The sequence below is a fragment of the Thermobia domestica genome, chromosome 14 (assembly GCF_964235325.1).
Source record: "Thermobia domestica chromosome 14, izTheDome1.hap1.1, whole genome shotgun sequence".
Lineage (NCBI taxonomy): Eukaryota > Metazoa > Arthropoda > Insecta > Zygentoma > Lepismatidae > Thermobia > Thermobia domestica.
This window is the reverse complement of record NC_137467.1, coordinates 18,284,574-18,356,662: the sequence shown is the minus strand read 5'-3', so window position 1 is coordinate 18,356,662 and position 72,089 is coordinate 18,284,574. Positions and strand designations below refer to the sequence as shown.

Genomic DNA, 72,089 nt, shown 5'->3' with positions numbered 1-72,089 from the left:
GTATTGCTAATACTAAGACGGTTACTAGTATTGATTCAATACTCCAGACAGTCGGTATAAATGATACTTCGGGAATTTCCCGTTTGCTACAGAGGAATTTATTTACTGCAGTAGTATCAATTTGCTGCAATACGTTCTTGCTCACAGCATAAGACTACAATCTATGTAGGCTAATAAAGTATTCTTTGAACACACAGTAAACTATTGATTATCCACAGTCTTGCTTTCCTTATTTTATTTGCGACAATAAATTAGAGTATTTAGAGAAAATATTAAAAAAAAAAAAACTTTGTGACAAAATGTTGTTTAAAAAAAAAGTTTCAATCACAAATGAAGAACATGTAAAACCAAAAGCAGGTCACCGTTTTTTTTTTTTTTTAATATATGGATAAGTAAAGCAAAATGTTGTAAGGACAGAAAATTACAGTTTATTAAATCGTAATTATATATCTAGGCTCCACATTGTAAATAGAAACTTTTCAAAAGTAGGGATAGTCAATTTACTTTCATTTTCCGGAATTCTCAAAAATTCGGAATTCCGAAAAATCCAGATTTTTTCCCCTAATTTTGGATTTTTTTTCTGAATTGCGGAATTTTCTAAATTCTGGAATTTTTCCGAATTTCATTTTATTCTGAATTCAAAAAAAAAAAAAAATCCGAAATCCACAAGTTTTCCAAATTTCGGAATTTTTTTACACAATCCAAAAAGTGAAATTTTCGATTCCGGAAAATTTTAGCCACCCCTATTCAAAAGTATTTACGTATTGTTTTCTGTCCTTTTTCGTCCAGTTTTGCGGATTATTCGTGGTTGCCGCGCCATCCTCTTCCGCAGATAAATGGGAGGTCTCTGTACTTAAGAATGATGTCTTTCTCCAATCACTAGATTTGAATACTCTAACCATATCATCATTATCGTACTCAACTACTATGAATCCACTGCTGAACGAATGTCTAACTCTTCACCATGACAATATCTTTTTGGCAATTATTTTCCACGTTTCTTCTCACTGTTTTTTGATTTCTTTATATCACCTTGTATGAGGGTATTTCCTAGGCGTCTCCCTGTCTCTTGGTATCCATAGTTAAGGGTTGCTTTTATCCACTGATGATGTTTCTCAATGTCCTTGTTTTGAGGACAATATTTTATCACTTCTGTCATCTTTATGATGTATGTGATTTTCCTAATATCTGAAGATGTATTCCTAGCATGCTCATCTCTATTTCAATGCTTTATTGCGTAATCTGCACACTATTTATCCATCTATCTATTAAAATCCTACAATAGCAACAAAAGCACCTGAGCTTCAACCTATAACTTTGGATTTCAAACCTTTGATTTACGGTTATTTGTGATTTACGGTCAATTCCTTTCGACAATGAGATCTCGGAAACCATAAGCTCTAGAAACCAGCCGCTTTCGATGATCGATTCCAAATTTTTGTGTAAATTTAACAGTGCTCATTCAAATCTTCATGAAAAAAAATGTCATTTTTGTGTTGAACATTTTAGGGGGCGTTTTGAGCTCTTAGGTCTTAACATGTCTCTAGATTCTAGAGAACGTAGCTCTTCTACTGATTGCCTTGTACTAGGCAACCAGGAGAAGAGCTAGGTATGACGGGTTGACAGACATTGCAGGCGTTTTGCTTAAATATGAATGGCAAAACCTCATGCATGCTGCCAAAGGCCTGCAGACAGAGCCGCAATGAGGAGTAGTCGAACATGAATTTATAAGATATCTATATCTATCTATCTATCTATCTATCTATCTATCTATCTATCTATCTATCTATCTATCTATCTATCTATCTATCTATCTATCTATCTATCTATATCTATATCTATATCTATATCTATATCTATATATATATCTATATATATATATATATATATATATATATATATATATATATATATATAGAGAGAGAGAGAGAGAGAGAGAGAGAGAGAGAGAGAGAGAGAGAGAGAGAAAGAGAGAGAGAGAGAGAGAGAGAGAGAGATAATAACATGCTTATATATTTCCATTTGCTGTCCAAAGGGCACTAGGAAAGTTTTGCGATAGAACAGGACGGATCATCACAGGAGTTTGCAACTTAGCGCGTTTTTAGACATTGTCCAAACCTGCACTGTAAAAGCTCTAGTCATTGTCTCAGTGTCAGTTTATTTTCAGCTGTGTTACTGAAAAGAGGTGGAGATGTCGTCGTGGTCAAAAACTGAATACCGGGCAATTTTCCACGTGGTTTAAGTGTTGATCCGTGTTTAGAGGAAATGACCCCTGTGCTTGGAGAGGATTGTCCTCATCGTGCAACGATATTTAGGTGGTACCGAGAGTTCCAAAAAGGAAATTTCAACCTTTAGGACGCTCCAAAGTCAGATCGGTCATTTTCATCTGTGATTATAAAAAAAAAAAAAAAAAAATACTGGAGTAAGGAAAATGCTTGAGACAGACGGGTTACATACCATCAAATCAGGGGCGGATCCAGGGGGGGGGCGATCGAGGCGATTGCCCCCCCCCAGAAGAGGAAAACTTTCTTATTTTATATATATAAATAAAACCCATTCCAAAGTTTGGTGCCCTTTAAAGTAGCAGTATGACAACCGACCGCCCCCCCAGAAGTCTGTCCTGGATCCGCCCCTGCATCAAATAGAGATATGCTTGGACATTATTGCACCTGCAGTTCGTGCTATTCTCCGCGAACACCTTCGAGTTAGAAAGCTTTGTACCCTTTGGGCATCACAGGACTTGGTCGACGAGCAAATGGCACACCATGTTTCATGGTGCCGTGAAATGTTGAAAAAATTTAAAAATGGAAATTTCGTCTCTGTGTACAGTATTGTGACAAGTGACGAAAATTGGCTCTATTACTATGACCTCCCGACCAAGGCTCAAAACAAAATGTGAATGTTCAAAGATGAGGAGACCCCGTGGCTGTTCAAAAGTCCACATCAATGAAGAAGAGAATGGTGGCCGTATTTTTTTAGTGTTCGAGGAATTGACGAGCGAGTTGTCTAAGAAACACAGAAGACAGTCACAGGGAAGTGGTATACCGATTAGTGTCTGGCTAAAGTTCGTGCAGCTCTCAGACAGTTGTTCCCAAACTCAAGGATGGACATATGGTTTCTTCATCACGATAACGCTCCAGCGCACTGTTCAAAAGTTTGCTCAGTATTCGGCCAGCACTGGACTAAAACTGTTAGAGCACCCTTCATACAGTCCAGATCTCGCTCCCTGTGACTTCGCACTGTTCCGCCATGTGAAGACCAGACTGAAAGGAAGGCGTTTTACAAGTGATTACGCTCTACTAAGAGCTTGGGACGATGAGTGTGCTCAGATCTCTGCCGAAAGATGGCAGAGCTTCTTCGACGACTTGTTTCGAAGAATGGAAAAATGTGTAATGTGTGGTGGAAAGTACTTCGGAAAAAGTATAAGAAAAAAGATCGTATTGCAAAACTTTCTTATTACCCTTTGACTATCACTTTTCCATGGGGGGCCGCGGTGGCTCAGTGGTAGAGCGTTCACCTCTGGTGCTTGGGGTCCCGGGTTCGATCCCAGCCCCCGCCAAGTGAATTTTGTGGTGGACAAACACCGTCTGCGTGGGTTTTCTCGGGGTTCTCCCACTTTCTTCATTCCACCATTTCATTCATTACTCATCATCACCGTCTCCTTTAGCTTAACCGGCATAACCGCGGGACGTAAAACTCAAAGATTTCATTTCTATCACTTTTCCAATTTTGACACATACTCAGTACACATCTATGTATTAAAATATTCGTTCATATGCTTCCTTAGAACTCTCTCATAGCTAATCAGTTAACGTACGTGACTTTGGCGTGGAAGACCTAGGTTCTGGCGGGATCATATATTCATCATTGTTTATAACTTATTCACCCAAATTGGAAAAAAGTGGGGGTGAGCTTAGTGAAGACCTTTAGGTGATGGCCTGTAACTACAAAATATATTGGAAATATGTCTGGTCGGGAGATCTTTAACCTACATGTCCGAGCACCGATCGACAAGATGGATTTGCCAAATAAAGTACAATTACTCAGTGTAATGTGTTTGTATTCGAGTATGGTTCTAAGCAGCATGGACAGTAGGCCAAACAGTGTGAAATAGTGGGCTAACCAGCTACGTTGTGATTAATAAAAATGTTTAAATTTAAATAAGTGGAGTTAGGTATGACAGATGATTTACATTAACTTGTATTTTGGGCTGTTTCATTAGAGCATGTGAGGTAGGTTTTGATTTTTTTATATAGAAGTAAGTAAAAGAATTTTAATTTACCTTAAGATGTTTGGTACAATATTTATTTTTACTATATACACAATGAGATTAATTGTATAATATTTAAGATACAATTTATAAGATTTACGTTAAGAGACCAATTACTACGGCTTAGAATGTTTTTTTAAGCTAAGTTTTATTAGAGGTAATTAAACTTATAGGTGAAGGTAGAGACCTTTTATTTAAAGTTTTTGGTTTTGTCCTGTCCACATGACTCACTTTAATCACCCTCGACGTCTAGGCTGTATCAGTTCCCCCCTTTTTTCCCCTTATATTTCCAATTTTATCAGTTTTTTAATTTGACATTAAAGATTTGATGACTTTTTTTTCTTTTTACAAAAAAAGTCTCATTACCTTCTATTTCAGGACAAGTCGTTATAACGTATTAATGTTCCTCTTTTTCAGTTTTTTTTTTATTATTTACTAAGCCACTATCACTTTTTAAACAACTTATTATTTCCATTTATTCTTCGTTTTTTTTTCTCCATAAAATCCGGTTAGAACACAGTTGTAACTGACCGTTTTACCTAACATTTGCCAATCATTTCAGATGCCAACGTAGTCCCTACGAAAGCAATACAATATCAATTACGTAGCACTAAGATAAAACTGTTGGAAAAAGATCGCGAATTATTAGCTGGCCAACATCCATTTTAAGTTGCGTTGGTCAAACATATTTTGCATCTTTATTGCTCCTCGCCATGGTGATAATTTTATAGTTTTTTTTTTTAATTACTTCTTCATCACTGGGTCCGGATCCCTTCCTCCAAACTTCGAAACTCGACACACATTTATACATTTTCGTAAGAAAACTATGGTGGCTCTAGAAGAGGAATGGTTGATGTACACTCATGTCCTAAATAATTATCGCATATCTATTATAACTGTCTCCTTGTAAGAATATAATTTGATGATGATTTTGTAGGGTACTTTTAATACTGATACTATATGTATAATCAGGAAATGTATATTTGTGGTAAATTTCATAGGAAAAGAATTATAAATACGAAAATTAGAGTGAGTAAAACAAAATGTTGCTAAATGGACAAGAAAGTTTTATTTTCGTTTTATTGTTCTTATTTACTGCTCTATTGAGATGAAACTTGCCATATACACGTCTTTCCCGATTATACACATAGTAACATTATAAGAAATACCGGGCAAATTAGTTACCAAATTATACTCCTACAAAAACATATTTATAGATATGCGACAATAATTTTGGATATAAGTGTACCTTAAAATTTACCCTTACATTACATGTGTTCTTCCTTTTCTTATAAAAAAAACAATTACGTAATTTTTATGATTTTTACTGAGGTGACATTACTTTAAAATTACTTATCGTTTTATCGAGTGTACAATAATAACAGTTTGATACAATCTAGACATAGTGACTATTACTTGTGGATTACTGAAAAAAAAAAACTTCAGCCATCCTGCAAAATAAATTTCTGGGCACGCGTTTGATTATTAGTCTTGGGGCCATACATAGAACCTGTTGGAAAAGTTGCGTATACGGCATTTTTCTTTTGGAATAGTTTGTATGGTAGTAGTGGACTATTTATGGGTTGGTCACGTGATCGGGATAGTGCGCAATTGCTCCCAATATGGCCACCAATATGGCCGACCAGCCAAAGTGCAACGTTTGTGAAAACAGCACATATCTCCTAAACTAATAGTTCAATCTTCATTATTTAAAAACCAAATGACGTAGAAGGTAACAGACTATAATAAATTATCTAAAGTGTTTGACTAATCATTGAAATAACACCTATAAAAATGATTGTATATTAAAATTTGCATTTTTTATGATGGGTATAACTCATATTTTTAAACATGACAAGTAAATAACCGGAATGATCGAATAACACATTTTTTAACTTAACAGAGTATTAAAATATCTTTCATTTGACACATAAATCATTAAGATCGGTTAAGAAACAAAGAAGATACAACGAATTACTTAGGAGCATACCTGGGATCTGTTGGAGAAAGTTGCGTATACGGCATTTCTCTTTTCGGATAATTTATGTGGTGTTGATGGACTAATTATGGGTTGGTCACGTGATCGAGATAACGAACGCGTTCCTATTAGTTTTGGTTCAAATTTTAACCTTTAGCGGACAGTAGTATATATGGATTTTATTTAGAGTTACGTCACTTGCTTGCATATGTATTATTGAATTACAGTGAATTGGTTGTTTATAATACCTTCTTCTGTTTTGTATCATTTCAGATATTTTTTTCTACATCATTTGAAATGGAGGGAACAATTTTAGTGCGATCTCCGATCAAAAAGAAATCGAAAACAGAAAACAATGCAAATCCAGTATGTATTTTGTGCAAGATCCAGACTCGAGGGAAAAGAGTTTATGGGACCGACAGTGGTAGAGAAAACATTTCATATTCTTCGCAGAAGCTCCAGGATGGTCTGTTAGATAAAGTGGAGCTCAGTGAAATTTACTATCGCATTGAGTGTTATAGACCCTACGTGTTAAAAGCGAACCGGATAGAAGAACGAATAGGATCTGTGGAAAATGTTTGTGTTAATGGTGACAGTGGTAACTACGATAAAGATCGAGTTTTGCGCAATCGGAAGAATACTTCCATAAGGGAACGGTGTGTTGTGTGTGATCAGATATCAAGCAAAACTGACAAAAATTTGTACAGGATTTGTGAAAGAAGACAGAGCTGCTCAATTTCTCTCAGCATCTCAATACTTTCAAGATGATGTGTTCTCAAGGACAAGCACTTTAACAGAGGAAGATAGCGTCTTTGCCAGTGATATCATGTACCATCGCCAATGCTTGAGCACGTATTTGTTAAAATACACAAGGGCTACCAACAACCAGGAAAAAGAAGTGAGTCCTGTTGTTTCAGAAGCATTTAAGAAACTTCTTGAGACGATTTCAGAACATCATTACAGGTCGTCGTTTCACTGAAGAAGAAAAGAAATTTAAGCTAGAATGTGCTGATATAGGAGAGAAGCAATACCAGGAATTTAGGAAAGATGTTTTCGTTGAGAAAACAAAGATACTGCTTTCACCCTTACACTGGATGAAGAACAATGTGTTTCATTCAGATCCAAAGAAGTCAGTTGATGTTCAGACGGAAACCATTGACGCCTTGCGGCATGAAGATATAGCACATGAAAGAGGCTATTCAATGGATCGTCTGCTATGTTGGGAACTCACATCAAGTTCTTTTTACTTGATGAGAGATGGATTCCTCCGTAAATCTTAAAAGTCAGAAATGGTTTGTGAGCTTGAGAAAGATTTACCTGATGGAATGGTACTGAAGCAACTTCCTGGGTCCACTCTTCCAACCACCACCATGATTGACTTCATGCTTCATGCTAGGACGGTAGCAGCAGCCGGTGGAAAGTCATTGCAAACCTTTGGAGATCTAGCAAAGAGCGTGTTTCAAAGAATACTTCAATTATCAAAAGGATCTGTGAGGGTAGATATTGTTATGGATGTTTACTTGGAAGGAAATGTAAAGTCGTCAGAGAGAAGAAGAAGAATGGCTTGTGATCCTATTGAAATTACTATATCTAACATGGAAACACCTCTACCAAAAGACATGAATTCGTTTTGGGCGTCTACACACAACAAGTACAATTTTCAACAGTTCTTTGCTCAATACATTATGGAACATGGTTCCCAGCACAATATTTCCATCTACATAGGCGGTCTTGGAATCAACGGGGAAAAGAGTGTACGCATTTCGAATGGCGAGTCTACTGAAATAGAGGATTTAACATCACCTCTTGAAGAAGCAGATGAAAGACTTGTTTTAAATGTGAATCACGCCATCAGGACATCAGAAATGATACGCGTTGTACTTGCTTCATCCGATGCTGATTCATTTGTATGTGCAACGCGCTTTTATGCTTTGGAATTTAAGAAGAGAGGACTTCTTGAAATGTGGGTTCTGTGTGGCATAGGGTCAACAACCAGATATTTGCCAGTTCGCACACTTATTGACTACATTCCAAAACCTTTTATCAACGTTTTGCCAGCTGTCCATGCGCTGTCTGGATGCAATACCACAAGCAAATTTTCGACAAAACACGTTGCTGTTAAACGCGCGAAGGAGTCACCCCAACTTTTGGAACATTTTGGGAAGAATGAGTTAAACAATGTAATGGTTCAACAAGCTGTCATACCTTGCAAGCACCATAAAAGCAAACTATACCACACTGGATGAACTCAGAGTTACGGAATATCCCAGAATGAAACGTATTGATTTTACAAAGCTCCCACCAAGACCAACATCATCATCAACACACTTACACATAAAAAGAGCGTATCTTCAAAGTCATCGTTGGTACAATATACTTCAGAATTACACACCACTTAATCCAGCGGACTATGGTTTCGTAGAAGAAGACAGTGATTGGTTACCATCTGTAGTAGAAGAACGATTTCCGCCGGATTTGCCTGTACTGTGCACATGCAAGATATGTGCCAAAAGCAGTGTCTGCAAGTGTCGTTTAGCAGTGATTTCGTGCTCCAAATTCTGTGAATGCGGTCTGAATGGTTGTAATAATCCACATAACTAACATGCAAGCTGTAGTACCAAATAACGAAGTTCATATAATAACACTGTATTGTGTCATTCTTTTGTAACATCGAAAATAATGTTTATTTTTTTGTTGTTTTTGTTGACTATGTTACTATATCATTATTTGTACTATGTACACTACGTATTATTTCTGAAACTATAACAATTGTTACTACTTACTTAATTAAAAATTATAAGTATTCAGAGAAAAGATTGTCATTAAAAGCTTGAACTTATCAAATTCTTCTAACTTCTAAGATTGCAACTTTTAGTTTTAAATATTTTCCAACATCTTGGAAAAATCTGTTCATATCAAATCTTTTGATCAAACTGGAAATAATTCCATGCAGCAGTAACGACAATGGTGCTCTATAAGTGTGTATTCCAATATACATAATGACGTCATCAACCCCTCCTCTGTGGGCGCAAAAACCTACGGAGTCTATTTATTCTTTAATACAAAACGTGCACTATTCCGACCATGTGGACAATCCATAATTAGTACATCAATACCACATAAATTTTCCGAAAAAAGAAATGCCGTATACGCAACTTTCTCCAACAGATCCCAGGTATGCTCCTAAGTAATTCGTTGTATCTTCTTTGTTTCTTAACCGATCTTAATGATTTATGTGTCAAATGAAAGATATTTTAATACCCTTTTAAGTTAAAAAATGTGTTCCTCGATCATTCCAGTTATTTACTTGTCATGTTTAAAAATATGAGTTATGGCTATCATAAAAATGCAAATTTTAATATACAATTATTTTTATAGGTGTTTATTTCAATGATTAGTCAAACACTTTAGATAATTTATTATAGTCTGTTACCTTCTACGTCATTTGGTTTTTAAATAATGAAGATTGGACTATTAGTTTAGGAGATATGTGCTTTTTTCACAAACGTTGCACTTTGGCTGGTCGGCCATATTGGCGGCCATATTGGGAGCAATTGCGCACTATCCCGATCACGTGACCAACCCATAAATAGTCCACTACTACAATACAAACTATTCCAAAAGAGAAATGCCGTATACGCAACTTTTCCAACAGACATGGTCTGGCCCCAAAACTATATTACCAATGTCTTTGAACAATAACAATTGAATGTAAGAAGAAATTAAGTTAGTATAAACGAAAAGTAATTTAACCCTCGCACTACCTTTTTTTTTTTTTTTTTTTTTTTGTAACACGGACTACCAAAGGAAGGGATCATTTTGTGCCCACCTGTTAAGATTGTACGTCACTCAAAAAATACAAATCAAAACCTCTCACAAAAACCTTGTAACTGTATTGTGTAATTTTTATATAATAACTTGTATTTACGGGCAAAATATACTTTGAAATATGCACAAGCTGTTCAAAAGGAAGAAGAAAATATAAAGAGTAAGAGATGTAATTTCTTTTCTGTTATTATGATTGATGTTCTGTTGTGATCAAGGATGTTATAAATAGAGGATCTGCCCATATGTATCTTCATCCTATTAAATCGGTGAAGCCAAAAAACAACCGAGCATCAGCACGTCTGATTGGCTACTCTCGTTTCCGCCATCGTCTGATTGACTACTTTCGTTTCCACCATGATTGTTGGCTCAAAACATTGCGATCATATTGGGCGGAGTGGGCAGAGTAGAGGTGGCGAAATTGTGACGTATGGCTTCAATATTTTGTTGTAAGTGCAGATTAGAGACCTGCACGGGCCGGGCCTGGCCCGAGGCCCGAAGCCCGGCCCGGCCCGCGGGCCGGGCTTGGGCGGGCCGACCCTGTTATTTCTTTGGGCCGGGCCGGGCTTGGGCGGGCCGACATTGTTATTTCTTTGGGCCGGGCCGGGCTTGGGCTGGCCGACACTGATTTCTCTTCAGGTCGGGCTGGGCTGGGGCCGATCAACTGCAATTCTTTAATAATTATTGACTTTCGTTAAACGATAATTGGAATAAAGCCAAATGTTGAAGAAGTGTGTCTGTGAAAAATGTTACAAAGAATGCAATAGCTATTTACAGTTTGTGTTGCTTAGCGCCTCCACTTTCACTATAGAGGATTGCAGGCATTATGCGGTAGATTGAGCTCTGACCTTGACCTTCACTGAACTCAAAATATAACAAGAAGGGCTGGGAATGTTTTGCCTGTCGCTAAACAATATTGCCATTTTCACTTTATGCTAAAAATCAATTAAGTTAGATTTTTGTTACAGGGAATGGAGTTTTTGTTCTGTCGATGACAGGCAAAGTTCTAGGAGACAATGGTACCATTCGGGAGGCAAGCGTTAGGTTGTGAACCAGAGTTTAAAAAATGTTTCTGAGGGTTAGGTCAAGTTTAATACTAAATTTTGAGAAAGATTGGAGCTCGAGCTAATTTTTTAAAAAAATTTATCGGGCCGGGGTCGGGCCAAAAACTTTTAAAATTTATCGGGCCCGGGCCGGGCTTGGGCCAAGAATTTTAAAAAACTTATCGGGCCGGGCCGGGCTCGGGCCGAAAATCTCCTAAACTTTTCGGGCCCGGGCTGGGCCGGGCCTAGGTACGTTCGGGCTGGATTGGGCTCGGGCCGAAAAATTCGGCCCGTGCAGGTCTCTAGTGCAGATCCTCTATTTTATAAGATCCTTGGATAAGACTAACAGCTACTTATTATGCTGCCATCTAGTAGTGAGACTTCTAAATGTGAGTCACATCTCCTACCAATGGAGGAAGGGGGATACTTTATGCCCATCAACATAAAATAATTTTTTGAGACACATTAATGTTTAATTTGAACCACCGTAAGGCATTTGCTTTAGCTAAACGTGCTGAACAATAACATATTTTCTTACATTAGAAAAAAAAAAACAAATAGAAGAGTAATTATCCTAAAAATTTTGTGATGGGCACAAAGTACCCCCTCCCCCTAGTTGGTATTCCAAGGGTTAAAAAGTATAAAATGAATAACAGTAAAAAAGATAGAATAGTAAAAGTTATTAGAATTAAAGATTGAAAGTAATTGTTAAAAATGATGCGTATGGTAGGCGGTTATGTTGGATTAGAATTCGTACGAAATTTGGTTGTGCGAACTCTCACTAACTTGTATAAATTAAATCAGATTTTGTACGAAATCTGATCCGGTATAGCCGGTAAATCGTCTGCTAACAGTTGGTCAATATGGATCGAGCAGTCGTAACCGAAGTCGGTATATAAGTCAACGATTAACTATACGCATTTACTTATAGTAAAACTTGGAACTTACTGCCTATTTTGATTACTTTGCTCCATGATACAATTTCTTCCTTAGAATACGCTGCTACACAAAAATCGACACCAATGTTCTTATTATATGAAACAAGTATCGGTTCATGACAACACAAGCGAATCACTTCGGTTAAAATGTGTACAATGAATAAAGAGAACTTCGCTGAACTACTGAACACTTCAACGTTAAAGAATAACTGGATGTTTTGAAGGGAATGCATGCGTACCGCAAATGTGCAAATATTGATCTGACACGAAGAAAGAAAGAAAAAAAAAAGAGGCTACAGTTGTTATTGCACGGAATACAAACAATTCTGTTCCAATAGGAAAAGTTGATTGTCTTTCTTCAGTGCAGTGGCGTAAATAAAGGTCCATACCACGCACGGTATAGGGTTGCCAACTTTTTGTTTTTTATTTTTTTTTAGAAAATGGAAACTCATTTCATACCTGACAATAATAATAATAATAATAATAATAATAATAATAATAATAATAATAATAATAATAATAATAATAATAATAATAATAATAATAATAATAATAATAATAATTATTATTATTATTATTATTATTATTATTATTATTATTATTATTATTATTATTATTTGGAAATCAATACACCTTACAGCTAACCCATAATATACGCAATCATACAATAAAATAAGTAGCAGCGTCTCGTGTACACCACGCGAAGGAGTTTGATTCGCATGACCTAATATTTTCTCAATTAATAGTGAAATCGGAAGTGGTAGTAGATTTCTAGCACTTCCGGTTTTAGTATCGCGATTAGAATTGAGATGGAATATATTCTTGAGACACTTAATTGCAGAAAACTCTTCTCACTATTTATTACCGTTTTTACTCTGTAGTGATCAATGTTAAAACCGGAAGTGGTTTATTTCTTCCACTTCCGGTTTGAATAAAGATTTAGAGAGAATATGGTATATATTCTAAGAGAGCTAAATTGATTGCAAAAAAAACACTTTACCCCGTATAGATCAATAATGAAACCGGAAGTTGTAATGAATCTAGCACTTCCGATTTTACTAGAGAAGTAAGAATGGAGATGAAATGTATTCTTGGTACGTTTAATCGATTACAGGAAACAGCTTCTTTCTAGCTATTTCCGCTTTTGTTTTATAGTGTTAAAAGTTATAACCGGAAATGGGTAATTTATACCACTTCCGGTTTTAGTAGATATACTAAAATGAGAAGTGGAATATATACTTGGGATTCTTAATTAATTGCAAACAACGTCTTCTGCTATTTATTGTAATTTTTAATCTATAGCGATATGAACACTGCCGGAAGTGATTCGTGACGTCAAAATTAGTTAAATGTCGCTATGAACATCTGCAAAATAGTACATTAGGAAGTTGCGCAGGCAGAGATATAGTTTGTGCACATCTTTCTGTTTTGTTCCAATTGTCAGGATTTGATTGTTGATTTTAAGTTGGCACTCGTATACAGAGAAAAATCCGTTTTCCGGACAGCGGTATATTGTACAAATTTACGGTATCCTCTTGCTTACTATAGAAATCAGTATGAAGCATACGTTATCCGTATGCTACATAGGCACTGCCTTTAGATGTTACATCATGCCGTTGCAGGATGTTTGACATCTAACAGTTTTCCGTATATCACATGCGTATACTTATGTTACCTTCGTCACCTATATGTTATATACGTCCATTTGCATGTGAGATCCTGACTGCCTACATTGTTTCATACGGAAAGTACGTATAGATGGAACACTTATACAGAAAGTACTATAAAACATGCGTTTTCAGTTATACGTCTGCTGTACGTTGTCCAAAAACTACAGAAATTACGCATGTAACCTATCTTTTTAAGTACGCCACCTACATTTTTTTCTCAGTGTACATGACGTGGAATTCGACAACATGCAAAGCGAATTTTTGTCTTGTTTTGATGTCACGAATCACCTCCCGGAGTTTGTGCACGTCTTTCTGGTTCACCCTGTAGAAAGAAACTCTTGTAAACTGAACTTAATCCTTTAAAATATCGTGTTACCTTAAACTACGTTCAACGTTTTCCTAAATATACAACAGTTCCTTTCGATTTCACACAAAAAATTGAAAGTTCCATATTGTAATCTGGAAATTTATTTCAGCAATCAATCAAACCAAGAATTGGGTTTGGAAGGTTTTTCCCTGGGAGAGACTTTTAATATACGGAGGGTGGAAAGTAGTACTGAAAAAATATTGGTAACCCACATTGAGCACGATCGGAGATATGGCACCAAACAAGAGGGGGGGCGGAGATAATTTCGTAGCTCCGGATGGATACCTCTGAGAGCCACTTCCAGAAATTCTCACTGAATCCAGGTTTCATTAAAGACATATTAATAAGTCTATTGTGCTCATCAGTACGTATTTTCTTACTAGGTGAAAAAAAAAAGTTCAACTGTATCAAAGGTATTTAGAACTGATAGTAGAAATTCCACAATTTTAAGCACATTCAATGTTTTACAAAGTTTCTGTGTGAGAATTACCTATTCCGAATCGGTTACCTTTTTGCTTTGATACAAGGCTGGTTTTTAATTCTTGCTATATTTCCACAACTCAAACAGGAGACGTGTGTATACGTGTCATCAACTATAAGTACAAGGTCAAAATGATCCAAGAGATAGTGTAGTAAGCAGACTATTTAACACGGAGGCAGACACTTCATCAGTATCCTCAGTCAGTTTTTAGTGGCAACGACGATGAATAATCAACAACGTCTGATGCGTGAATTGATACAATATGAGTTCAAACTCTGGTATAACAGCGATAGCAAGCTAAAATATTTGTCATGCGAAAGCGGAAGCTGCAATGAACCACAGCACAGCAGTTCATTGGTTCCAGAAATTTCATTCAGGTTGAAAAAAATGTCGAAGATCAGTCAAGGTCCGACCGCTCCAGGGTAATAGATTCTGCGATCATACAATACACCATTGAGGAAAATTCATCCACCAGCACACAACGATTGGCATATGCAGTCCATTGTAGTTCATCACCTTCACGAACTTGGAAAAACCATCATGATCTGCTCATTGTGCTATATGAGTTGACTGTATGCTCAGGTCTAGAGGAGAGCAGGTATGCGTTTTCTGAAACGGATTGTCACATACGACGAAAAGTGGAAATTGGGGTAAAAGAACTTTCCGAAAATCGAATGTGCAATAACAGTTGTTAAGCAAGGACCAACCTCGTCGTCAAATAGAGCCGTCTCGAGCATAAAGTAATGCTCTGTGTATGATGGAACTACGAGCGGATAAATCACTTCGAGTTCATTCCTATCGATCGTACCATTAATATCAACCGTTATTCCGAACAGTTAGAACCACCACACCACTGCATCAAAAATGTCCTGATGACATCGAACTGATGCTACACCCAGCATATAATCCTGACCTTTTCCCTTCGGATCACTATCTGTTTCGGTCTATGTCGTACTTCCTAAAATTACGATGCGCCATCAACCAGCAGGATATGGAAACAGCAGTGACTTACTTCTTTGGTTTCTTTGCTTCCTCGTGGCTAAGCAATTAGTGTATACGCGTTTGGCGTGGGAAATCCCTGTTCGACTCCCCACGGAGCTCGTGTGGTTTAGATCCCAAGTTAAACTCTAGGTGCACGTCTTATATAGCCTTGAGGCTGAAAGAGACGCTAAACTTAAAATCAAATCAAATCAAACTAAGGGGTAGACCATATTCATCACTTAAGAGGCCTCATCCCGGCGAAATTCAAATACCGCTAATTTTACAGTAATTATGTGATATCTTCAAATAGATAAAATATAATCGAAATGTGGAACAAGAGCGCTCTAGACAACATCATTTTACATGAGATACCGTTATCACGACTCACTTATCTGCTTTCGATTTCGAGCCATTTTGAAAATCGGCATTTATTTTCGCGTTTCAAAACGGCTCAAAACGGAAAGCCACTAGGTGACTTGTGATAACGGTATCTCACGCAAAATAATATTATCTAGGGCGCTCTTGTTCCACATTTCAATTATCTTTTATCTATTTGAAGATACCACATAATTATTGTAAAATTAGTGGTATTTTAATTCCGCCGGGATAAAGCCTCTTAATGCTATACCTATGTCTTAAAAAATGTTGTGGGAAGGGGAAATTCTAGAACTTTGGACGTAGAATCCCCCTTTCCCCTGACATACCTGTTTTAAGGGAAGGTAACTATATTATTTAAAAAAATCTCCATGACTACCATACCTATATTTTATGACTATATATTTACAGTTATATTGTTGGATGGAATGTACACGGGTAATATAACGACATAAGTAAACATATTCATTACATATATTTTTCTTTTAAAAAATAAGAACAAAAAATGATAAATAATTGTTAATGTTTTGTTGCCGATCTGCCTAATCGTGGATCAAAAACGTTGGCCCGACCACTTCTGTGGGAAGGCTCTTCCCTGCCGAGACGAGGTACCATGGGTACTGCTCTTCGGTGATCGGTATTTCTGCCGAGTCGGGGAGCAAAAGGTGGTGATGCTCGTTCCTCTACGCTTTGGCTCTCTTCAGATTCCCGTCCGAGGCGTGGAGTGAAGTTTATGGAATGTCTTTTGCCGCTGCCGTACTCTGCTGGAAAGAAAGGAAAACCAAAAACATGTATAAGCGTTGTCAACATATTAGATAATTTATCGCTATAATAAATACAATATTTAAGGCTCTTGTAATTCTTCGTTATGTATTGGAACCTCAGTTATTTATATGGGAAAAGTTTTCTTATTATTATGTTTAGAAAGTTTCTGATACACCAGTTAGAGACAAGGCGACGCGGCGCCCTGACCAGGGGCGGATCCAGGACCGACTTCTGGGGGAAGCGATGGGTTGTCATACTGCTATTTAGGGCTCCAAACTTTGGGATGTGTTTTATATATATATATATATATATATATATATATATATATATATATATAGGGTAAACGGCTCCTGAACGGGACATGTTATCATCTCCATGATCTTCAAATACACTCTCAATAATTAGTCAGGTTTCTAGCCTCAGCAAGCCATTATCGCTATTCACATCTCTCTACAACTGGCGTTTCATGGTTGAATGAACTTTCTCTTTTTCCTGAAATCAGCATTGCAACCTTCCGTCGAGAATTTTAAATCTAAATGTTTAACAGAATAAGGAGATATCACTAATAAATTTAATTTTGAGATTACACTAAGTAATACGAAGTACATCGCACATAATATTATTAACTTCCTAGTAATTATAGGAGACAAGACTTGAAACTTAAGGCTTTTATAAGGTTCAGGAGTAGTAGTTAACTCTTGCGAGTGACATCTTTCTGGACTATCTTCTCAAACGTGAATCAGTTTTTTCAAAAACGACTCAGGAGATTCTGCTTATGTTTCATAAATAAATATTTAAATCTAATAACCCAAGAATAATGTGTAAAACAAATTCTTATATAAAAAATATGCAGGAAAGGTAATTTTCTGTTACGGCTGTTTTCTCTCTCTCTCTCTCTCTCTCTAATACGGCATGCGATTTTATTGATACTTCCTTCAACTTGCAGAAATAACTCTGTTTGGGATTGCGATACATCAAGTTTACGTGAGGTAAAAGGAGTAAATTCTATCCGATGTTGCACCTTTGAACATGCTCATACAAAATAATTTTCCAGTGAAACCTACCGAATAAATTATTCGATTTTATTAAAATGTGTACAGTTTCTTCTTTATCGCATTCAAACAATCCTCACTTGTTGCGATTGAAAATAGTAGGGTAAACGGGAACAAATACCCCAGACTTTGAGATTTCCATTTTTAAATAATATAATAAGAAAATAGTTTTCTATGAAGACGTTCGCCAAAATTGCTAGATGTTGACATAATAAAGAGTATACTTTGTTTATGGCTTAACAAACATTCCAATGCATGTAGTTAAAATAGATCAAGACCCCCTTATTCTCCCGATATTCTGAAAGTTATTTCCGCGATAACTTTCGTGAAAAGTATTCGCTTTTGAACAACGTAGTATATATATATATATATATAATATTGCTTGCGATTTAAATTAGTGAAGAATGGGGATAATCCTAGGTAGATCATTCCACTGGCACTTGAAAGTCTCTTCAATGGTAACTTTCGTAGTAAAAAAAAAAAAAGCAATACGTGCATTGTGTAGTATGTTATTTCTGATGCCTCAAATTTCCACAATTTCCTTGAGTTTAAAATAAGTCAAGAATGAAGAAGTTATTCTTTTGAACATGACTTTAAAATACATTTTGTGATGATAAATTATATTTAAAAAAAAATCAAAACATCGGAATCACAAATAAGAATTCAAAATCATATTTGATATTACGACACTAAGTGGGAGGGTCGAGCTGGGTGAGCCTCCCTCTCTATGCCACTGCCTCAAAGCATAATCATGGAACATTAAACTAAAAAAAAAAAGACCGTGTCAGAAGAAAATCGGCGATGCTTGTAATAATAATAATAACAATAATAATAATAATAATAATAATAATAATAATAATAATAATAATAATAATAATAATAATAATAATAATAATAATAATAATAGGCATCGGCGATTTTGTTTTGATAGGTCTTTTTTTTAAGTTTAATATCCAAGATTATGCTTTGAGGTTAAAATAAATGGTAATGATTCTTCTACGGAGATGGATTCGTAGTCGTCGCAATATGATGTGCATGAGCACACCCTAATAAAATACATTCTTTTCTCCTCTTCATTTGTCATGCTTTTTAAAATCTGTGATTCTTTAAAATGAAATGAAATGAAATTTTTCAGTTTAACGTCCCACATTATGCCGGCTAGGCCAAAGGAGACGGAGTGATTCCTTAAAATAACATTTTATGTTTTCGAAATCCACTTAAAGCTATATCAAATGAGCACGTAAGAACGTTATAGTAAGATGGAGAATGCGAATTAATTACCTTTGTGCATACCCATACCAAAAGTTCTGGCTACGTCTATAGATGGAAAGCCCTCCCAGCTGGTCTATGTCTAGTACGCGCCCTTTAGGTGGACGAGGCCCCGAGTTCGATTCCCGGTAGGAGATTATTGAATGATAGTGGTTCGAATTCCACACTAAACTGTACGTCCAAGTCTCATATAGTAAACTTGATGTATCGCAATCCCAAACAGAGTTATTTCTGCAAGTTGAAGGAAGTATCAATAAAATCGCATGCCGTATTAGAGAGAGAGAGAGAGAGAGAAAAAAAACAGCCGTAACAGAAAATTACCTTTCCTGCATATTTTTTATATAAGAATTTGTTTTACACATTATTCTTGGGTTATTAGATTTAAATATTTATTTATGAAACATAAGCAGAATCTCCTGAGTCGTTTTTGAAAAAACTGATTCACGTTTGAGAAGATAGTCCAGAAAGATGTCACTCGCAAGAGTTAACTACTACTCCTGAACCTTATAAAAGCCTTAAGTTTCAAGTCTTGTCTCCTATAATTACTAGGAAGTTAATAATATTATGTGCGATGTACTTCGTATTACTTAGTGTACTCTCGAAATTAAATTTATTAGTGATATCTCCTTATTCTGTTAAACATTTAGATTTAAAATTTTTTATCTTAAGAAAGATAAGGCAGTGCTGATTTCAGGAAAAAGAGAAAGTTCATTCAACCATGAAACGCCAGTTGTAGAGAGATGTGAATAGCGATAATGGCTTGCTGAGGCTAGAAACCTGACTAATTATTGAGAGTGTATTTGAAGATCATGGAGATGATAACATGTCCCGTTCAGGAGCCGTTTACCCATTTAATCAGTTTGTTGTACACTGCACCCATCCTGCACGTTGGTGACTGTTTTGTTGCATTTGTTCGAGATTTCTTACAATAAAAGAAATTTCTATTGCCCACACGTATGTTTCCATTGGGTACCCTTAGATAAAAGGCAGAGACCAAATCCTTACTATTTAATTTGTTATTTAATATTTTTGTAAAAGAATATCATGTCATTTAACACATTCTGTGATTGAGAGATATTGTGTTAAAATTTTCATTAAGAGAAGTACTATTTTCATATGTGGGGAAGATGCCTGTTCTCTTGTACACCAGAAACCGCAGAAATTTGTTATTCTTATTTTATATATTATTTATATTTGTTATTCTTATTTTATATATAAAAAATAAGAAAGTTTCTTCTTCTGGGGGGGGGTGCGATCGCCCCCCTGGATCCGCCCCTGACTACGTGTTCGTCGCTAGGCTAGACGTAGTCCAGACGCTCGTTAATAGATGGTGTTGGAGCGGCTCCGGTCCACACAAAGGTATGTTACGCCAAGTGGTTCGGTATTCTTATTATGTCTTTGAAATAAACATGGATTTTAATGGTCATAATTTACTATTTTCTTCTTTCTGGTCATCGCATCGTACGTAGTAAAAATTTAAGTATATGATAAATAATTTGAATACTTATTAGTCAAAGAACTAGCAACAATAATGTAAAGTGCTCACGCTTAGATAAATTTCTAATTGCGCTTTCTTCACTAATTTGAAAATGTTGAATTCAATGAAACATATCCGTCCATGGTGTCAAAGAAATTACCTCAAAGCTGGGATCTTTGAAGTACCGCTGATGCTAATAGTAAAAAAGCTCACGTTTGATATCATTGGCAATAGTAAAAGTGACTATTTGCTATAACTGAATGACTGAAGTGTCCTCTCTTAGTTTGACACCTAAAGTCCGATCTCGAACAACACCACAAATGACTATACTGATACTTGAAGGCAGGCGGTGGTACAGGTCCACGGGTGAAAAGACTCTACCTTTTCAGGACTTAGGGCACGTACTGTAGAGGATGTATATAGTGAGTACTACGTTTTTAGCCATCTTTACATTAAGGTTTCCCCACATACCCTCTTTACATAGCTTGGTTTGAAACGAGGGCGCCGCAAGAAATAAATCACTCCCCCTACCGGAAAAAGAATCAGGGCTATCCGATTGGTGCGTGCACACCTCACCGAACAAGACGTCGCGCTCGCTACGTCAGAAGATATGAGTGAGTTCTTTTTCAACAATGTGAAATTACTTCCAAACTATGTGAATACAGTACTCAAACTTGAAGTGGTACATATTTAATATATAACTTCAGGTTGCGTATGAAGAATAATATCAATGATTGAACCTGTTCCTCGGACGCTGAACTCATATTTTTTTAAGACATTACTCGGTATCTCTTACTTTTTTGCCCTATGGGCATTAATGCTGAAACCAGAAGTGGTAGTGTGGCTCAGTGGTAGAGCGTTCACCTCTGGTGCTGGGGGTCCCGGGTTCGATCCAGCCCCCGCCAAGTGAACTTTGTGGTGGACAAACACCGCTCTCGTGGGTTTTCTCGGGGTTCTCCCGTTTCCTCCCACTTTATTCATTTCACTCATCTCTCATCATCACCATCTCCTTTAGCATAACCGTGGGACGTAAAACTTAAAGATTTCATTTTCACAAGTGGTCGTTGATGTCTACCACTTCTGTTAAAATGAAGCATGTTCTTTGGCACTGAATCCATATGGAAAAACCCCCTTCTCGCTATCTATCACCGTTTTTATTCTATAAAAACCAACGTTGAAACCAGAAATTGTTAATTTTTAACCAGTTTTAGTAGAAGAATAAGGATGAAAATGAAATCTGCTCTTGCGACGCAAGAATCGATTCCAACATACCAATTCTCGCTATCTATTACCGTTTTTGCTCTATGACAATTAATGTTGAAACGGGAAATGATAAATTTCTAACTCTTGAGACACTGAATTGGTTCCAGTACACAGTTTGTCGTTATCTGTTACGTTTTCTTTCCATAGCGAATAGCTACTTCAATCACTAATTTCAACCACTTTCGGTTCGAGAAAGCGTTTACGGAGGAGATGGAATCCATTTTTGGGATGATGAATCGATTTAAAAAAAAAAAACGCCTCTCAATATATCTTATCGATTTTTCTCTTAAATCTGTCAACAGACAGAATGATACAGCCGTTCTATAAAGGTAACCAAGAAAGTTCTTTCGCTTTTACACATACTATCTTCGAACATCGATATGTCACCTAAGACGTACCTGTAAGATCAAAAATAGTCCCTATCAGCATTGACGACCTTCTGCCAACATTCTGGAAGGCCATGGATTCCATTGCGGTAGAACTTGATGGGCCGTGAAGCGAAGAAAGTACCAAGTACATTTTGCACCTCCACTGGGGATTTGAATTGGCGTCCTCTAAGGTGATTGTCCAAGGAATGGAACAGTTGATAATCGGGGAGTATGGCGGATGCATTAGTGTTTCCCATTCAAGGCGTAGAATAGTGTCCCGGGTCATCCTAGGCACGTGGGGCTTAGCGTTGTCCTGTAACAAGTGTCCCTTAGCGATTCAGAAGTGCTCACTCCCAGAATTTTGAGTTTTTCTTGAACATGGTTCAACTGCTGACAGTACACAGTTGCATTGATGCTCGGACAAGCTAGTAGCAGTTTCCGATGCACGATGCCGCGAGCAGTCCACCAAACACCTAGGAGGACCTTCTTCTGGTGTAGTCCTGGTTTCGGCTGTTTTTGAACCGGTTCATGGGATGCTAACCAACGATGACGGCGCCGTGAAGCTTCGTACAGGACCCACTTCTCATCACATATCAACACCCTGTCCAGAGAAAGCTCCTTCCTCAGACGAGACAGCAAAAACATGCGTTGCCTTCTGGCCCAGAGTCAAATCATGTGGGACCCATCGACCCAACTTGTAGTGCTTCTCAAGTTGATGGAGGTGCTGCCGAATAGTTTCTCCACTCATACTGAATTGTAGTGTCAATTCCTCATATGTCTGGCCACTGTTCGCATCAATTGCTGTCTGAAGATCATCGTTTTGTGCATGTATTGCTCTTTCTTCACGTGGTGCGTCTTCGAATGTTTCGTCACCGTCCTTAAACTTGTTAATCAACCACTGCATTGTCCGCGTAGTCACGACACCCTCACCAAAGGCCTAGCATATCTTCCGCCCCGCTGCAGCGGCGTTTGACCCCAGTTTGAACACGTACAGCATACACGCCCTTTTGACGCTCTGTGGAGGTCCCATGTCCACTCTGTCCTTACGCAAGTTCACGGTGTAACTGAACTGCCACAACCAAGTAGTATGTGGATAAACCCACACCAATAAATGACCTTCGCATTATCTCCATTCGCATTCAACTCATGATGTGAGGGCCAATTGAACACAGACCTACACAAAAAGCGACAGAACATTCCTGGTTACCTTATATATGACTTCACAGCATAGCATAGATTGGAAGTCTAAAAATGTTCTTGGTGGATGGTAGTAGTTCTACAAATACCTTTCTGAGGCTGAACATGATTTTTATCGGCAAGACTCAAGAATGGACAGAAACTGGTGTGGAATGAAGTTAAGGTCTTTAATGGCTGTTTCACTGTGAGTTAGAAGGAAAGGAGAATCCCAATTTATCACATGTGTTAGTAAAATTAATACAGAGAAGAAATTAGGAATTTGATCTCGTCATCACATAGGGTGTTGTCCGCAGCAGCCCATGCAAAGCTTCCTCGATCATCTCAAATGAACGTATCTCCAGGATTGGAACATGGAAGATCAGAGCCTTTTTTTTTTTTCCAAGTCGAAAAACAAGAAAAGTTGACGAAATGGGAAGAAAGTAGATTGGTATAGTAGATAACAGCAAAGTAAGATGGCCAGGTGCACAGGGCTTTTACAGCTAAAATTACAGAATTATTTTCACAGAATCCGATGAAACAGCCCAGTGGGCACCAGAGAACCCACGGGTACGACGTTATCCACTAGCAACTTACATGGTCTGGGATCGAACCAGGGACCCCTCACCAGAGGTGAGCGTTCTATAGGTAATATACACTCTCTGAATCGGTAAATCAACAAAGAATAGCTCTATCGTCATTGTTTCTTTCGATATCACAAGCAGAGGATGGATAAAGTAGTCTGTTCATCAAAGTAAACAGCTTTAAAGAAAGAAAAAAGAGAAACTAGAAGAATGCAGTAAGAAGCTACTCATATATTGAGTTGTTGTGCTATGGGAGAAGTTGATAAACTGCCATTCTATAACGAAAATATTGAGCTAACTTACTCTTATGCCCTTAGAACCAGAAGGTTCATTGCATCGCAAAACCTCTCGATTGGCTTCTGTCCTTAGCCAATTGGATCTAAACGGCGTGACAAACATCTTGGCATTTGAAGGTGGTGCTCCAACTTCTCTTTAAATGCTGCTAGCAAGTGAGAGTCCAGCGGTATTGCCACGTTTATTTTGTACACATCCACGTCTATCCTCTGCCACCTGATCGCGCGCGCTGTAGTTGGTCTGCTTAGCCATGGGCACACCCCTTAGCACTCGGCAACATCGCGTCAGAACTTGCGTTTTATTAGTTTAGCTGAAATGCCAAGATATTTGTCACAGGCTTTAGTTTCTATTTTGTATTCCAATTTCTGAGAGATCCATCTTAATATTATCCTTCTTTCTGCGTCTAGGTCTTCGTAATAAAATATTTTTCCAAGTGGGTTTTCAGTTAAAATTTTGAAAGTGTTCCTATTTTCTTCCATTCTAGCCGAATTATCTGCTCACCCGAACACCCAAAATTTAATGATCCTAACAATATTAAGTAAACGATATAAATTATGCAGTTTTTCGTTATGAAATTCCCAACTAATATTCGCTTAGAATTCTCAAATACTTTCAGTCTGCGCTCTTCCCTTAGAGTAAGCGACCATATTCCGCAACCATACAACACATCAAGCATAATTATGGTTTTATATCTTTTTTAAGTTTCAAAATTCTTCAACAGAATTCGCGAAGACAAAAGATTTTAGACTGAATAATGCATGAATAGTCAGTCGGCATTTAATTTCTTCGTGGATATGGTTTCTGTAACGTTACAGTTCACAAGCGTGCTAGAACACTTTGGGCCTTATGCAGAGTCGTTCTGAAGCGTGATTAGCGTCATACTAAAGAGTTCTACTAACATATGTTTCCTGCAGTAGTAACGTCTTTAGTATGACGCTAATCATTCGTCAAAACGACTCTGCATGAGGCGTTTTTTCTTTTGCACCTTGTTTAAGTTATTTTTATGTGTTTGATGATCCTTGCACTATCAATGTTGCACAATACTCGGTTCTTGTTTTTTCCAAGTATAAATCTTTCTACTGCTATCATACCATGATTTTTTGTTTTTGTCAGAATTTCTTGTCTGTGTGATAGTGCAATTTTAGTAGTGAATATGAATAGTCATTGCATTCATAAGTCATCGCTATTTCATCAATATTCTTTTTTACCTATTAGTGTTTGGAATGAGTTTTGATCAGTTTTATATGGAGCTATTTTCACAATCGAGTATATGTGTATTTTTAGTTGTAATCCATTTTGTCTCAATTAATGTAAAGGGGGGAGAGTGTTGTGAATTAGTCTTGCATGGAATGAGGCCGTTATAACGTGGAATCTTCTGTTACGGGATAATGTAACACGCCTATATTATTTTATTTGAATTCTGATATGTAGCAGCCGTCCAACGGAATAATTAAACACAGCACTCCAACCCAAAACTCCGACCCCCAAGTGCTTACAAGAATCCAGAACTAATTGGTCTTGCTACCGTTTGAAAATCAAAAATCTTGGATAAGATTTCTACTTAGAGCTGATAAGTTTTGGTACTCTCACTAACAGTGTGTTTAGCAATTTCGGCAGGCAAAAGAAGGTACACATTTGTTTGGATTTCCCGACTGGTTATAGTTGACTACTTGTTGTAAGGGACCAAACGATAAGCTTCAGCAGAAATACGATGAAAGATATTGACAAAGGCTATTCATGATACTCATAACTTTCCTTGAAATACCAATGTCAGTATGCACTTGCTTCAAAACTTTGTAGATGTAAATAACATAGCTCTCCATAAAATCAATGCATTCCCAACCGTTACTACTGCTTGGAGAAGGACAAGTGGCTTCTCGGCTCCATATTTGGGATGGCCACAAAGTTTCGGTTGGAAATCCGGTTTTCAGAACGGTTTCAGTACCGGTTCCAGACCTGGATCCGAAAACTCGGTTCCAGAATCGGATCTTGGGAACCGGTTCCAAACCTGGATCTGAAAACCCGGTTCCAGAACCGAATCTTAGGAACCGGTTCCAAAACTGGATCCGAAAACCCGGTCCCAGAACCGGTGGTCCGAAAACCCGGTTCTAGAACCAGATCTTAGGAACCGGTTCCAGACTTGGATCCGAAAAACCGGTTCCGGAACCGGATCTTCCAGAACTGGATCCGTTCAGAGCCGAAAACCGGTTCCGCCAGGAACCGGTTCTGGCCATCCCTACTCCATATGTCTTGCTCCTTGTGCTTCCGAGAACGGAAGATAATTATGAAGTACTCCCAGTTAGAAGTACACCTCTATAGATTCGTGTGGACTATAGACGTAAGTTGTCTTTTCCTGTACTATCTAATCATCATTATCATTGCGCTCCTGTACTTAGATTACTTTTATCTCTGTTGGAGTGATTATGTATTCCTTATCTCATCTATCTCAGACATTATCATCTTAGTATGACGTGTAATTCTGAATTGTGTAACCTGGTCAATTAATTGACGGAATGTAGTATTTTCTTTCGGAAAACTAGAGTAGGTATAGCGCGGCTAATCCGTTTCCATCCGAACACATTGAATTTGTTGCTTACCCTAAGATATTCCACCCCGCCACCATTGATCATGCTTGATACGAGGCGCGTTCTGAAAGTAATCTCCGATTGATCACTGTGCGTGAAGTAGTCGGAGCAGCGCTATCATTTTTGCACGGACGTGCGCGGTAGATCAGTCTGCGTCCAGCCGTGGTAGAGTGAAGGTTGTCTGATCACTAATTCCACCTTTGTATCGTCTCACAATGTGTGCTGCAATAGAAAACCCCGTCAAGCGCGAGATGCGAGCTGTTATACGTTTTCTTACGGCAAAACAATACTCGGCAGCAGATATTTATTGGGAACTTTGTGTCGTGTATGGACCAAGTGTGATGAGTAAAGAAGTTGTTCGTGAATGGGTTCGTTCATTTAAAAGTAGACGAACAAACATTCATGACGAAGAGAAAATTGGCAGGCCATCAGTGATCACTTGATGAACTCGTTCAGAAAATTGATGGAAAAGTTCGTGAAAATCGACGTTTCACAATCTCGGAGCTTTTCGATGAATTTCCACATCAGCGCTTTGGTGATTGATGAGGAGCTGAAAAATGCGATCACAGGCTGGCTCAAGGCATAGGCAAGAGATTTTTATGCTGATGGGGATTCTAAGCTAATGCAGAGATATAAATGTTTGAATGTTTATGAAAGCTATGTTGAAAAATAGTGCAAAGAAGTAGTTTTCAGATGTATATAATAAATTATTTTGATTTACTTTGACATTTTTTTTTTAACCAATCGGATGATACTTTCCGAATCGCCCTCGTATGATACCCACCAATACGAGCCATTTGCACAAGATCTCAGTTCCTACTGCTCCAGATTTCGTTCCAGGCTGTATCAGGAGTAAGTTGTTGACCATACGAGACCATACGGGCCAAGGATGCCGTTTGAGAAGTCCCAAAAGTACGGTAATTCACAGAATTTTAACATCTTGAATTTTAACAAAAATGTCGTCGAACGGAATAGAATGGTGGAGTTTCCATGCGTCGGTCCAAAGCCAATGACTGTTTGATCGTGTAACTTCAAGCTTTGTCCTGGTGCAGCTCCACACCATGGGTGTCGTTGCCATATAGTACTGGTATTTTGTCTGAGTAAACGGGAGATACGACATTTTCTTGGTAATAAGTATCATCGATTTTTGACAGTTTTTCGATCTTAACGATTCTTAATCTACTCTCTGTACCAAAAGCCAGAACAACTATTAAAACCTTCGCAGAAACTCTCTTAGCATTTACGCACCAAGTTACATCGGTCCTTTTCATAAACACCTCTGTGGATGACCTGGACTTTTCAATGTCACTTACATAGGTCCATGCATTGTCGATTGTCACAACAAATTTCCAGCGGTTACCAACTAATTGGCGCTTGTACATACTTCTATTTTTGCTCCTTTGTTCCGCGGTATGCTGTAGTATTAACGCACGCACACTGGTGTTGTAGACAGTTTCCAACCTCGATTTTGAAGAATTACAGGATTCATTGTTCATTGAGCTACATGTAACTGTTTAGCCATAACACGCTGTAATAATGGATTCTCACAGTTGCCATATCCTGGGTCTCCATTAGGACAGGTCTCGTGAGCTTTAGTGATGCCCCCTTTGGATGCGATTTTGTTGGTGATGTGAATTGTAGAGGAGGTTGCTGTGCATAATATTTAATTATAATATTAGTAATGGTCCGTCCTCTTACAAAGCCCTTGTTCCAACACTGATCTACTATCCGGGAAATGCTAATGTTTACATAGGAAAGAGCCAAAAGCGATGTTCTTTACTCCAGCTGCATTTTGCCTACTATAATATCTTCACTCTACTTCTGTTAAGACTAGCTAAGAGACTGATACGCGTGTGTGCGTACAGTTTTGTTGCTCTTTGAAACATAATTTGACAGGTGTTGTACAGTTTTGTTGTTCTGTGCAACCCAATTTAACAGGTGTTGTACAGTTTTGTTGCTCTGTGAAACCAGTTTAACAGGTGTTGTACAGTTTTCTTGCTCTCTGAAACCCAGTTTGGCAGGTGTTGCTATCTAAAATTGTTCGGATAGAAACGAATCAGCATATGTACGGTACATTGCTGAAAACTCATATTCGGAATATATACGAAACAATTTGTGTGATTTCGGCAGACATATTCACCGTACATGATATGAAAATACAAGGTATTCAGTTATTTGTAGTACAAATAAAAATCTCCATGATTACAATACTAATATTTTACTGCATGATTATTTGTATATAATTATAATACATGTACTTTATATTAGTGGATGGAATGTACACGGGTGACGTAATGACAAAAAATAACATTATTCATCACATAAATCTCAACGAAAAGATTTATATATTTTTTTTAATGTTTTGTTGCCGATCTGCCTAATCGTGGATCAAAAACGTTGGCCCTATCAACTCTGTGGCCGGGCTCCTCTCTGCCGAGACGCGGTATCAGGGGAGGAGGAGCTGATTCTCGGCGGTCTCTGCTCCTACCGAGTCGGGGAGCGAAAGGTGGTGACGATCGCTCCTCTAGGCTCTCTTCAGATTCCCGTCCGAGACGTGGAGTGAAGTTTATGGAATGTCTTTTGCCACTGCCGTACTCAGCTGGAAAGAAAGGAAAACAGCCTACAGTAAAATATGTTTAGTTAGCCTCCGTTTAATTTTCAACAAATATCTGTGGAACTATGTACGGATATATTTTTACTACACAACTTCCCTTCTCCCCTGATTTTACAGTGGGTACAAAATTATTTGAATCGTCACTGCTTTATCATTTCAGACTATCTACGTTGTGATTGGCCATAATTTGCCAATCAATTCATTTGCTAACAAAGGACCTACGAAACAAAGTTGCGATTGGGTATACGAGGTCGAAACTGTTAGATAAATTAAGGAAAAGTGTCGGCTGGCTAACATTAACTGTTGGATAAATTATGGCAAATGATTGGTTGTCCAATATAAACTGTTGGATAAATGATGGTCATTTGTTGGGTGGCCAACATAAACTGTTGAATAAATGATGGTCAATTGTTGGCTTGTCAAGAAATACATTAAACTACGTTTTTAAGTTAACAATCATCAATTCCTAACCATGCCTACGTTGGGGCCTAGCAGACGGGGAGAAAAATCGAGCGCATTTGATAGGAAATTCCGTAGATTCCGGCTAAAAGCGGCATTCGTGGCAATGCTCCTGCCATGGCAAGAGAACTACAATCCGATAAAACCGTGTTGTGGTGCAGATTTTCCAGACTATGTAGTGTTCGTACACAGCCAGATAGTATTTATGAAAGTATTTATCCATTCTGATATATAATTGAACTTAAGTGTATTAAATTCCTATTAATGTTTAATGTTTGTAGTAAATAAAATTAGGTGGACTTATTTCCTAGAAAACAAACGATCAACAAGTAAGAGTGAAAGTGATCAAAATAGGAACTAAAAGCAAAAAGAGACAAAGGGGAAATCATGAATTGAAAACTATATAAATTGTCTGAAGATAAACAATGTAATCTAGTGAGTGCACTCTTTTGGACTGGTCACTTGATTCACATCAAGCAATTGGTCTCGCCAAGACGTCGATAGGACTTAAAGTTTGGAAGTGAGAAAATGGTCATGAAACATCAAGGTTCTGCAACCCATTTTCTGTTAAAGTCTAGACCTTTTATTTGTATGTAAAATCATAAAAACAAGAAGTTCACAAAAATACGGAGATCTTCCGTAGATAGGCTTTCATTAACTGATTTCATTTTTATATATACTTCATCTGAACTTTATCATGCAACTAGCTGAAATACCCATTCTTCGCAGGTGGGATGTATTTGGATGTCAACGTCTGTGAGAGTATCACCATTCATCTCAGCGACCGCGAAAACTATGGATTTGATACTAATATCGGTCATTTTGGATTATTTTTACATGTCTCGGTATCCCCCCACGGTGACCTCTGGCCCGCAACCGAATGGGGTGAATTTGGAAGTTCATGCAATCGGAGTTTCACCATTGATCTCAACGACCTCCCCCCCCCAAAAAAAAACTATGAATTCGACACTAATATCGGTCATTTTCTACTACTTTACATGTCCCGGTAAACGTATCCTCCCCCATGAAACCCCCTGGTTCAAAATTTTAAAAAATGCTTTGTTTTAGTTTGGGGCCTGGACCAAGGTAACCGTGACCCAAATTTGGTAACTCTCGGTCCATTCGTCTGGTCCCCAGGCCTCACACAGCAGACAGACACACAGACAAACAAACCTCTTTATTTTATTTATATTAGATTATTAATGTCTATTTAAAGTATCTGTATGTAATAATTATTCAATACCTTGTACTAGCTAGAACAGAGTTGCTTTAAATCTCAGCTTTCTCTTTATTATGGAGAAAATGATTTGTAAACATTATCATTAAAGACCATTTTAATGCAATCCTTCCTTTCTTCATTTATGAATTTACAGCAACAACATAAGTTAAGATATTTAATAACCAACGGAAGTAGTTAGTATCCCCGCCTGTCACGCGGGAGACCGCGGGGTTCGATACCCTGTCGGTGAGTCTTGTTTCGTGTGAAGTCTCACCAGTGTGGAGCCCAGACGGCTGGTGCGATTGAAAATTTTCCACCATTTTATTTTGAAAACCATCTATTTCCGACAATTTTCCTCTCGTTCCATTTTTCTATATCTTCACTCAGAGCAGAGTTGGCCTATTACCCCGGACTTTTGATACACCCGGTATTATAAAGCCAGCCACCAAGTCTTTCGTAAAGATAACTTTTCTTTACTATTTTCTATTTGTAGGTAGGTATATTTTCTTCTAGGATGTGTCATATATACTGTGTATGGCAGGCTCTCCAAACTGGTGTTTGACGTATTCTAGTGGTGTATGTCGTTAAATTTTAAAATTTAAGAATAAATGTCATCATCGAAAAGGCCTAAAAATCTAAACTTTATACTATATAATTTATTTTTACTATGAAATCTATTTATATAAATAAAAATGAAACTGACTATGTTTGTGACTAATAGCTCTTAACCGATACCGATACCGATATCTATTAAATTTTCAACATAGATGAGGTTCGGGCCTGAGATGTTTCTTGTTATATCACTTTCATGGTGCAACTTAGGGGAGGGGGAGATATATGTATATAAACATGATCGAAAGTTACCGATATTATAAATATAACACATTGACTTGACACCTAGTCTTTGGTTCTAAGTGCTGCTATCGGCTGAAGGAATTGCACTGCCTTTGGCGCAGACGGCAGTAGCAGCATCTGAATCCTTATTGGCTCAACGCGTGGGAGTAAGTTTTGCCACGGCTCAAGACATTTTGGCAGCACTATAGTGTCGAATTCATAGTTTTTGGGGTCGCTTCTGACAGTGACACTTCTGATGCCGTTTAAATCCAAATTCAGCTTCGCAAGTTGCAAGGGAAAGGGAGGATATATATATAAATGAGCGATATCAGAGAGCGCTTTAGTAATACTGTAGTAAAAAGTGACTAACGGAATTACTATTACTAATACTATTACTAATATTACATTTTTTTGTTATTTTAACCCGGCGAAGTTGGTAATTGACGCTTGTAATTAATAAGTTAATATCAATTTTTGAGTCAGTCGACACCAGTCAACGCCTACAATTACAGACCTGACACCTGTAATAACGCCTTCAAATTTAACCTAACGTAACATAACTGTCACGATGGCGTGGAAGTAAATGTGTCGTTTTGGGAAGCAGAGAACATCAGTAAACGGGCTAATGAAAGGGTTGATATATTTTTAGTTCACAACGTAGAGCCCTGGGTTCGAATCCTGTAGTCGCGCATCATTACTTCTTTTAGATTTTTCTGTAGTTTGTGAGTTTGAATGATATATGAATAATCTATCTAAACTGAGACTACTCTTTATTCTACGGAAAATACTGAACTTAATACAAGATACTTTTCTAATAGCGCAGCACATACCCACATAGTTCCATAGATGTGAAAATAAATAAAACAAATGGCTAACTTAACACATTTTACTGTATACAATGTCCCACTTTCCTCTCATCTTCTGTTCCAGTTCTACTAACAGAAATTTATAGATACAATGAAAAGCATGTTTTACTTACAATAGTGGCGTATTTACGATTTTATTTCGGGGGTGGGAGCTTTACTAACTTTCGTCCAGGAAATGTGAAAATTCTGCAAGATATTTCATTTACTTTAATATAGTAAATAAGATTTCGAGGGGGGGGATTAAGCCCGGAAGCTCCCCTAAGTACGCCACTGTCTTACAATATTTCGGCTTATAACATTGCCTTTCTCAGACCGTCCTTCCTTCCCTAAGGGAAACTTGAAAAAGGCAATGTTACGGTGCCAAAAAGTAAAAAGTAAAACATTTTTTTATTGTATCTGTATTCTTAAGTCTGTGCAACGTATACTGACTTTAATGTATTTTGTACAGCAAAATAAACCTCATTTATCCTTATTTACCCTCTGATTATAACTTCACTCAACATCAAGAACTTCACGCGATATCTTGACTTCACAGCATCAAAACATATGGTATCTTATACAAATTGACGTTAAATTCCAGATTTGAATCGCATAAAGATAGAACTCAAGGTGTGCCCATCTCTGCACGATACCACTTATCAAAGTATACTCCTTAGGCACCGTGTTAGAATTAAATTTTAAGTAATATAAGCTAATGATATAATAAAGGGCAATATAAGCGGGTGATCGATTTTCTTTAGAGATGAAGGCATACCCATTATTTTTATCCGATTTCAACTCCATGCAATCTGATAATTCTTAAGGGTTTTCCTTACAGTTTTGACCGTTTTATTTTATTTTATTTTATTTTATTTTTTGTACGCAACTTAATAACAACAAAGAATAAGAGAATTCTTGATAGTAGGTCAGTCAGTTAGTTAAATTTTATTTTTAAGAAAAGCTAATATATTTGTTTCGAATAGCTTTCAAATTTCTGGCCTCCAACCAAATGGTGGTAATAATAATAATAATAATAATAATAATAATAATAATAATAATAATAATAATAATAATAATAATAATAATAACAGTTGTTACACAGCAAAAAATTATGATGTTAAAATTCTCCAATTGTCTACCAGTATTAGTGAATTATTTCAACAGCAAGGTAATCACCTTCCGAGGGCATTATAAATATCTAGGCCTTCCGAGGGTATAATAAAGTAAATATCTAGGCCTTCTTGGAGTATAATAAATGTCTAAGCCTTCCGAGTGTACAATAAATATCTAGTAACTAACAGTGAGAATTTACATTAGTTGTTATATGTTGTTATGAGTAAAATTTTACGCGGTCTATTTAACATTTATACCAAGTAACAAACAACATGTGATATATAGATATGTTAATGTCAGAAAATTCATGTGCTCACAAAGCTATTTTCGTGAACGATTACAGGGAAATATAATACATGGTTTGTTGCTTGTATGAATGTTAAATATGTGGTTCAAAGCTTTGCTCATAGCAAAAAGTAACAAGTAACACAAATTCTTAATATCAGTTACTTCATATTTATGATCCTGTTACTGAATATGCTTTATGAAACATTCTACTTTCTACTGAAATGCTGTCTTCATTATGGTAGCATTATTTTATTTATTTATTTTTACTAGCTATTCTCGGTAGATATTAAATTTCGTCAACGAGAGACATAATCACTGTCGAACTCCCCTTCCAACTGCACTCTATTCTAACATTTAACATTTACTTTTAACTTTCATTTCTTCCTCTATCCTAACATTTACTTGTTAGTTCTTGCGAGTTTTTGAAATTTTCATTCCAACCCAACCTTGTTTAAAAGTTCCATCAACAGTTCCCAGTTTACCCGGTGGCCCATGTTAAACCGCAGTTCTTAGTCCACTCCTGTTTCCTCTTAAGGTTAGTTTAATTGGACAAGTTTTGCCGATAGATGTCACTACAGTCTTCGTATCTCTCTCATGTATTTTTTACCTTTCACAAAAATTCACGATTTCTCTTACAAATTTCAACCTAGAGATTTTAAATTTTTAGAGAAGGAACTTCATAACCTATCGAAGGCAACAATCCGTGCCGATTTTTTTATTTAGAATTTCCCTCATGATTGAAATGGCTTGTTTGTTGAAAGGGATATCCAAATATTTAACAATATAACTGTTTTAACAATGAAGAAAATTCTAAATAAGAAATCGGCACGGATTGTTGCCTTCGATAGGTTATGAAGTTCTTTCTCCAAAAATTTGAAGTCTGTACGTTAAAATTTGTAAGAGAAATTGTCAATTTTCGTGAAAGGTAAAAAATACGAGAGAGAGACGAAAACTGTAGTGACATCTATTGGCAAAACTTGTCCTTTAACACCAATCTTAAGTCCTTCGGGAATCCGTGCCTGAAAGATTAATCCTAGTTCTTATCACGAAATAGTCGTACAAATATACACACTAAAAAAAATTCATACGGCATAGAAGAATAAAAGCTTGCTTACCTTTTAAAGCAATAAGAGCCCAAGGTGCATCTTTGAGAAGTTCTGCAAGGTTAAGTGCTTCGTTCTTTTCGGCTTTAGACTCCAAGGAGCGTTTGTCGCGTTTCCCCAACCGAGGTCCAAACCACACACTGCTGCTTCCAGCCTCTCGTTTGGAGAGACCGTTGAACAGTTCAGAGGGATCTTCCACTTCTATATCCAATACCTCCTCGCCGTCAAAGTCTGGTTCACTCACGTGAAGATAAGGCGTCGAGAAATAACTCAAAGGGAATCTGGCGGCTAAAAACAGAAAGATAAATAAGGTTGTAAGTTTAAAAATTGTTATATAGGGTGACAATAAATTTCTTAATTTAATGACGAAAAATTGCTCCAGAACATGCATTATCATTCAAGGGCGCCCATCAAAGGGCAAGGTGGGGCGTTCGCCCCCCTAGAGGAAATTGTACTTCAGAATATCGAAAACTCAATATAATTTTTAGAATAGTTACATCAAAATTTGAAACTATATTTGAAATGTCGCTTATACTTGCCCCCCTTGGAAACCACAACATGGGCGCCCTTGTTATCATTGTTGGTATTCTGCCACGGTTCTCAGTTAACCTCTTCGAGTTCATGTAGCAATTTTCTTTTTTAATACCGTCCATAAATTGTGTAATCTTTCGTTTCCTCCTTCTTTTTCTTTCCACCGAACCTTTTATCACGTCTCTCATGATATAGTTCCCTCTCATCCAATGTTCCAACAAATTTCTTTTCTTTATTTTAATTACATTTCAAATTTATCCTTTCTCTCCTGCAATTCATAATACTTTCTCATTCATTTTCCGATCTACCAGCTAATTATCTACAGTCTTCTTCACAACCACATTTCGAAGGTTTTTAGTCCTTTTTTCCATTGCTTATGCGTAATGTTCATGTTTTTTGTCCGTACATACCTACATACACATGTAGAGTACCTACTACACATGAAACATACAACAAAAACGTACTAATAAATGTACACCCTCCATTCCAAAAGAAACCGAACTTTTGAAAACAAATAGTACCACTAGTGCCATCTGTTGTAATATTTTACCGGTAGATGGCGTAGTCCCTCATTGACAACTGGTATAAATGTCATGACATTTGGATGCACGGCAACAAAGTTATTGCATTTCAACTGTCAGTGTGTTGTGTACATCGGTCGGAAAATGAGTTTCAAACAACGAGCTGCAATTGAGTTTTGTATTAAACTGGGTAAAACTTTTAGTGAAACGCATTAAATGCTACAAAATGCATATGGTGATGAGTGTCTATCCCGTACGCAAGTTTACGAGTGGTTCAGGCGATTCAAATCGGGTAGAGAGACGCTGGATGATGACGAAAGATCAGGATGTCCCAGAACCGGATTATCGGAAGAAAACATCGAAAAAGTGCGTGAATTCATCAAACATAACAAAAAATCGTCGGTGAAAGTTATTGAAATGGAATTAGGCATTCCTCAAACAACCGCATACCGCATTTTGACCGAAGTTTTGGGCCTTAAGAAGGTTAATTCGCGGTTTGTACCACACAAACTCACCGAAGACCAAAAAGTTGATCGAATTGCGCATTGCAAAGACATCGTTAAAAGTGCTCGGCAGGATCGAAACTTCTTGAAATCGATTGTAACTGGTGACGAGACGTGGTGTTTTGAATATGAGCACGAAACAAAGCGGCAAAGTGCTGAATGGAGAGCGCCGGATGAAGGAACACCCAAAAAAAGTCGCTTGGTGAAGTCAAAAGTTAAGGTGATGCTGATTTGTTTTTACGATTCAAAAGAAATTATCCACAAAGAATTTGTTCAGCCCGGCCAGACAGTCACTGGAGAGTTTTACTTAGGCGTCATGAAGCGTTTGCTGGCAAGAATTCGTCGTATTCGGCCAGAATATCGCGAAATCGGCAGTTGGACTCTTTTGGACGATAATGCACCATCACATCGTTCGCGACTTGTAACTGAATTTTTGGTCAAAAATCACATTATTCGGTTGCATCATCCGCCCTATTCACCAGATCTCGCTCCGTGCGATTTCTATCTGTTCCCGAAACTGCATTTGGCGATGAAAGGAAAGTGGCACGCATCGATTGATGCCATTGAGAAGGCGACGACCGCCGTCCTGAAGACCATTCCAATAAAGGACATGGAGAAGTCGTTTGACAACTTGTTGGAGCGTGCAAACATGTGTATCGATGCAGAAGGGGAATACATTGATTAATAAAAATGATTTGTTCCAAAATGTACATTGCTTTTTTGTTTTTTTTAAAATGTTCGGTTTCTTTTGGAATGGAGGGTGTATGTTGAAAAATGTGTCATTACAAAAGATGGATATTCACCGCACACTTCATGACTTCCAATATCTAAATTATTTTTACATGCTATACTTAAAACAGCTCTTTTGTGGCTATATTATTAGTGCACAAGCCTTTGGCAGGGAGACCCGGGTTCGATTTTTGCTAGGAGCTCATTTGGTTTAGATTCATGTCTACCACATCCTTGGAGTTGAAAAGGATCATTAAACTTAAAAAAAAAATCTTAAATTAATCTTAAATTTAAAATTAGTTTGAGCGTGAAAATTTAAGAATAGCTGCAATGAAGAAACACTAAAATGTTTTCATGAGGAATATCTACTTCTCCTTTCTCTAAATAAATGAACGAAGTGGAGCTCCATTCTTTCCCGAAAAGTTTATTTCGATTCTTCGTTATCATTTTCTTCTAAACGGTTCGGCTAGTATCAACCAAATGTGTCATGGCCATAAGAATAGTCTAACGATGGTCAGATTTAGAAAAAAAAAAATCGAGTAGCACATGTCACAGAGGAAGCATAATCGAAAAACCACTTCTCCATGCAATTATTTATTCGTACATATACGTTTGTCACTGTTCTGTAACTTATAGGAATAAGATTTTGATAAGATTTTTTTTATAAAATTCGCTGTTTCTTGCAATATCTACCAAGTTTAACACAATTGAATATGCAGAAACTTTTTTTTTTTAAAGTTTACCCAGTGTTTCTTCCAGATAAGGTTTTATTGGGGGGCACTGTTCCCCGAAACTCTGAGAGTGCCCCCCGGACGAGACCAAAACAATACGTCTATAATATAATAATAAATAAAGTAGTACTAGCAGTGTTCCTCCGGAATACTACGTGTGCCCCCCCGGAACATTTTTTTTTCTGAAAAAAGCGACTGAGTTTAGCCACTCGGATCCAATTTTGGAATTTGAAAGCCTTCCTATTATTATTATTATTATTATTATTATTATTATTATTATTATTATTATTATTATTATTATTATTATTATTATTATTATTATTGTCACGTGCCCATATATTCTTGCTGTTATAATTAATATAAATTGTTTTCCCTCAAATCTTCAGCTCCTCTCTCCACGCCAGCGACGGGGGCCGCGGTGGCTCAGTGGTAGAGCGTTCACCTCTGGTGCTTGGGGTTCCGGGTTCGATCCCAGCCCCCGCCAAGTGAACTTTGTGGTGGACAAACACCGTGTGCGTGGGTTTTCTCGGGGTTCTCCCGTTTCCTCCCACTTTCTTCATTCCACCATTTCATTCATTACTCATCATCACCGTCTCCTTTAGCCTAACCGGCATAACCGTGGGACGTAAAACTCAAAGATTTCATTTCATTTCCACGCCAGCGACATCTCTTGGCATCAGATAGAAGACAGCACAGCTAACGACAACTATTACCCTGATTATAAATTATTAGAAGTGTCACTCTTAGAAATGTGCATCTTGCTTTTTTAAAAAAATAAGGATTTAAAATCTATTATAACTTTTCAAAATACATAATTTATATAATTATAATATGATTCAGCTCAGTGAGACCTGGTATCATAATGTTGAAGAAGAATGATTGTGAAAACGGTATTAACTGATATTGAATACTTACGTAAATGTACTAATGGTTATTATTATTATTATTTTTTTTTTTTTAATTTTACAGAACGCTGAAACAGTGAATACCTTTTCAAATAGCATATTCTAATCATAAGTAAAAGTGAAATCTCTCAGTTTAACGTCCCACGTTTATGTCCATTAGGCTAAAGGAGAAGAAATGATTAAGGCAAGTGAATGATAATGGAATAATTGGTGGAATGGAAATGTGGGAGTAAACGGGACTACCAAGAGGAAAAATATAGACACGATGTTATCCAACGCAAACTTACTTGACCGGCGGATCGAACCAGGGACCTCACGCGCTAAAGGTAAGGGCTCCAGCACTGATCCACCGTGCTTCCCTAATCATAAGTACATTATGTTGAAACAAAATTATTTTCTCATATACAGTAAGATTTCCTTGTTTTATTATTATTTTTTCAAATTTATTTCCCCCTTTTCAGTAAATTTCAGAGTTTTACTTTCCTTGAAAATACGGAAACTTTTGTTAATTTGGAATACACTACATACAAGTGTTGATTCCACCAACAAAGCTTAGACGGGCACGATGTTTGGAACAGCACAATTAATGATACCAAAATTAGTGAAATTATTTGAGTCATATGAATAAAGGGTAATTAAAGATTGTTCTAAATTTCATTCTCAAATGTAATTTTCTTGGTTCGTCATTAGTATATATTTTTTCCCTTGAATTATTCTCAAAACGAATGGAAATGGCTAATGATAATCTTATATTTTAAGATTATTTATTAATGATCATCATCATAGCCATTCTGCCGTTATTGGCCTGTCACTTACTGTAACTGAGGAGCTTCCATGCTCCACGGTCTTCCGACAACCTCTTCGCCTTCACGTCACGTAGCCTACGATTTTTCAGTTTTGATATTGTCCATTAAATGTAGTCTCCTTCGTCCCTTCCCTGCTACCATACCTTCTAGCACGTCCAGGCACGCAACTAGACACAGAAGTTTGGGGGGCATGAATAAGATAGGAGGGGCCTAGTCATTAAAAATTCTCTTACAAATATCTAAATTGTGATTTTTGTATTAATAATAGCATTTTGTATTTAGGTCTGGTGGGGCCATGAAAAGTTTAAGGGGGGCCAGGCCTCTCTTGGGCCCCCTCTAGTTGCGGGCCTGAGCACGACCCTGATGACCAACCAGCCCTCCTTAGCCAATGTCCCAACCAGTTCCTCTTTTTAATAATATCTAAAATTATTCTTTCTCCCCTACAGTATAATAGACAGCATTTAAAAGAAAGTTATGTATGAAGTTTGTAGTGTAAAGTGAAACGTAAGTTGGAGTAATGTTTGAATTCTTAGTAAAAGTCGCAAAGATTATGAGATGAAAATAATCATTTAAAAGAGGGAAAAAGTAAGGAAAGAAATATTGAAGATGTAAAACAAAAACGAGAAATGATAGCAACGGAAAAAGTAAGGAAAGAAATATTGAAGATTTAAAACAAAAACGAGAAATGATAGCAACGGAAAAAGTAAGGAAAGAAATATTGAAGATGTAAAACAAAAACGAGAAATGATAGCAACGGAAAAAGTAAGAAAAGAAACCTTTAGGGAGAAAGAAAAAGATAATTTATAGGCCATTCAGTAACGAGTTATGAAAAAGACTTCTTTAAGTGTTTCAATTGTGATATTGCACTGAGATGAAGTAGAAACGTTGATATTACGAAAAAGCTATGATATACAACTACTGAACTTTCCACGTGAATATGAAAAAGAATGAAGAGCCAACCTTTATAGTATCTGAGAGTTTGCAATGTATTATGCCTTTTTATAGTACTTATGTCCGAGTAAATCTTGAATACTCACTGCTCTTGAACAAAAGGACACTCTGATATCCTTGTAAGAACTTCCTAGTTTCTTCCCATCATTTGTACGGACTGGGAGGAGACAAGCGCTAATGAGACAAACTGGTTGAGTTGAGTTGATTTTGAGTTTTACGTCCCGCTCAGCAGCGAGGCTTTATGAGACGTGGACCTACTGATTAACGTGGAATCCGAACCACATGAGCTCCCGCCGGGAATCGAACCCGGGGAGGTAAACTGGGATGTGAGTGTCAACGTGATATGTTTAGTTTATCATAAATTCATGTAAATTGGAAGACTGGTTTTCTGAAGGCTGAAATTAAGGACAGTTTGCGTATTGCCAAGTTGATGTATTTTAGGAGACAATGCTTCTTTTGTGTTCAAAAAGTTTCTAGATTATAATGATTTTTTTTTTTTTTTACCAGGACTTGAAGTCAATCTGATACAGGAGAGATAAGAAAAGAAAATATTAAGCTTATAGTATATTTGATACGAATAATTGAAAAATCAAAATTTTAAAACCATGTTATTATGTATTTTGTTATCGATGCTACGATATCTTGTCGTTTTCATGTGAACGGTTATATAGTATGTGATCGTTTTGTGTCATCGAGAAAATAAATAAAACGTTCCATGAATAACTTACGAGTTCTATTGTGATTTTGTGTGATTATTCCCCAATAAGGCAGTCATAGAAACAATTGTCTGTATCGTGTGTATGTCGTATCATGACGTAGAACCAATATATGTGCTGTATCAGTACTTAATTAAATAATTCCTAAGCAAACCAAAAACTCCCTTGGCGTAACAGCCCTTTTTTGTGGGCCTGAGCCTCTCCAACGCCATCTGTTTAGCAATAGCCTGAACTACGTCTCTAACAGGCATATCAAGAGCTTTCCAGACCTAATAGCGCCATCTGTTTAGCAGTAGGCTGAAGTACGTCTCTAACAGGCATATCAGGAGCTTTCCAGACCTAATGGCGCTATCTGTTTAGCAATAGGCTGAACTACGTCTCTAACAGGCGTATCACGAGCTCTCCAGGCCTAATGGCTTTCACGTCTTTTATTCACGTGAATCCCCAGTTTGCCTCACGACACTGGGTTGGACTCCGAAAATTGGGAACCGCCGGCTGTGTTGAACCACGCGGACGTGAGTCCAAGGTTCTAACCACTAGAATACACCACACTATCCCCAACTGTTTCCCCCCACTTGCTCATTCCACCAATTCTTCCAAATTGTCTTAATCATCGTCTTCCTTAGCTTAAGGGACATAATCATAGAACGTTAAACTGTAAGATTTAATTTCATTTAATGAGAAATGTTTTTTTTTTATATATATATATATACAACGCGTGTCCTGTATTTACAGTAGAGAAATATGGCAACCAGTGGCGTATTTAGGATTTTGTTTCGGGAGGGGCTATGCACAACACGTGAATAAGCACTTTTGGGTGCCGACAAATTGTAATGATGTTATGCATATACCGAATTTATTTCGGACGGGGGGCTTAAGCCGATAGCAATTAACTTAAATACGCCACTGATGGCAACTCAAAGTAGATTTAAAGTTAATAATGTAAAAGTAAATTGGATTTGTAATATTTGAGGATAGCTAAACAATTTTAGAAAGCAAACATAATTTCTCCCTGGAAGTAATCCGTTTCGAAACGTAATGCAAGAGTTTATAAACGATAGTCATTTTTTAAAAACATAGCTAATGTACTTTATTACTTACCTATTTGTCATTATTTCAACTATACTCTATCCTAGCTCGCGCCAAATGAGCTTTGTGGTAGACTAACACCGTGTGTATGGGTTTTCCCGTTTCCTCCCACTTTTTCATTCCACCGTTTCATTCACTTCTCATCATCACCAGCTCCTTTAGCATAACCGGCATAATCGTGGGACGTAAAACTTAAAGATTTCATTTCATTTCATTTTTTTCCACTAGAAATTAATCTACTGTTATATTTTATCAATTATAAAATGAAATGAAATCTTTATGTTTAACGTCTCACGGTTATGCCGATTAGGCTAAAGGAGATGGTGATGATGAGAAATAAATGAAAATGATGGAATGAAGAAAGTGGGAGGAAACGGGAGAACCCCGAGAAAACCAACGAGCACGGTGTTTGTCCACCACAAAGTGAGCCCAGCTGGGATCGAACCAGGGACCCCAAGCAGCGGAGGTGAACGCTTTACCACTGAGCCACCGCGCCTTCCCCCAAATAAGGAAAAAAATAAATAAACTAAGTATAATATTAAATTTTGAGTTTGGTGCCATTTTCAATTCTTAAAAAACTTCTCAATGGCAGCTTCTAAGAGAATTAACATCTCTTAAACTTTAAATTTGATTGCTATAAGCTAGGCGAAGAAGTCTTCATGCAGTTTCAAAAAGCTGCATACAGTGGTAATTATTGATTGGTAAGTTTTTTCCCCCAAGTTTGTAGGGACAAACTTTAAAATCTTACCAATGTGACTTCTCTTAAGAACCGGCAGTGTATGCAACATTGATCAATATGTTTAAAATACCATCGCGCAATTTGATTGATCGCCAATTAAGGTTGGTTTAAAGGGACAGGTTTTGCCAATAGATGTCATTACAGTCTTCGTATCTCTCTCATGTATTTTTTTGACGAAAAGTCACGATTTCTCTTACAAATTTCAACCTAGAGACTTCAAATTTTTAGAGAAACAACTTCATAACCTATCGAAGGCAACAATCCGTGCCGATTTTTTATTTAGAATTTTCTTCATGATTGAAATGGATATCGAAACCTTTTACAATATAACTGTTTCAACAATGAAGAAAATTCTAAGCAAAAAAATCGGCACGAATTGTTGGCTTCGATAGGTTATGAAGTTCCTTTTCTAGAAATTTGAAGTCTCTAGGCTGAAATTTGTAAGAGAAATCGTGAATTTTCGTGAAAGGTATAAAAAAATACATTAGAGAGATACGAAAATTGTAGTGACATCTATCGTCAAAGCTTGTCTCTTTACACCAACCTTAAGACATTATCCGCCTTATGCAGAGTCGTTTTGAGGTATGATTAGTGCCATACTAAGAGTCTGAAAACTGCAGGCAACATGTTAATCGTACTCCTTAGTATGACACTAATCACGCGCCTGAACGACTCTGCATAAGGCCCTATATAACAAGCAATCAAATCACACTGGAGTAATGTCTGAAGAACACTGACCATTTTGATTCGCAGTACGTTCTAAGCATTTGACCACTAGCATGCCTCATAATATACCGTACTGTTTTACGTATATTTTCCTCATTTTGATAAGGAAAAATAAAAACAGTGTGTACACATCAACCTTACTAGAATTTTGAATATAAATTCTCTATTTAACAAGTACTTTTACTTAGTAGTGAACTATTATAAAATGTTGTTATATTCAAATTTTTAGTAACTCACCTACTGCTGGAGAGAAAATCCCCGTAACTACTAAAGCCGCCATTAGATGCACAAGAACTATCACAGACGATGCCATGTTTGTTGATGTGGAGTCTTGTGTCTTCTGCTTGTCTATGGAGTACCAAAGAGTTTATATACAAGACATGTAGTAGGGCTCTCGCTGCGAAATCAACGCCTTGCCATATCTGCAGGAGGGCAGCACCTACAGAGACCAATATTAAAACCAGTGTGACAAATCGACACTTGCCTCTAATCAAACAATCAAATGGGATTATGGCAAAGAGTGAGAATTGTCAACATAACGAATTGCGTGGCAGCAATCTGGAGCCAAGAATTCGCCATTCGACTTCGCTCAGGAAAAAACAACAGTGGCATTTACGCAAATGGTGGTCTGTTGAAGATTAACGTTGGCGTGTCCTCGATTTTAAAACTTCACTTATCATTAAGTACGTAAGGATATATCTTGAAATCTGTAATTGATCATGGGTTGAAAAAGCTGTCAAGAAGTGTATTGACCTACAAACATTTTAATTCCATTCTTTACATATTTAATCCAAATTTTCTTATTTATAAAAGTGCAAAAAAAAAAAAAAAAAAAAAAAGGAAAAAAACTGTAACAATATACAAGACGAATAATAACTCATATGGCAACAGTGATAAGGACTAGCTCAGGAGAGTAATGCTCCCGGAAGTAGGAACGGAAAACACACTTCTGATTGGTTGGCGTTATCTATGTCTTGCCACGTTGCATGTAAATAGCATAATTCAGACAATTGTTATTGTCGGACCTCGTGACCAGTGGGGTAGCGCTATATGCTAGTAACAAAAATCTCTTTTGGCGTGAGTTCAAACCCGGCCCAAGGAAAGTTTGTAATTTTTTTTTTAAATTTTTATAACACTTTTTAAATTAAAATAATACGAAAATAATACTCAAAAATGTAATTTACTTACTTTTGTTCAGATAAGTAGTAGTAGTAGTAGGAACGGGTTAGAGGCCCCGCAGGGCTCGTTTTGTTGCCCTTGTACTCCATGATATGTCTCGTTTTGTTCCCCTTGTACTAAATGATATAGGTTTTGTGACCAACTTAAAACAACTGACTAGGATAGCGCGTAAAACAGCTGGCTAGAGTAGCGCGCAAAAAAACGTACTTCCGGGAGTATTACTCTCCCGAGCGGGTCGTCAGTGGTAGGTTTTTCTGTTTTTCTTTCTCTTTCTCTCTTTTTTTAAAGCATGTTCATGAAAAGTATTGGCTGGGAAATTACTATTTACACTAAATCAAATTTATTGTAACAATTTAGTGCTCTTAACAACTTTATTTAACACAATTTGTCAAATCTACAGAACTTAACTCATTGAATCACGGCAATTCTAAAGTACAAAGGTTCATGTGAAGCACTAATTCTAATGTTATCATTTTACAGTCATATTTATTACAGAATTAGGAAGAAGGCAACTGGATCTAAATGGTCGTGCCTATGAAGAAGGTGTCCAAGTGGAGGCCGAAATGAATGAATGAAAAGTATTCCAGCAGTTTAATAGAGTAACCCAGTGTAGCTGGGAGGCGAACCTGGACATAAGTATTGCATTTTTGAAAATTTGCACACGGGGTCCCTAAAATCATATAACAACCCAGGCCTACAACCAGATCCAGACGTTTGGGGGATGTAAATGTATCTTATGTAAGAAGTTAAAACATGCTAAACTGTTCTACATTAATAATTACTTTGATCTTGCATGCGTAGGACCATAATTCTTGTTGTGTGCCTTCACACTAACGCTCTACTATAATAATAATAATAATAATAATAATAATAATAATAATAATAATAATAATAATAATAATAATAATAATAATAATAATAATAATAATAATAATAATAATAATAATAATAATATAATAATAACAATAATAATAATAATACAGAGCACTACATTACGATGGAATAATAATACATGGATGACACGTGAATTGAAAACACTAATAAACAAATTTTTTAAAAAATAGTTTGTGAAATCCAGAAGAACAAATAATGATGTATGATATCAGAGATATTCAAATCTAAGGAAAACTGTTAAAAAGAAATATATTGAAGTAAGGAAATCTTATTATTCAAGCTTAGTAAATACTGTTTATAAAAACACTTCATATTTTTGGAACATTTTTGCAAAGCCTAACTATAAACAAGTCCCAAAGCAGATAAAATATAATGGTATACTAATCCAAGACACTATCGAAATTCTTGAGGCATTTAAGAGTGTATTTTATGATCAACTTAGACTTAGGTCAATATGTATTGTCTGAAAATATCGTTAGCACCTATTAAGCTATCTGTTAAACAGAACATACGAAGTTAAAATTAAGCCTGCACATTCTCGTGTAGACTATACAGGGTAGCCCAAAAGTAGGTATACAGTCCTATACTGATCGGCTCATGGCATTTTATTTCATTTACTTATTATTATCCATACAGGTATTAACTTAGCTTCTTTCTTATTTGTTCTTAATTTCTTTTCACTTATATCTTAAGCTCGGAGCAAACCAAAGCAAATACATTCATTATCTTAATAAATTAAAATGGCACACTTGATAGAGGCAGGTCTGTATACCTACTTTTGGGCCACTCTGTATAAAATGGAATACCGCAAGGGTCACCCTTTGCAGCCCTTCTTATTTTCTGTATTTTTAAATGATTTCGCGGAAAATTTACAAAATATTCCAATAACGTAAGCCACCCTTGACATTACATTAAACCTAATACAGTGAAACCTCTCTAAAGCGAACAGCTGTGGGGAATCAAAAATTGTCCCATATACAGAGATATCAACATTTTCTTACGTAAATTAGTAAACAAGGAAATAGGCAATTAGAAAAAAATGTTTGCATGAATTTACGAATATTACCAAAATGTTCTGTATCTGCATTACCCCCTGCCATCGAATATTCTGTGTTCGAGGCACAATATGGAAATAAAATGTTATAGTTCTCTGCACTTACACTTATCACTTCTTACTACGTTTTCAGTATGTCGCTTTAATTTTGTGGGTTAATTGTGGTCCAGTAGTGTCTTTTTTGAAGCAACATGCGTACCCGCGGGCAAAAATACCAAATTTGTCTTCTGCTTGGCTAGAGATTCCAGCGAGACGTGTCATCCTAAACGGCGGGCAACTGTCAATCACTTTTGTGTCTAAAACAGCTTGGATGAGAGTGAAATGCAAGCAAAGAATATGAAAGTGTTGTTAAACAGAGACGCTTCGTCTGGTTATGCTGAGCAAACAGTTGAGGAGGCAAAAAGTTGTCACAATTCCTACTTGGTGACACATGTATGAAGTACTAAAAATGCATTTTTACTATACTTTTCAACTTGATTCTAGAGAAAGTGTCCGTAATACGGTGGTAATATCTAGACAAGACAGAAAAGACTGTCCGTACTAGAGAGTGTTCGCTTTAGAGGGGTTTGCCGATACGGTTTTTCCTATTGCAGTGTTTGGGGATTACAAAATATATCCGTTACGGGAGGTGTACGCTTTATAGAGGTGTCCGTTAGTAGATATTTCACTGTATATCAATTGCCACTCTTGGCTCATCTACCTACATATTAATATCTTCAGCTACTTATGGCTCCAATCCAACATCAAACAACTACAGCCACTTATGGCTCACATTCCACATACGAATAACTTCAGCCACTAATGGCACCATTTCTACAACTCAATACACATTATTTATATTACATAGTCACCTCTTTCTTTTGTTCTTGCAATTTCCCAACACCTTGTCGGGTTTTTCACAACCAATACCTTGTCTGGTATCTTTAAACAATGCCCCTGCATACTCATTTAAACCTAACAATAGCAGCCTTGGTCTGAATATTGTAACTCATAACCAGTGGCGTATTTACGATTTTGTTTCGGAAGGGGCTTTGCTTACTTTCGGGGGGGGGGCTTTGCCTGGAAATGTGAAAATTCCGCAAGATATTTCATTCACTTTACTATACTAAGTAAGATTTCGGGGGGGGGCTTAAGCCCGGAAGCCCCCCCCCTAAATACGCCACTGCTCATAACTAATGGACGCTGTAAAGCCGCTTTTTTAATTGTACAATCCACTGCAGGAAAACAAACTTGAAAAAAAAAAAAAACCTAAAAGTTCCGTTCTTTAAAAACCTCCGTCCCTAAAATCCTTTTTTGGATCTTTAGTCTGAGAGCTAGGAGATACCATAGTCTAATGGTTACAGCGTTGAATCATGTATTTGTGGTCCCAGGTTCGATTGCCGGCCGGTGCTTCCCAATTTTCAGCTCGCACCTAGCGTAGTGAGTCAAACTGTGGAGTCACGTGAATAAAATAAGTGATAGCCACTAGAATTAGATAGTTCTTGATACACAGTAACGTAGCCACCACGTGTTAGTCACTAGGGAGGAAGTACTTCAGCCGGTCACTAACAGATGGCGTTGGAGAGGCTCGAGCCCACAAATGGCTGTTACACATTGGCTGTTACACAAATGGCTCGAGCCCACAAGTGGTTTGGTTTTGGCCAAAAAGTTGTTAAGGTGCATTATGGTGATGTTACAACAACATGGTCCAGAGACAAGTGTGACGAGGATGGCCCAGGAGTTTGGTATTGTCCATAACATTGATTCACATGCATGAGGAGCATTTCGAAACACAGGCAACACTGTGTGAAATACAAGTGGTGCTCGACCATGGTCAACTACAACAGCGAACGACCATTACATTGTGAAACAGACAAGAAGGGACCGAGTGAAACATTGGGTGCAATTGCAAACCCAAACACTCTTAAGCAGACTATAAGTCGCCCAATCCCATGCTCCGCTGTAGCATATCGACCACATACGGGTGGCCTCTTTGCCCGACAGCCATTACGTAGTATTTCATTGACAACCACACGTCAGTGACACCAAGATTGGACCAAGGAGGAGTGTGGTCAGGTTCATAAATCCGATGAGAGTGGATTCAATCTGAGGAGTGATTCCAGACATACGCTCATTTGGCTAGAGGTAGGAATACGCAATGAACACAGGAATATTATACAATATGATTTTTGGTGGTCCCATGCTCTTGTGAGGCGAGGCATAATGTTGTATGAGCATTCCGACCTCCAAATTTTTGAACACGGTACATTCACTAGTCAACATTATTGGGAATCTCTCCTTTCTCTTCACGTGAGTCTTTTTAGAGGTGCAGTCGGCCCCAACTTCCTCTTTAAGGATGATAATGTACGACCGCATAGAACAGCGCAAGTATTTGAGCCCTTGGGACGAGAGGATATTCGGCAAGTGGACTGGCCTGTCTGCTCCCTCGACTTGAATCTCATAGAGTACATTTGGTATCACAAACAGACGTCTTGCAGCACGTACAGAAGCATCAAGAACGATGCAGCAGTTGTCAACATCACTGGTGAAGTAAGGGAACTCCATACCACAACAAATCATTACCAACGTTGAGAGCAACATAGGAACATGTTGTAAAGCGTGCATCACTATCCGTGTTGATTGTGATTACACACTGCTTTAAGGGCTATTTCACTCCTTCAGGGGGTGGGTGGGTGAGAATCATGAGTAGCAGTGCTTCCTGTGTAAATTATTGTCTTTATAAGTGCGCGGCCTCTCGATGCGTTCACAACGCTTTTTTATATTAATAGCTCATGTGTACACTTGGACGCTGACCATATATTTAAATGTGAATGACTAATCACAATGTCCTGCAAACACGAAAGCAACAAAAACACGCAGAATACGTCGGTTCGAGCGTATTTGGTGCGTTTCGGAACAATAGACGTGGAATCAGTGAAAGATGTCTAAAGGAAGGGGGAGGAAAGACGTGTTGCCAGGTAAGAGGATTTTTAGCAAGAAACACTTGCTTGGATGATGCTTTATGCAGAATATTGGAACTCTGCTATTATAAAGTATGTACGTGCGTGTTTAACAAAAGAAAATTCACAAAAATACAAGGAAATTCCGAAAAATTAGCTAATCACAGAAAAATTTGAGTAACAAAATAGAGTTACATAGAAGAAAGACCTGGAAACTCTGACTGGCTCACAGTATGATTTATAACTCTGGCAAAAGTAAAATTACTGAGTAGCCATCTAGGTCGCGTTCGCTGTGGGGGATGACGCATCGGAAACGCATCCTCGAATAGCCATAGTCTAAAAGTATAATTTTTGTTCTTCTAATCAGGTGCTTTTGTTGTTTCTTGTATATCATACTTTAACACTACTTTCTATGTAGGGTTCAAGTTTCACCAATCTATGTCTCTTGGGCGTGACACACGTTCCCCCTTCCTCTTCCTTCTCTAGATGAGTGTCCGTTGGAAAGCCAGAGGAAATGCTCTAAAAAGTTTTCCAAACGAGATAAAGCTTCTCGTATTGAGAATAACTTAAGGTTGGTTTAAAGGGACAAACTTTTCCGATAGATGTCACTACAGTCTTCGTATCTCTCTCATGTATATTTTACCTTTCACGAAAATTCACGATTTCTCTTACAGATTTCAAGCTACAGACTTCAAATTTTTAGAGAAGGAACTTCATAACCTATCAAAGGCAATGATCCGTGCCGATTTTTTGTTTAGAATTTTGTTCATTGTTGAAACAGTATATTGTTAAAGATTTGGATATCCAATTTCAACAATTAAGCCATTTCAACAATGAAGAAAAGACCAAATAAAATATCAGCACTGATCGTTGCCTTCGATAGGTTATGAAGTTCCTTTAAAAATTTGAAGTCTGTAGTTTGAAATTCGTAAGAGAAATCGTGAGTTTTCAGGAAAGATAAAAAAATACATTAGAGAGATACGAGGACTGTAGTGACATCTATCGATAAAACTTGTCCCTTTAAACCAACCTTAAATTAGAACCGAGTCGAATGGCAAGCATGAGACAACGATGAGATTGGCTCTTACGTTAGTTATAAGCTAATATTCGTAAAAGTAACACAAAATACGGCGAGTTACAGTAACTAGACCTAGATTAAATAGCATTCAAAATAGAGAACCATATTCGCTTTAACTAAAGTAAGTCTTAGTTCCTTTCATTAGAAATATCAAAGTTTAAAAGATATGTAAACAATAAATATCATTACTACAGATTTAATGAGAGATTGATGTATATACCTGGAAACAATAGGGCAGGGTTTCTCAACCTGGGGATCGCGACCCCTAGTGGTTCTCGAAGATAAGCGGAAGGGAGAAATATAATTAGAATGTAATATGGAAAATACTTTTTAAATATTGTTTAGAATTTTATTCTGATAAGCATAATTTTATATTTTATACATATTGTTAAGGAGAACAACAACAACAAAAAATAGGTTCTATTAAACCTTTCCAGCAGTTGCAGAATTGTTTAAAAATTAATTTAAATGAAAGAGGTACGATATGAAACTAATGAGAACTGCATATTGAAATAACCGGAAAAATTGCAAATGCAACAAAATCTGCATATCGAAATACAATTAAATTTGAAAGCTAATGAAATACCTGACATGTGAGCATGGTATAATTTCACTAGTACAGCCATGTACGGTTCAATCTTCGTGACGCACATTATCAAGCCATTTAAAATACTCAATAACTTTTTTTTTAATTACTGTCCAAGTTTTTTAAAACCAAAATTTGAAATCATTTAATTTTTTTATTTTATATAACTCAAAATTAAAGCGGTTATGAAGTTCTAAAATTTTCAAAGGGCCTCCATTTTGAAACAGTATGATGGATCGCATTTGAAATTTGTAATATGAATGAACTGACCAAATTTGGTTTTAATACATTCACTTTTAGGGAAATACTGTATCCACTATATACAAAAGATGGATTCTACTATTATAGTAGTAAATGGATATCGTGAGATCTCTACAATAGATATATTAAAAATCCCACACAAGCTTATTGCGAACCAGAAATTATAAAGGCGTCGTTGGTAAAAGGATGTGATAAAATGGGAGTCGTGATCGGAATTAGATTAAGAACTACTGCAATAGATTAATGACAACATTCCAGGCTAAAATAATATAATTTTATTAAAAAATTACTAATCAGTTCTTGTCGATGGTGTACATCCTGAATGAATCTTGTATATACAGTTTATACATTTATACATAACATGTCGCAATTATTTAAATTATTAATCAATTCATAATTCGTCGATTCATTATATCATTAACTTCATCACCTCATAGCTCATTATTTTAACAAAACCATAATTATTTCGTTGAATAAATACACATAAATATTCGTAAGGAACCAATAAGTGGGCAACGACAATAACCCTGATTTTACACATTAAAATACTTTTGCATATAAATAATTTTGCAATATCTAAAGGTATGTGTAACTTAAGCATGAAACGGGGTATTATTTTCTCTTTCAAATTTCTCTATACAGCGATAAGCTCCACAACAAATTAAATTTTCTTTCTGCAAACAAACTTCATTCACAAAACACAATGCCATGCAAAGCGTACTTTTGCCATACACCAGTGAGGTTCAAAGGGCAACGAGTTTGCAGTGCCAATTGTGCCTCTAGTGGTTATTTTGTAACTCTATGCCCACGACCTGTGTATTAATATATCATACTGACATTTGCATGGTAATGCAGAAGAAAATAGTGGAAAAAGTTTCAGTCACAATGGGAGGCTGCAGGAATTGAACCAGAGATACTCGATTGCTACACAATAAGAGTAAAGACATACCAAAGATACCTCGCGGTCGAAGTTTAAGTCGCGGTCGCTATCTCGATGTCTAGGTCTAGATGGATGAAGAGCGCACATAACGGGGATGTCGCACCCTCGCTGCAAGTTCTCAGTTTGAGGAGAAACATTACTGTGAGTGTGTGAAATTATTCCGTCAGTACATTATTCCGTCACTGCGAAAGCACATTTTGAAATTGAAAGGACCAAACAGTTTATAAATAGGAATGGATGCGAGACGAGATATGAGAAATGTCAAAGTCTCGTCTCTTGTTTCGCAAAAATATTTGAGTCTCATCTCTTGTCCATCTCTATCAATAAATCAAAGACTTTTACATTTTTCAATTTTCTGTGAAGAAATGCCCTCTTTCAGCACTCATGTCAGAAATCATTTCCCAGTAAAATAATAAAAAAAGGCATGTCTTCAGGTTTCGAGATGGAGGGGGTATTAACCTCAGCAAATGAAGTTTCGTCACTGCAATTCCATTATTCGACGTTTCTAATTTGCATTACAATTATACGAATAATAGGCACGTATTCCCTATAGATACATGCCTGTCTTTACAGGTATTTCTTTACTTTTCTTATATCAGTGACGAATTTAGAAGAAACCCTTTTTTATTAATCTCGGAATTGGGGAGGGGAAGTGTGGAGTTTTACAGCGTAGATATGATTAACAGTAGCTTCTTTTTGTCATTAGAAATTCCACAATTTACGGACTTCAGCCCGAAAGCCTCCTCTCTGTAACTGTCACTGCCTTATATAATAAGCTACAGTATAATTCTTAAATAAATATAACTTATTTGACATTCCCATTTTAGTTGCTATTTTCTTCCATTCTCTATTCAAAACGTGCCTATTATTATGTTTGTGTTTCTTATCCCATATTAGGTCTACTGGGACATTCCTTACTAGTTATATTGTCTTTTATAATCAAATTTAATAATGCAGCAAAACCTCTGGTGCCTTAACAAATAATCTTCTGCAGACGAAATTGTAAACAAATTAAAACTTTATTCCGTGCAGTGCTTCAGGGAGACCAATGAGAACACGAGTCACAGCAATGCTTCCGCTGAACATCGATATAAAAACAAACTCGGTTGTTTATAATCGCGACCACTAATTCACCCTCGCGGTCGACCTCTAGGTCGCGATGTAGCGTACATTTTCGGCATGCACTTACCCATTTGAATTCATGTGTTTGTGCCAGTATCGAGGGTGCGACCGCGACTTAAACCTCGACCTCGTTCGCGAGGTCTCTTCGGTATGTCTTTACCCTAATACCTGTCAGTCAGGGACGGTATCTGTACATTTTAGATTATAGTTTTCAGTAGGATCTGTTAAAAATTTATGTTGAAAACGTTAGCATCGTTATTTATGATACTATTAATAAATAACATTGGAAAATGTTAATATTATCTTCAAATGAAATTAAATTTCTAACTTCATTTGAAATGTTAAAGAAACAGTGATAATGTGGTGATGACAAATGTGATAATGTTAAAGAAACGGGAAAACTCCGAGAAAAACCACGTACAGCATGTTGTTCACCACAAAATCATTTGCCCTGCAATCGAAGCAGGGACACCTCGGACCAAAGGTGAGCACTCTACACGGAGAGGAAAAACGAGTATATTTATTAATAGAAGGTAAAATTAGTAGATTCCGGAAACAAGTGGCTTTCCTGGCGCTGCTTTTGACAGGAGAACTGTTGAATAAATAACGATTAATTGTTGGCTGGCCAACATAAACTGTTGAATAAATGTCGGTCAGTTGTTGGCTGGCCAACATAAACTGTTGAATTAATGACGATCAATTGTTGGATGGCCAACGTAAACTGTTGGATAAATGACGATCAATTGTTGGCCGACCAACATAAATCTGTTGAATAAATGACGGTCAGTTGTTGGTTGGAAATATCAAATGTTCAATAGATGACGATCAATTGTTGGTTGGTCAACATAAACTGTTGAATAAATGACGGTCAATTGCTTGCTGGACAACATAAACTGTTGAATAAATAACAGTCAATTGTTGAATGGCCAACATAAACTGTTGAATAAATGACAGTCAATTATTGGCTAGCCAACATGAACTGTTGGATAAATGACGATCAATTGTTGGTTGGCCAACAAACACTTTAAACTACGTTTTTCAGGTTAACAATTATCAATTCCTAATCGTGCCTGCATAATGCCCTAGTACGCAGAGAGAAAAATCGAGCATATTTAGTAGGAAACACCATAGACTCCACCTAGAAGCGGCTAACCTAGCACGGCAGAAAGGTTGCTATCCTAGAAAATCCGTGTTGTGCTGCAGATTTTCAAGATTTTCTGTGCGTAGAACCAGATGATGTTTATTAAAGTACGTACATGACCATGATTTTTTGTATCTTCTATGTTAAGACGGAAAACATGTATTATTTATGTATATTTGCGGCTGTATAGGTCTAAATTGTTCCTAGCTAAGCAACAAACCTGTACATAGCCTGGTACAGAAAATATTATGTGTGATATAGAATACTGCTAATTTTAGTCTCTACGGATTTTCTACATTGAAAACTGCCTTTTTCTCTCTCAGAATATCATTTAGCCACCACTGTGACACCCTAATTTTTATCTTGGAGTACTGAAACGAAATAGTATTTTCCAAATGTTCATGAAAAGTTAACCCTTTCAAAAAGGGACAAGAAAAGCAAATAAATAAATAAAAATCTTAAAAGACAAGAAAATCGCATTAAAAATTAATAATAATAATAATAATAATAATAATAATAATAATAATAATAATAATAATAATAATAATAATAATAATAATACGCTAAAAAGCATAAAATAGTTTTGAAATAGTGCTAAAAACCATTATTATCAATAAAAAAAATGATATCTAAGCCAACCCAAGTATATTAATGCCTCATGAAATTACCAGTCAAACCATAACTTTATATTCGACACTAACTTGTTTGACTTATTACAGCCTTCAAAAAAATAATGATAACAGTATTTTAGGCCCTTTCTAACCGGTTTTAAAAAAGAGAGGGTTCTCAATTTAACCTGTATGTATGTACGTTTATAGATTTGTTCTCGATTATATCGAGAACTGCTGACGATATCTCGATACGGTTTTCGCTAATCGAATATGGCATTCCCAAGGAAGTTTATAAAATTTTTAATCTTTCTTAAAATTAATTTTAAAAATTCAAATATTTTCTACAACTCCTGATGAAAATATCCTAAGCATGTGGCGACCAGGCCATCAACAAAGTAAACCGGGTTGCATATAACCAAGGGGCTATGAACCTTCTTGTAGCTTGTAGCTGTATCCAAAAAGTTTAATACTGTTTCGTGAGGAATGTTTTACGGACCCTATACTCTAATGGTAACAGCATTGGACTCACGCCAGCGTGGTTCCGGGTTCGAATCCCTTCCAGTGCTTCCCAATTTTAGGCGTCCACCCGGCGTCGTGAGGCAAACTGACGCTAACAGATGGTGTTGGAGCAACTCAGATTCACTTGGTTGGATAGATGTTTTTAAGTCATTGGCAATATTATGACTACTTACGTAGTAGTCTTGCTCGTCTTTTGCCAGAACACAATCCATTTTTTCTGTGATTGGTAGTCCACTACAAGAAGCATCTACCACATAGAAAGTGGAAAAATTAAGCAGACCCAAAAGAAAAATAATCGACTTAGAAAACGCACTAAAAAGCAGAAAATAAAAACTTTATCTATCTATCTATCTATCTATCTATCTATCTATCTATCTATCTATCTATCTATATATATATATATATATATATATATATATATATATATATATACAGTGGCGAATCCAAGGGGGGCTATAGAGCTATAGTCCCCCCTTGACGCTCACTGGATAAAATGGGCTTCAATCCTGCTTTACACTGGATAAAACGGCAAAATATGGTTCAGCCCCTCCCTTGATCATATCCTGGCTCCGCCCCTGTATACAGGGTTTGTATGATAAGTAATGAGACCAGGTCTGGAAACATTGTTTTATTGATCTGATCTGTACAGGGACTTAAAAGCTTTCGAAGTACTCTCCTCTTGCGTCGATGCACTTCTGCAATCGATGTTTCCACGCTGCAAACGCCCCCTGGAAGTCAGCAGCCGGCATGTCCTTTAGAAATGTGGTCACGGCTGCTTGGATGGCTGTGACGTCTGCAAAACGGGTTCCTTTCAAGCGTGGCTTCAGCTTCGGGAAGAGGAAGAAGTCGGCCGGGCTCACATCTGGGCTGTAGGGTGGTTGTGGAAGGACTTCCACCCCAATCCGGGTCAAAAAGGAGGTCACTAAGAAGGCGGTGTGGGCAGGGGCATTGTCGTGATGCAACTTCCACCGGCTAGCGATCGCCGGTCTTTTCCGCTTGACGCTCCTGTGCAGTCTCTCAAGGACTTGTTTGTAGAAGGCGGCGTTGACGGCTTGTCCTTGGGGTACAAACTCCTTGTGGACCACCCCCACATTGTCAAAAAAAACAATCAACATTGTTTTCACCTTTGACTTCGACATTCTGGCCTTCTTGGGGCGCGGGGACGCAGGAGTGTGCCACTCCGCGCTTTGACGTTTCGTTTCAGGGTCGTACTGGAACACCCACGACTCGTCACCTGTTATGACGTCATCTTCAAAGTTAGGGTCACTGTTCATGAGGTTCAACAGTTCCTGACAACAATCAACACGTCGTTGCTTTTGTTCGTCAGTCAACACTCGCGGCACCAGTTTCGCACAGATTTTTCTCATTCCCAATTGTTCCGTCACAATCTTGTGCACTGTTGTGTGGTTCATATCGAGTTCATCAGCAATCAATCTCAACGATAATCGACGGTCTGAGTTCAGGAGATCCCTCACTTTTGCCACAGTTTCGTCCGTAGTCACTGTTGTCGGGCGTCCAGCCCTCTCCAGATCCTCAACGCTTTCCCGGCCGTTCCGGAACGCACTGTGCCAACGAAACACCTGGGCTTTGGATAGGGCTTCCTCTTTGTAGGCCTCCGTGATGAGAGAAAGCGTCTGAGTAGCCGTTTTCCCCAGGCGAACGCAAAATTTGATCGCATAACGCTGTTCGATGGAACCCTCCATGTTTGTTGATTTTCCGCCGTGACAAGAATGTTCACAAGGGCTTTGTCCAAGGCTTGTCCGCGCTCCACTAAGGCTCGGAGCCAACTGACGCGCGGTGCGTTGCTTTGCTCGGACCCCCCCCTACATCCTCCATCACCGACAAACCCGCTCCAGCGACACGCGCGCCGCGGCGCGGCGAGTCTCATTACTTATCATACAGACCTTGTATATATATATATATATATATATATATATATATATATATATATATATATATGTGTGTGTGTGTGTGTGTGTGTGTTTGTAAACACATACACGTGGTACTTTACAATATATATGGAATGCACATCATGCTTCGTTTTTATATATACAATAAAATAAGACATTAACAAACAGGTATGTTTCTATATTCCTTGAATATTATTCATGACTTGAATCTATTTTTTAAATTGTATTGAGTATTTATCTTCACTGTTTCGAGTTACATTTTAGTACCTATTTTTTAAATTTTAAGTGCCTATTTGCCTGCCTGTTTTCCAGGTATTTAGTGCCTAAACATCCTGTCTCTAGTTATGAGAGATTTTTTAAAAAATATTTTCTGCTTTCTAGCATATTTTAAAGTCGATAAAGACGGTCTTCCCCTTGTTCCATATGTTTATGTACGAAATTTACGCACTATTTTTTTTTTCTTAATTTCACGTAGAAGTTGTCAGAATCCTTTCGCGCCACGATTGATCCACGATAACTTGCGACATAACAATGTTTAAATCATATTTATGATTGAAATAGATTCTGTAATGAGTTGCGTATCTTTAAGAGTCTTCATCCCGGCGAAATTAAAATACCGCTAATTTTATAGTAATTATGTGATATCTTCAAATAGATAAAGGATAACTGAAATATGGAACAAGAGCGCCCTATACAATATTATTTTGCGTGAGGTGCCGTTATCACAAGTCACCTAGCGGCTTTCCGTTTTTCAGCTGTTTAGAAACGCGAAAATAAACACCGATTTTCAAAAATGGCTCGAAATCGAAAGCAGATAAGTGAGTCGTGATAACGGTTTCTCATGTAAAATAATATTGTTTAGGGCGCTCTTGTTCCATATTTCGATTATCTTTTATCTATTTGAAGATATCACATAATTACTGTAAAATTAGCGGTATTTTAATTTCGCCGGGATGAAGACTCTTAAACGTTGATAAATGCTCTTCATTGTGTTTCGACAATCAAGTTATCAATTTATAGTTTTTATTCTGTGAATCACGTAACACTAAGTTAGTGTTGGAGATCTAAAACTTGGCAGAACTAGTGTTTCTGATCAGACTCGAGAAGTTTCTCGTTTCATCTCGAATTTGAAAACGTACGTCTCGTCTCGGCTTTCATTTTGTTTTCGACATGAGACGAGGCTTTTCTCGCTTCGGCTTTTATCTCACGTCACGAGACGAGAAATTTCTCTTCTCGTAGGTAACATTAGCCAGTAGCTGAGATAAGTATCTAAACTAAAGGTACGACTCTAACTTCCTATGAGACGAATCGGCCTACGAAGCATCCCTAAACTTTTTTGAGGTGCAGTACTAATTAGTTTCCAGATGAAAAAAATAAAAATAAAACTTTCATATTATCTTGTAAGTACGACAAACTTACATTGTAAAAAAAAAAAAAATTAATATTGTTCTTCCAAGTATGAGAAACTTAAAGTGTAAAAATTTTAATATTAATCTTCTAAATACAAGAAACTTACCTTGTAAAAATGTTAATATTATTTTGTAAGTACGAGAAACTTACATTGTAAAATTTTTAATATTATTTTCTTAGTACGAAAAACTTAATTGTAAACATTTTAATATTAATCTTCTAAGTACAAGAAACTTACATTGTAAAAATGTTAATATTATTTTGTAAGTACGAGAAACTTACATTGTAAAATTTTTAATATTACTTTCTTAGTACGAGAAACTTAATTGTAAAAAATTTAATATTAATCTTCTAAGTACAAGAAACTTAATATACATTGTAAAAGTGTTAATATTATTTTGTAAGTACGAGAAACTTACATTGTAAAATTTTTAATATTATTTTCTTAGTACGAGAAACTTAATTGTAAAAATTTTAATATTAATCTTCTAAATACAAGAAACTTAGTGTACATTGTAAAAGTGTTAATATTATTTTGTAAGTACGAGAAACTTACATTGCAAAAAATTTTATATTAATCTTCTAAGTACGAGAAACTTAGATTGTAAAATTTTTAATATTATTTTCTTAGTACGAGAAACTTAATTGTAAAAATTTTAATATTAATCTTCTAAGTACAAGAAACTTACATTGTAAAAATTTTAATATTAATCTTCTAAGTACGAGAAACTTTTATTGTAAAATTTTTAATATTAATCTTCTAAGTACGAGAAACTTACATTGTAAAAATTTTAATATTATTTTATAAGTACGAGAAACTTATATTGTAAAAAGTTTAATATTTATCTTGTAAGTAGGGTCTACTATATAAGTCAACTTGAACACTTTTTAATATTATCTTTCATTTTTTCGATATTGTGGATAAGAATGTGAAATTATGCTGTAAGATTCAAGGAATAGATTTTGAGCAAAATGTCCATTACTGAAGACAAAAGTAGCAGTGTGTTAATTAATTTATGAGTCCTCCGCATTGAAAGACATAAATTATTTAAGTCTTTTTGTTAAATCAGTTGGCGCCGTTTCCTCTTTCCTTTTATGTCTATGAATGTGTGTGGGGAGAGGGAAGGGGATGTGTGCATCTGAATAAAGCACGTTGGTGCAACAGTCCATGATGGCCCTGTGACCGCAATGAAGGCATCACTGGAGCCACCAGCGGTGGTTGTTGACACAACGGAAGGCGTTGAAACCCATTAAATGCCTCTCCCGAGGGAATCATTTCACTCTGAAGGACCAATTTTTGACGGAGGGCGGCTTTTATTGTATTGAAAACGGGGCGCCTCTCCCGTCTGGACGACCGTGGGAGCCTGCCAAACGCTGCTCTTAAATCACTCCGCACCACTTTAGGTTGACTCCGGAGGGATGCTGTACTCCGAGGGATAACTCTTGAAAGAAAGAAAAAAAAAACGAAGAGATGAAGATGTCTGCCCAGCGGTCGACAAGCTTTCTAAAACCGAAAGTATTTCTATTGGCATTACCATTTTAACATTGTCTCATTTTTTATGACAATAATCCATAAATTTACAAATACAGATGTATCTTTTCTAACCAATCTAATGGAACATAGCTCTTAGTACTTACAATATAATATTAACACTTTCAGGGCCGTGCCAGGAGGGGCGAGCGGGGCGGCGGCCCCGGGCGCCGAAGTAAGGGGTCGAAATATTCTAGAGAGAAAAGGAAAAAATAGGAAAAAATGCTTGGAATATATGTATGGGGGCGCCGTCGTATACTCTCGCCCCGGGCGCTGATTTTCCACGGCACTGCCCTGAACACTTTACAAGCTAACTTTTAATATTTGAAAGATAATATTTTACAACGTAATTTCTAAGTACTGTGAGGATATTAACATTTCACAGTGTAACGTTTAGTACTTACATTATAATATTAACATTTTGCAACGAAATTTAAGCACTTACAATATTTTAATATTAACATTTTTCTACGTTAACTTTTAGTACTTAGATAATTATATTAATATATATATTTTACAACGTCAGATGAGTCTGACTGTTCCTTCCGAAGGTAAGTTGTAGCGCATTTACTTAGTAGCGGATCTAGAAGACTGGGGTGGCCAGTCAGAACCCAGACTATAATAGTTACGTGCAAATCATTTTAATTTGAAAACTGTTTACATACTTCGTTAAGAGTCTTCATCCCGGCGAAATTAAAATACCGCTAATTTTACAGTAATTATGTGATATCTTCAAATAGATAAAAGATAATTGAAATATGGAACAAGAGCGCCCTAGACAATATTATTTTGCGTGAGGTACCGTTATCACAAGTCACCTAGTGGCTTTCCGTTTTCAGCCGTTTAGAAACGCGAAAATAAATGCCGATTTTCAAACTGGTTCGAAGTCGAAAGCAGATAAGTGAGTCGTGATAACGGTTTCTCATGTAAAATAATATTGTCTAGGGCGCTCTTGTTCCACATTTCGATTATCTTTTATCTATTTGAAGATATCACATAATTACTGTAAAATTAGTGGTATTTTAATTTCGACGGGATAAAGACTCTTAAGAGAAACTACGAATAAAAAATGAATCTTTCCTTTCACCAGTTACAGTTCGACATGAAGTACGATTTAGCAATTAATAAGTTGTAGGTATTTGCAGGTACGGTAGCTAAACAATTAGTCAGCTACCCAACTGTTGTTACTGTAAAAGTTAATGCAAAAATTCCTATTTAATCCCCTATTATTAGTAGTATTTTTCCTTTCACCTTAATTTTCGGAGTGAATCTGAAATTCAGGGACCTCCCTCTTGGCTACGTTCCTACGTAGAAGTGTCCAATAAAGAATAGAACGTAACACATACTATAAACTAGGAGAAATGTATAAATAATAGCTTCAATCATTTTTGTTACTCAAAAACTGGGGTGCCTAGGAACCCCTGGCCCTGTACTAGATCCGCCACTGCACTTACCTTTATAGCTAGTTGAGTATAAGTAAGTAGAAGATGGATAGGATAGACAGGATACCAACTGTTTAGTGACATATTTTGTTTTGAAATAAGAGTACATGAAAGACAATTGCTGTTTCTTCCGAGAAAAGAAAAATACGAATATCAAAGTACCAAAGTACATTGTCAGAACCCTTTGGGGGATGCGACCCCCTGAGCCCATCCCTTCCCTATGCCACTGTCTCTAAAGCCACGTTTCCACTTTACATGAATCTTGTAGCTGTCATAAAAAAAAAAAACTTGCTATAATCGATCTTTCTATCTACTGTTTACATTTTACAACTTCTTGTAAGCAAGAAAGGTATCACCACCCATGCAGTACTGCACTCTAGTGGACAAACAATTAACCTCCTCATTAAAAACGTGTATTTTGACGCACTTCCCCTCCCTGTCCGAAAGAATCCGTTGTTTCGGAAGCGGCGAAACTGGTTTTTCCTTTATGTCAGCGGGAGGGCGATAGCAGGTAGCAAGCAAGACGTCCCAGAAAGTTGGACACTGTTCGACTCCTTGCAAGATGAAAAAAAAAAAAAAAGTTTTATGACCCTTTCAAGACTATGTGTACACGGTGAAATATGGTAGGGTTTCAAGATTTTTTTTTTTTTTTAATGACAGCTACAAGTTCTTTTAACGTGGCAACCCATCTTAACATTGCTATGTATTAGGCATATATTTTTGTTCAGCACCATGCAGTCATCTTATATACGCAATAACCGTATTTCTTTCAGAAAATATGCGCGGGGGGGGGGACTCTAAAACTACGTAACAAAGCCTACCGCTACTTGTCTTACACTTTTCTTAAATACACGCAACAAGACGTTCAATTGTCACTTATCTGTTCAAGGTTGCCAGTTACAGACACAAGGTACCACCTAATTTCTAAATATGAAGAAAGAAAAAAAAAACTTCAGCACGAGTATTAGAACATTTATAAAGTAACAATATTAAAATGTTTATTTATTTATTGTATTCTGAAACTGTCTCCCACTGCTTGTACTATTCCAATACGTATTAACCTTATCACTTCCGAAGGAGCATTCTCACAGCTCCGAGAGGCACTGCTCCATTAAAAACATGCCTGAAAGAAACACTGGTAACAACATGACGGAGTGCGATACATAATGAATTGGCAACATTGCACAGCATTGATTATAAGGCTTTCCCATAATGCCTATCGCCTGTATAATGTTTCTAAAATGTCTTATACATTGCTTAAGTAGAGTTAAAGATATTTGAGTTTATCTTAAAACGTTATCATTGTGTGGGTTCCCTTTTCTCGAATCTTTATCGTGACATAACTTCATTATTTATGCCTATTGGTATAAATAATTAAAAGAAACGTTTAGTTTTCTTCTTGACCAGGATGTTCGACAGTTGAACAGCGTTTGCGAGTCTGAATCGTTTATTCTTTCTGCTCTTTCTATCAGGATTATCGCGATATAGACTTCAGTTAGAATCTCCTATGTAATGTAATTGTAATTAATTGCTGTTTTAAATTGGATTGATTAATATGATGAACAAATCTACATATGATTTCACCCTTAATATTTGTGTTTCATTTCACCTTGTTTTCAAACATATTCTATGAGTAGAAAATAAATTGGATATGGATCGATTCTTCCCTTCTGGATGTAAAACAGTCATTTTCAAATGGTGCACTCGGGCACAATTACAAGGATGACGGAGCCAATATTATGCCAGAAGTATTATGTACTCCTTATATAGGGTTGTCAACTGCCAGACTTCCGTATTTCGTACGGACAGTTTGTATTTTAACGCTTCTGAATTTTATCGTTTTAAAAAGTGACAAAAATGCCCTTACTTTTGGATTCGGAGAATAGATTATAGTAGTTTAAAGACATGTGAAAATTCACAAAACAGACTGGGGCTCCTATCAGATAACCTCAGGGGCCTGTGGGATGAATGTTCCTACAGTGCAGAAAATTGTGAACGAGGACGAAAAAAATCTTAAGTGAAACTTGGAACACATTATCTCGAACCCCAGACAAGAAACCTCATCTTTATAGACCCAATCATAGATATAAAGACTTGTGCTCTTAGCTGTCATGAATATGACATGTAATAAACCAAACATCATTAATGTTTAAGATAAAAAGGGAAAAAAATAGAATTTCAGTCTCGTATGTGTTTAAACAACATGAAGAGATTAGTCGAGCTGTTTTAAATTTCAGGATTCGAACTTTATGATAGTAGAGTTATAGGAAAGTTTGTTTATATCCTTCATAAGGGTAATACTTAATTTTCTTTATTTTATCCTTAGGTAGTTACTGTTTCGTCTGTGATGTTTTTTTATGATAAAAAATACCAAGTAACTTGACATTAGCTCTTTTTTTTAACGTATGCCCTAATATTTTAAATTATTATTAATGTGCTGAATAATATTCATTAAAGCAAGTGAATGATGGTGGAATAATTGGTGGAATGAGAAAGTGGGAGGAAAGTGGAGTACCGCGAGAAAATCCCCGAACACGATGTTGTCCACCAGAAGCCTACTAAGCCAGGGATCGAACCAGAGTGTCCATGCACCAGAGTTAAGCGCTCTAACATTAAGCTATCTTGTCCCCCTCGTCCCTTGCCGGGACTAATGTAATATTTCGAAAATACTAGAAACCCAGGCAGGGGCGGATCCAGGGGGGGGCGATCACCACCACCACCACCCCAGAAGAGGGAACTTTCTTATTTTATATATATAAATAAAACCCATCCCAGAGTTTGGAGCACTTAAAAGTAGCTCTAAGCACGGGCGTCTCTGGCGGAGGACGAAGGGGACGCGTCCCCCTCAATATTTTGAAGTACAACATATTCAATATTTTATTCTAATTTAATTTATTTACTAACGACAGAATAATAATTGTTATATTTATTTGGAATATGATATTCAGGCTGTGAAACGATTATAACAGAGTTCTCCGTAAAGGTAAGCAGAAAGGTAACAAATGGAATCGAAGATAATAAACAGGTTGGGCTAGGTAGTACCATTTAAATAACTTTCTTTGATGTCTCCCCCCAAATTTTACATGCCAGAGACGCCAGTGGCTCTAAGTAGTAGTATTATAACCAACCTCCCCCCCAAAGTCCGTCCCGGATCCGCCCCTGAACTCAGGTTCAGCACGATCAGAGAAATGCTCCGGGAGGTTTTCGTTTCTCCACAGGGAAGGGGTAATTTCCCCGACGGGCCAGACCCTGAAGTCATCCCTGTCTCCGACCATTGAGAAACTTCTGAATTGTCCGTTTAGACAAGAAATGAAAAAAAAAGTAGGGTGAAATTAATATCATAAAGCAAAAGAGCAGAGGAGTTCATGTCATCCTTAAAAAGCTTTCTTTGTTCAATGAATATAATTAAAAACAAAATAAATAAATAAATAAGAATAATAACTTGTTGAGTTTTGATCTTCAAAGTGGACTGCATAAATCAAGCTACTAGTGCACCATCTCGAGGCGAACTTCAGTAATCACGGCTGTTCAGTTGTTGTTCGTTGCATATAGATGTCTCTAGAGGCTTAAATAAACAGAGGCTCCTTTGTAATCAAGAGCGGTAATGGGTATACCAAAAAAGTTAACATTAAATTTGTTTAGTTTCTTTTTCCTTAGCATATGCCTGACTTAATGGTCTTATCTTTTAGCTATACTTACTCCATTATTTTCATTTTTGTCCTCTGCTCAATACAGATTTCATAGCTGCACTGTTATATCTGTCTGTCTGATGAAAGAACAGCTGTAGGGCTAATTCGATCTAATTACCAGCAGGCCCGTAGCCAGCCCCAAAATATAGAGGGGGCCCGGTAGAAGTTTAGAGGAGGGGGGCGGCAAGCCAACCATATTATTGTTCATCAAATAGTAACATCAGCTCCACAACCCGGAATTTAATCCCTTAAACGTTAAATTTGTTCACTTGCTCAGTTACTCATCTAATTAAAGGTAATTTATCTTAACTTTATTCTTCTACAAGAACAAAGATATGAAAGTCTGCAACCATTACTTTTTCGGTAAATGTTCCACCACAGGTCTTGTTTTTCATATCACACCACAATAATTTACTAGAATCAGTCGCCTTTAAGGGAACTCGGAGCTCTTAATTCACTTCACAACTAATTAGTCAGTTTTCTAGTGGTCATTTCCTTCATTCCGTGTGCAATTTAATGGTAGAGTATTGTGGATGGTATCATTTTGTTCTTTAAAAGGTAGGGAATAAGAAAAGTGATGGTGGACATTTCAGACCCGCAACTGGGAAGGGGGAGGGGGAGGGGAGAAAGGGTGAGTCATCGCTAGCTTAACCCCTTATAACTTTGCTCCTAATCACTCGATTTTAATTTTCTTTTCTTTTCTTCTTCTATTTTTCTTTCTTTTTTTTTTTTAAAAAAAGAAAAGTCTAAGTACGTTCTACACATTATGTTATATTAGCACCTTTTACGTAAATGTAGCCGTTTTGGTTAAATTAAAAAAAAAAATCCTAAGAAAAAATATTTCATTTGACAAAACAATTATTTTTGTATTATTTATTTATGCCAAATAGCTAAATTTATAAAAAGAGTATGAAATACGAATAAATTTTCGTTTTCAAGATCGTTGTTACATAAAAACGGGTAAGGAAAAGAACAGTACAGAAAATCTAACAATTCACTCAAGAGAAGTAATTAGTATATTTTAATTATCATTACAGTGTTTCGAAAATGGCGTCATAGTGTAGTATAATGTATATTACAAGTAAAACATTAAGAATTAAGAAGTCAAATATTAAGAATTAAAAGAATTAATGTTATAAAGATTGAAGTAAGAAAGACAACTTCGAATTCTGAAAGTGTTCCGATGACTAACATGTGGATTCACACCAAAAGAAGAGTGTCCTCTACTTTTTAGTAAATGAATAATAATAAGAAAACACAAAACTGGAGTACTTATTCCATAATAATTAAAACATGTTTCTCAAATATTGATGAACATCTACAGAATTAATATTAATATGGATCACATAATAAAATAAATTGTAGGAAAAGGTGTAATGATAATTAAAATATATTAATTATTTCTCTTGAGCGAAATATTAGATTTTCTGTCAGGGGCGTCATTTAGGGGGGGGGCAGGGAGGGGCATTTGCCCCCCCTGAGTTTGAGATGTATATAGATTTTATCAATAGAATAGTAGTAAATCAGTGAAAAACGCGAAATTTTACTTATATCAAGGGGTCTTGCCCCCCCCCAAGCAAAATCTGAAATGACGCTCCTGTTTTCTGTACTGTTCTTTTCCTTACATTTTTATATAACAACGATTTCGAAAACGAAAATTTATTCATATTTCATGCTCTTTTTATAAATTTAGCTATTTAGCATAAATAAATAATACAAAAATGATTATTTCGTCAAATTAAATATTTCTTCTTAGGAACTCCCCCCCCCCTTTTTTTTTTAAATTTTAACCAAAGCAGCTACATTTACGTAAAAGGTGCTAATATAACATAATGTGTAGAACGTACTTAGACCTTTCTTTTTTTAAAAAAAATAAAATAAAAAAAATAAAATCGAGTGATTAGGAGCGAAGTTATAAGGGGTTAAGCTAGCGATGACTCACCCTTTCTCCCCTCCCCCTTCCCAGTCGCGGGTCTGACATGTCCACCATCACTTTTCTTATTCCCTGCCTTTTAAGGAACAAAATGATACCATCCACAATACTCTACTATTAAATTGCACACGGAATACCACTAGAAAACCCACTAAATTGTTCTACAAATTAATCTAAGATTTGCTGTTGACGAGGACTTTGCAATGCATGTATGTACTACAACTACACAATAGAATAACAATAACCCATCGCCGTTACTGCAATCGACAAAGATAAACGCTTTGTTCCTGCTCCTGTTTTTATGATTTGGCTTGCAGTAAGCACTTCATACTATTCCTTATTTTCGTATCTAATTTCATAGGCTTTATCAGCTTGGTATTTGATAGGTTTATCCTGTTAATTATTATTATTATTAAGTATTCTGCCTTTCGGCAGGTTCTGGGACTAATGAGGATTTTTTTTTTCAATTTTAGATTTGGGCCTGGAAATGTTTCTTCCACTTTTGTCGATCTTCAGCTTCCTCTTTTAACTACCAATATTTTCTCCTATCTTTCAAATCATCGATCACTGTGTTCTTCTTCTTCCTATCCCTCGCTTCCCTTCCTTCTTTCCTTCTATGGCGGTGTGAAGAAGATAATTTCTTCGCAAGATGTGTCCAATCCAATTGGCCTTTCTGCGAAGGATGCTGGCTAGAAGTGTCCTCTTCTCTCCTATCCGTTTTAAAATATCTTCCTTTGTTACTCTCTCTCTGTCCATTTTATCTTCTCCATCTTCCCTCAACACCACATTTCGAAGCTATCTAAATATTTCTGCTCTAACTTCCGTAATGTCCAAGTCTCTGAACCATACAGTCCAATGCTCCATATACAGCGTGATTCCAAATGATGTGAACGATTACAACTCCTTTATAACTTTTTTTTTATTAATCATCCAAATAGCTTCAAATCTTACAGTTAAATGCTAAAACTCTCCAAGTTTTTGTGATAAAAAAAATGTAAATAGTACATCACAAATGTTCTATGTGGGCCCCCTTTGTTACCCTGCATATATCTATTCGGTATTCCAATTCCGCCCAGACCCGTTTCAACATATTTGCATCAACAGTTTGCACTGCAGCGGTGATGCGCTCTTTCAGTTCATTCACATCTTGGGGTAGAGGGGGTTTGTAGATAATGTCTTTTAGATGTCCCCACAGAAAAAAATCGCAAGGAGTTAAGTCCGGTGATCTTGGTGGCCAACGTAGAAGTGATGATCATTTTTAGGCGGCTGCAGATATGAAAAAAAAAAACACCTAATCCTCAAAAAATTCCTACAAAAGGTTTCTCAACGGTTTTTTGTAGTATCAAATGTGCTGAATAACATATTAAAAGTTTACCAAAATTTGATCACCGGAAAGACCCAATTTTCAAGATGGCGTCCAAAATGGTTGTTAACTCTTTTACAATTTTAGGCTTTCATTCAAGTAGCTACTGGGTCATCACTATTTATCCTAGGATTATGGTACGTGCATCATTCTCTTCGGAATAAAACAAGCTTTCGTGTGGTGCCATCCAAATGTGTGCATGATCTACGTGGAAGGGGAAATTGAGAATAATTTGAGAAATTTCCCTCTTAAAAATCCCTTTTCAAAAGTTTTGCGCCCTCTGAAGTGACCCCGGGTAAGAATACACGCTCCAAACCTTCCTAGAGAAGTACTATGAGATATAGACTATGTACATGCCAAATTACATTATGAAATCTTTAGTAGTTACGACAGAATAAAATATTTATCAATATCCTACTCTGTGAATGTATCTAACCAAATATCTATATAAGTAGATAATAAATAGGACAGAACATAAAAGTTTCTAACACAGTACTATTAATCTGGGTATTGTCATTCGTGACTTATTGTTTTTAGAATGAAGCAAGCTTTCCTATGGTATCATCTCCATGCGTCCATGATGCACGTGGAAAGGGAAATTGTGGATAATTCGGAAAAATTCCCCCTAAAATTCCCTTTTCTAAAGTTTTACGCCCTTTGAAGCGCCCCTGGATAAGATTACACTACCTTAATGTTTCTAGAAAATTACTATGCGGTATATGCTATGTGTGTGCTAAATTTCATTCCGATATCTCATTATTTTACTATGTTATTTGTTATTACTTTACTGGGTTAATTGACATAGTATGACAATACAATAATGTTTTATTTTGTTCCTTTCAACCTTCAGTATGAATGCTAACCTTGCAACCCGAGAGATCTGTCCTATTGGCCATGAAAATTTACGTTGTGGCTCAGACATTGTACGACTTCGTCAGAAGGGAGCTGAAGGAGTCAGCAAAGCAAGTTCAGAAAGAAGAGATAAGTTGTTAATTTCAACAGGAGAAAAAATTCACTGAAAATGCAAGCAGCGCTACAGCAACACAAAATACATTAAAAGTAAACAACAAAAAAGACTTGAACCACTAGGATATCTTAAAGTCCTTCTAACAGCCAAATAAATTGTCTCTTCTGCGGTATTACATTCACACCAGGATGTGCTGGTATTAGTTATGTGAAAACAGAAGTAATTGTGAACAGTATTATTGAGTGTTGTAATAGTCGTTTAGATGAACGGGTGAGTATCGTGAAAGGAAGAATAGAATATTATGGACATTACCTACACCAGGGGTGCCCACAAGGGGGGGCTATGACGCAAATTGCGTCATTGAAATATTTGGGGGGGGTTAAAAATCTATATAAATATGCTTGAGGGTGTGTAAAAATTAATCGAAAAGATTTTTTTTCATGGAAGAACACCTACGGATAGACAATTGAGGGGGGGGGGTGCGTCATGGATATGAGGGGGGTGGGCACCACTGCCTACACGCCGCTGGCTGTGTTTACCATCACTCTTGTAGTAGTAGTTTTCGTTCTGAGCTTTGCATACTGCTACAGTTCCACAATGACTAAGAGGCGAAACGCAGTAGATCTGGCCGACCCAAAAACAAAGATTAAGAGCAAGCATTCTTCAAAGTTCGATCTTATCTAGGAAATAATGACGATGAACCCTTTCTTTCATACCTGATTTGAAAAGATTGTTAAATGGTATTTTGTAGGAAAAATATAAAGTATGATGACCGGGAAACCAGTACAGAGGGCTTTACGTGGACATCTCTTGTTAGACAGATGTCTCAACTTTCTAATTGTCTCAGATCTAGAAAAAAACAGCGCACAATTTGTGTCACTAGTGAATGAAGCAGAAACGCTATATTCATCAATGATATTGAAACAGATTACAATCAAAAGTGACATAAAGTCGGATACGCTGATCGAAATAAAGAAAATTATTGACACAAGAAAGACAGAATTTGACCACAGATCAGAAACAAGTTTACTTTGGATAAACTATCAGAAAATGTTGCAGGTTGCCTGATCACTCATCAAAGCAGATCGCACAGGGTCCTGGATGATACACCTGCAAGCGGTGTTAGACTGTCTGCCAATATTTGCTGCTGCTGGACACTATAACTACCTAAAATCTGCATATATCTATGTGCAAGAAATGAGTCAACTGCAGAGCCGCATCCTGATGTATATACCGCATTTGCCAAGGGATTCCATGTGATTCGCCGCAGTAGCCAGTTCTGGGCAGGCCTTAGTCCAGATCTAGTAATCGAGCAGACATTAATGAGGTCCTTAAAGAGC

The 72,089-nt window shown here is 36.9% G+C and overlaps 1 protein-coding gene across 3 annotated transcripts; it reads right to left on the bottom strand.

The window, feature by feature from the left end:
- Positions 1–16,304: 16,304 nt before the first annotated feature.
- On the bottom strand, positions 16,305–44,631 carry LOC145670569 (PBAN-type neuropeptides-like). Of its 3 annotated transcripts, none has more exons than XM_081739375.1 (3): positions 44,418–44,601; positions 35,246–35,521; positions 16,305–16,689 (listed from the first exon to the last, which is right to left on the bottom strand). In XM_081739375.1, exons 1-3 carry the CDS (start codon positions 44,491–44,493, stop codon positions 16,448–16,450), a joined length of 594 nt encoding a protein of 197 aa, XP_081595501.1. In that variant the 5' UTR covers positions 44,494–44,601; the 3' UTR covers positions 16,305–16,447. The 3 variants fall into 3 exon arrangements, with proteins under 3 accessions (XP_081595501.1, XP_081595499.1, XP_081595500.1); XM_081739373.1 differs by having other exon boundaries at positions 16,305–16,692; positions 44,418–44,577; XM_081739374.1 differs by lacking the exon at positions 16,305–16,689 and adding an exon at positions 28,977–29,357 and having other exon boundaries at positions 44,418–44,631.
- Positions 44,632–72,089: the final 27,458 nt, after the last annotated feature.

Excerpts from the sequence above, each read along its gene's own strand:
- LOC145670569 (XM_081739374.1), bottom strand. The coding sequence starts at position 44,493 with ATGGCATCGTCTGTGATAGTTCTTGTGCATCTAATGGCGGCTTTAGTA. Across the intron at positions 35,522-44,417 it reads GATTTTCTCTCCAGCAGTAG|CCGCCAGATTCCCTTTGAGT; the intron begins GTGAGTTACTAA and ends TTCTGTTTTTAG. Across the intron at positions 29,358-35,245 it reads GGCTCTTATTGCTTTAAAAG|CTGAGTACGGCAGTGGCAAA; the intron begins GTAAGCAAGCTT and ends CTTTCTTTCCAG.